Here is a 72,089-nt window from a genome sequence, read left to right as displayed (position 1 = left end):
CCATTCACATTTCACATTTCACGCACGCACGCACACACACACACGCAAACATGACTGATTGACGTTCAAGTTCTTTCTTTCTTTCTTTCTTTCTTCTTTATTTCACACCTGCAAACTTGTCTCGTCTCCCTTTTTTTGCACAGCCAAGGGACCGGGGTGATACAAAATACAAATGGGAGCTCATTTCGTTTTAGTGCATGTCGGCATGCGGTTCGCGGCTTGACGTACAGTAGGAGTTGTGCTGCGCATGCTGCTTTTGTGAATGAATTGTGAAATCTGATTGTTGATAGACATAGTGGGCTGTTTCGGGTTAATGTAGCTCTGCTCGTAGTGTAGGCTACTGGTTCAAGTCGCTCATTTGTTTTGATGGGGTGTTGGTGTAGTCAAGTTGTGTTATGTGGGTGATTAGTGGCACTAAATTATTTGGATCTCATGCCCAGCGATAATATAGTACATTGCCTTTTGAATTAATTTATGAGGCTGTTAGTGTTTGGGGGCCCATCCAAAGCTGCAGGTGGAGTGCCATTTTATGGTTGCTTTAACCAGACTAGTGTGTAAATAAATACCCATCACAAATAGACTAGGGGAAATATTTGCTAGTTTTTGGAAAGTTATGGAAGAACATGGTTGAGGTGATGTTTCGGCTGTGAGTTTGGACAGTTTGAGCTCAGCTCAGTTTGCCACATCAGCCTGGTTAATAGTGGTTTTATGCCATTCATGGCTAGTGTGGAGGCCATGTTTGTCTCAGTCTAGGAGCTGGGCTGTGACCACTGCCACGGTGCCACCATTTCGTTATTTCTCTCTCAGCGTGAGACAATGCCTTTTCTGCTCTGAACTTTCACTTCCTGAATTCTTTTTGGACACTGTGTGATGACCCTGCATATATAGTGCAAACCCTTCACATTGCAGTTGTTCTTACCACATCTCCCACAGCTTCTGACTTCTCTACATACTGCAGCAATGTGTTGTTCCTGGCAACAGAAACATCTGAGAGGACCAATGTTTGATTAAAGTTTAGTCAAAAAATTAGCTTTATTGTCATTTTGAAAAACATACATTGTATTAGAGTAGGCCCTATATATTTGAGAGCATTTATCTTAGAAGCAAACAATGGTCTGTACTCTGTACATGGCCACCTAATGTTTTTCCCCCTCTACAGCAAATCTCTTTGCCAAAAGTAGCTGCTCTACAAGCTTGCAGTTACATTTTATAATGGAAGTCAATTGACAGGCTGAAACGTTACCCAAATATGGAGCGATACGTATCACAGACTTGGCCACATGGAAGTCTGAGATCCCCCTGCCTCATTTCTTTCTCTCACACAGAATCTCTTTACCAAACATAACCACTCTAAGCTCACACTCACAGCTCGTCACACTGCAATGTGCTGTGAGCTTGTAGATCAGCTATCTTTGCTAAATGTTTGCCTATATGACGTGGCCAGAATAGGGATGCTAGGGTTCATGGGATTAATGATCCCTATATTGTTACATGTAAAGTTTGTTTGATCATTGCCAATTCATTTTTAATTGATGGGCATAAAACAAATCAACAAATCAATAAAAATGTGTGTGTGTGTGTGTGTGTGTGTGTGTGTGTGTGTGTGTGTGTGTGTGTGTGTGTGTGTGTGTGTGTGTGTGTGTATATATATATATATATATATATATATATATATATATATATATATTGTGATTTAGCCAAACAAATGTATGCATAGCCAACACCAGTGAAGAATTCCAGCTAGCTCACCAATGCATGTCACTGGGTGCTTTGCAACAAGAACAGTGTGTTCGCTGTCCCGCCATTAAAGCATCAGCACTATGGAGGCGGTGAGTTCTGTGTGACTGGCCCCCATCTCGCTGTATGGCAGACGCAGGTGCACAAACCATGTATGGTATGGGAAGACAGAGGCAGCAGTCATATGGACCCAGTGAATGGCCTCTCTCTCTCGCATGCACATAAGCACCCCTCCACACACACGCGCTCACACACACACACACGCTCACGCACGCACGCACGCACGCACGCACGCACGCACGCACGCACGCACGCACGCACGCACGCACGCACGCACGCACACACACACACACACACACACACACACACACACACACACACACACACACACACACACACACACACACACACACACACACACACACACACACACAGACAGACTGATGGTGATACGGTGGCGGGGAGGGAGAATCGGGACACAGTCAGTAGTGACTCTCGACCCCTGAGCTAACCCTATAACAATTTGACAATCGTCACTACAAAATATTTCTTAGTTGATTTTTTATTTTTTCAAATATATAATCCATTTCTGCTTGGGACATTTTTGCGGCGTGCATATTATTTCATTATTTTAAAACGATAATAGCAAAAATAACAAGGTAATAGGCCTACCAAAGTTTTTTTTTTTTTTTAAGTTTTGTGGTAAGTGAAGGAATATTTCATCCCATTCAGCTGTAATATTGCAGCTCAACATTTGGCCATGTTTGTGATGGTTACCAATAGCATACATTATGCACATGCAGTGATTTATGGTGATATTAACTGCCTCTGTATAGGGATGAGAACAGAAAAAAAAGTTTTATTTTTTATTTTTTTACGTTGCCATTACATATATGCATAGCTAATACTAATTGACCACCTCAAACATGCCCAAAGGTTACAGTCCAAATATCCTTAGACCTGAACGGGATAAAATAGTCATTCACTTCCCGCAACTTCATCAAAACATAAAGTTGTGTGACCTCTACTCGTTATTTCAAATATTCAAATTATTCCTTAAATATGCATGATGCAAAAATGTCCGAGCAGTTATTGATTCTACGAAAATAATTCGACTGAGAAACATTTGGTAGTGACAAATCGATTATACAATATAGGGTTATGCCTGTCTATACTGTATGTGTGCTCGTGACGAGCCACTTCTGACTGGTGACACTGTGTGGGCGTGTCCTGAGGCTAACAGCAGCAGTGACCTTTTATGGCACATAGCAACAGGCCCACCAGTACAGCTGGTGTCATGCAAACACAGAGGAAACGGGATGGACGTTGATCAGCCTCGATAAATAACAAATAACTCGTAAGCGTGGATCGATACACCTCCCCCCCATCGGCCTATTTGGTCTCCAGAGCCCCCAGCCGCAGCCCTCCACACAAACAAAATGACACAGAGAGAGGGAGACGGAGGGGTGGGGGAGGATGTGTACGAGTGTGTACAGACAGTGACAGCGAGTGTGTCACTGTTGTAATTAGTGAATTACAATAGGTCGGACTTGGGAGTGGCTTATTTTCGGTAACAGTCGGTAACACACGGGAGTCTGTCCCCATTATAATGCGCTAGACCCCTGGGAAATAGATTGCTGAGGTGGAGTTATACACCTACCATCAGCTCCCAGTACTTGCCGCACGACTTGCCACACCCAAGCTGTGTTACTCATACGCTGAGTTGGCGGTGCCCGGGATTGAACCCATGACCTTGGGGACTGATTACACATTAGATAGGGCTGGGGAGGACAAGAACATACAGTAGATAGAACCATGACAACTAGAACAAGAACACATCACATAGAAATGCAAGACCAAGACAAGACAGGCAAAGTCTGTGACTGTGACACAAACAGGTTAAAACCAGTAAGACTCCCTAATCTGGAGATAAGCGACAGTCAGGTCGCATACACACTTTAGAAGGCAATGGTAACCAGTCAGGAGGGAATATGGGAAATGGGACAGATCCATGTTGATGACATGACTTTTGAGATACTGTGTAGGCCTACCACTTTGCGTGATTTTAGAGCAGTGTCCAAAAATGTGTTTTGCAAGAATCGGCCTCATGGTGGCACTAGAAGAGGGCCATGTGAGAAATGAGGGCATGGATAGGGGCAACGGTGGCGGAGATATGAGTAGGGCAAAAGTGTGACGTGTCTTTGTCCCCTCTTTAAAGTTACACTCCAGGACTTATTTTAACCAATCATATTGGTAGAGTATGTTAAAACAATATAACTAGCACCCTGGTGTCGGGTAGGAGACCCGATGTCTATCAAGTTATTTGAATCGACACAAGATGCACCAGCATCTTTCGAACATTGCAGTTATCTCTCTGTCAGGAAAGAGAGAACTTACATATACGTTTCAGATTGTATCTTTAAATGTACTGTTATTTGACTTTTGCTCTTCTGTAGGGTTACTCAAGGAACACACACGTTGCAGTGCAAATATGTTTGCAGGAATACTTTGAAGTGGAAATAAATTGAGGGAAATGTGTGTTTTTGCTGCCTGTTGGATTGACTGCATCATTGAACTGTGAGAAATCTGTCGCCTGTCGGCGTGAAATGCATCTCAAATATCTAGTTTTACGGTTGTTTTCATTTTTCCATGAAGAACTTCTCGAGATTCTAACTAACAGCTTAGTTTCTCAAAAAATAAATACAATTAAATAAAAAAGATGATTTGCTGCTGTGAATGTGATACAAAAATCCAAGAATGAATATTACCCGTATACACATTCGCTCAATAAAGAAAATGTTGAACGTTTCAGTCAACAACCTTTTTCAGGCACCTCATCTTTTGATTACTTTGTTGTGATACACAAAATATCAATTATAACATCTAAAAAGAAGGAGCTCTTTCGTTCAACAGGTCTCCATAATCACCATCCCAGTCCTAAAGTATTTTTGTCCCCAATATCATTTGAAATAAACATTAAACTTAGCATGCCAAAAAAATATCGCAGATCGGGAAATGCTCCAACAGCAGTTCATTTGAGGCCATGGCTACACAGAGCTGGATATTTCATATATCCCGGTTTTTCAGATATCCACACTCTAAGTCCACACGACAAAGATATCTAGGTCTAACAAGCACGCACACAGTAAAGTCTTCAGAGATATCCGGGTTCCCTGTCTACACGGATCCAGTGAATCAGATATTTTTCAATCTCTCCACTTATTTATCCGGTTTAAAAAATAAACATAAAATAAAAAAAATGTGTTCTTTTCTTTTTAGGAAATGGAAGTGAGCAAGGCTTCTAACTAGAGCTCAGATTGATTCAGTGGGAAGAACTGCCTGTCTTACTGTCAGTGGAAAACGTGTTGACCAATCAAAGAGACTTCCCTATTTTGAGAATGTCATTTTAGGCAACAACGTCCAAGGAACTTTTACATTTTCAAATATAACTCACTACATGTCACTTTTAATCAACAAAATGAATACAGGATACAGTTCCAACAAGTGAAATTGGAAGTTATGACTCAAATAAATGAGCAGACATATTTTAAACTGGAACACTACATAGACATTTCCAACCTACTACTTGAGAATGTATTTTCTGTTTATTAATGTGCTGGAGGGACGTTTCTCATAATGTAACTTTCACATGCACTTTGCAAATTAATCTTTGCAAAGAAGCCTACAAAACATGGCCAACAATTTTTCAGTATTTGAAAAACAGACTTATGATCATTTTCTCTAAAATCAATGCTTAAGTAACAGACTCAATATAGCTACTGTAGCTCATAACTATAAGATTTTTCAAATAGTTAGAACAGTTGACACTTAACCCTAAAGCTACATAACAGATACCATAAATAGAATACCAGCAATACCAGAGGGAGCAGATCAGTACAGCGCTTCCAAATTATCTCCAGTAATCAGAGGGACATTTTTGTCACATGTGCTACATTATTCATTCATCGATTATTGTGCAATTCAAGCCATCTAACAGCATTCTGCTTGGTAGATTGTGGGTTATTGCTTTGAGGAAGCAGGTGGAACATGGAGTGTGGTTCTGGCATCATGTGAAGGCTGTGGCTGGCGAGGACAGCACAGCAGAGCAGGTGAGGAGGCCCTTTAGCTCCATTTCTGAGCCACAGCCAGCCGCTAAATGTGTTTCTAATCTATTTAATCAAACAGCCAGATGACAATTGCATTGCCTTATCCGGCCACAGTGTTACTGCCAGTGCCAGTGTGTGTGCATGTGAGCGCATACATGTGTGTGTGTGTGTGTGTGTGTGTGTGTGTGTGTGTGTGTGTGTGTGTGTGTGTGCGTGCGTGCGTGCGTGCGTGCGTGCGTGCGTGCGTGCGTGCGTGCGTGTGTGTGTGTGTGCACACGTGCGTGCTTGCTTGCGACGTGTGTGTGTGTGCATGTGTGGAGCCAAATGGATATTCTCCTACCCAGAAAAGCCTGCATGCGTAAGATCCTTTTGATGCAGATCCTTCTGACAGATCATGCGGGTAAATTGACTTCTGCGTCTTTTGAGGGGGACATTGGGAAAGACAAGCTGATGCCAACCTGTAAATATAATTTTGTTCAGAGAATCAAGAAGGATGTATTTGTCTCTCATTCAAACAGGTACAGTACAAGCAGCGAAATGTTGGGACAAGTTCCGCAAAGTAATTAATGCACTCTGTTGAGGTGCCAACTTGCGGTTGCAAGCAGTGCGCGCCTTGAGGTGTGCTCATCACTGGCATAAAAAAAAGAAAAACATATATCATGATATCCACCTGTTGTGATGCAACCGTTGTGAGCTTGTAGATTCAGCTGCGACGCCGGAGATGCCGCTCGCCTTCTGCGCAATGCACGATGGGATGTTGGAAAGTTGTGGTTAATGCCATTGCCAATTACATCACCACTGGCATCACCAGAAATACTGGTCCCTCATTGCCTGTTAATGATGACGTTGCCAGAGATGCTGGTCCCTGAATGGGCAACGGTCTTAAACAAGAGAGGACACCAACACTGCCTTGCCTTCCCACTGCATTTTTGGAGTACTGGATCACTGAAAGAAAACTACAAGTGCAAGCTGATATACAACATTTCTTGTTTTGTTTACCACCCTGCTCCTGCCGCCCATCTGTCTCTCTCTCTCTCTCTCTCTCTCTCTCTCTCTCTCTCTCTCTCTCTCTCCCTCTCTCTCCCCTTTTCTGTTCTTTCATTTCTTTCTCACTCCCTTTGATCAATTAAAATTGCTGTTAGGGCCCTAGGCTTAGGCGTGGGTCACCACCACAGCTTCAGACAAAATTAGACCTTTGCTTTCATCTCTCACTCCCCTCCCTTGCTCCTCTCAGTATTTCTCTTTCTTCATTGCAGAGGGACATTTATATAAAGGTTAATAGACTCTGAGTGAAGATGAGCAAACAATAAATACAAATTAGCCAGTAATGCGGTAATATGTTGTAGTTTTTTTGGTCAAGCCAGTCAACCAAGCCCATTAGCAAGGTTGCTCAGGTGCCAAGTAGGTAAAGGGACTCTCTTTCTTTCTCTCTCTCTCTCTCTCTCTCTCTCTCTCTCTCTCCATGGCAGAGATGTTTACTAAAAGCTTAAAGGTTCATGAGAGCCTGTGCAGTCTAACCACATGGACCTTATGGCATCCCTACTCTGGGCATGCCATAGTGGGCGAACATTCAACAAAAACAGGCAAACAATTGGCAAAAATAGCAGATCAACAAGCTCAAGCTGTGAGCTTGAAGACCGACCGACGGCTATTATATGTGCGTTTGTCCTTGCGAGCATCTTAGGGTGGGCATGGGAATGGAGGACTTGGAGGAGTAATGGCAACAGTTTGCTGTGCACATACAACACCTTTTATGATAAAATACCCTCTCGTATGCACATGACACACACCCCTCAACAAAACGCTCTGCCATGTCATGGAGTGTTGATATGGCCTGGCAGGTGTGATAATTAGCAAATAAGGGGAAAACAGGTAATTATGGCGGTGTAGGGATCATTCTAAGTAGAGGGTGTGTGACACTTAATAATAGTGAGTAAATCATGTGAATTCAGGCTGCCACCCACTTCACTTGAGACAGCTGAGTGGAGTAAGCGCCAGTTGATGCTAAAGTATCCTACTATAAAATGAACAACTCTGTTTTTCTCCCCAGTGAGTTGACCAATCAATCTGGACTTTCACAAAGGCATTGTCCATTGGTATGTGCAGGGATTGAGGAAGGCAATCTTTTACTTTTCCCAAATGTACACATCATTTACATTTCCAGGGATCTGTATTCACAATCGCAGTCCCATAGCCAGGTTGGATGGCCATTACAAATGTATTCACATTTTTAACCAAATGAGCCCTATTTTATACTTTTTTAGATGTTACGCCTATAATGACATGCCCAAAAAAGGGATGCCAGGTTGATAGTTAACAGTCAAATCTGCTGCACAGTGCTTAATTTCACTTTTTGGGGATCTCAGACAAGGGGTTAAAATGTGCTAGCTTACCTCATGAGTGATTGATACTCTGTGTTTCTGGGTGATACTCTGTGTTTCTGGGTTGAACTGTAAGCCTAGCCCTAGAGCTTTCCTGTATACTTGATAGCAACCATTTTGACCACGAGTTCATCTTTTATAATGAATTACCACATGGGTAGAAAGAAGGCACAATACCTCTGACAAAGACAGACGTTCAAGAGGGCTTGCAAGGTCAGTTTTGGTATGCGTTTGACATTGCACCTCCGTCAAATCCAGGCGCAAAAAAGAGCGCTCTCCAATTCCCCTAAGGGGTTCACCCCCTGCAGTCTCTCTGCATCGCTCCAGGCCATGCCAGAGGATGAATTATTTAAGGACAGTAGCGCTCGCACAAATGAATATTCAGAAATGTTTCCATTCTTGATCAGCTCTCCATTCTCTCTCTTCAAATTCATATATCTCTCATTCACTGTTCGTTTCTCTCTCGCCATCTCTGTAGATCTTTCTGTAGGTCTGTCAAAAGTTTCAATTTGTCCATCTCTCTGTCTCTCCCTGATTCACTCTCGCTGTGCTGTTATTTGAGCAATGATCTGTATTCTTGTAGCATCAGGTTTGGAGGGACCTGGCTCCTATTGGTAAAGCATGCCTTGCATACTGAATGGGGCTGGACTAGAAGGGGGAGAGGGGGTTGGGGGGTTGTGGGGTGGGCATGAGGGTTGGGGCTAGGGAGAGGGAAAGGAGGGTAGCCTACTCTATATTCCACTCTGAAGTTTTTCTTGCCCCTCTGGCAGGTGAGTCTACTCTATACACACGTGCCCGTATGCACGCACGCACGCACGCACGCACGCACGCACGCACGCACGCACGCACACACACACACACACACACACACACACACACACACACACACACACACACACACACACACACACACACACACACACACACACACACACACACACACACACACGTCACACACGTCACACACACACACACGCACATTCTTTCCATCTCCCTCTCTCTCTCTGTCTGTCTGTCCGACCGGTCTGTCTGTCTGGCTATCTCTCTTTCTTTCCCTCTTTCGCTGACACATGCACACAGATTCACATCATTCTGGTTGTATAAAAGTCAACTAGGAGATAACCAGAGAGAGGGGGAAACGATACACTACCGCAAATCCACAATGCTTTGGTTTCACACACAAAATAAATAAATAAAAACACTACCCTGCAATGGTATTTAAACGTCAATTCATCTACTCGCATTACTCCTACGCCTATGAGAACATTCTGAAGCCCTTGTGGGCTTTTTCTCTTCTTCTTTTTTTACATAAGCAGCATTGGTTTGAGTGTTTCATATTCATTTGCACTGCATGTTCTGAAACCATTAAACGTTTAAGGCAAGAGAGTCTGCTCACCAGGGAGTGAACAGTTCACCTAGTCTCTCCACTAAATTATGCATCAAACACAGATCCATGGGAATTTCAAATTGCTTGGTGGTAGGCTATGCTGCTGAGTGTCAGAGTGGGTGGTTTTGTCATTTGAATTTTAAAAAGAATGGCTCCCCCTAGTGACGAAGACACTTTTAATGGCTGTGAAAATGTGTGTTGTTATAGGCCTAATGTAGCTATAAATATGCACATTGTTATACTTTAAATTATAGAGCAAACTACGAGTATATTCAGGGATATTTAAACACTTTCGCCCAGGCGTCCCGATTTTGGGAATGTTTTAAAAAACAAAGCTTTAAACGTTTCAAAAATAGTGAAAGCACTCGATCTACAAGCTCACAGGTCAGGGTATCATAGGATAATTCCTTTTATACTCCTGACCCTCACAGCGAATCGTGAGTTGTATTTTCTATGAGATAGTATAAAATAGGTCTTGTGTGGTTAAAACTACAATGATTTTTTTCCCCCTTTTTCTCCCAAGGTTTTAAATTCTATTCTATTTGGGCATTGTACACCACATGCTATATAGGCCTATATATGGCATGGTGTATACAATTAATCTTGTTAAGAACACAAACAAACAGCTACACTAGTGTCAGTTTATAATATGTGCTTCCTGTTTCATGCATCCCTTTGAGTTATGTCTTTCACTGTGCACACAACCTCTCTTCTACACAATCAATTATTCAAGCTTCACGCTGTGCCACGTACTGTGCAGCAATGATGGCCGTGCTCTTTGCCCCATGGGGACTACATACAGCCTGCATACATCCTCCTCTTAAAGGAAAAGACATCACATGAGACAGGGGACAACCAACAGAACTCTGCTCGACAAAATTAAATATAGCTACTTTATATGGTCATTGTCCGGTGGAAACCTTGTATGTCCAAGAACCTTCCTTTTTTTGTTATTATTTAAAAAAAAATTCAAATAGTGAAAATAGCAGATCTACAAGCAAACAACGCCTTGCATTGCGAGGCGTTGTGTGCTTGTAAATCTGCTATTTTCACTACTTTTGTGCGTCATGACGAAGTAGGGCTTTAAATTACCAAAAAACATACACATTTGAAACTTGCATGGAGATACAAGGTTTCTGCCTGACAGTGACAATATGCCAAGTGATTTTCTTAGGCAACGACAATCCTGAGAGGGGCACCCCGCCATCAACAAGCTGTATGAGACCTCGAGTACAGGATCATAAATAAAAAGGCCATCCCAGGACAAGCCACGATTTCACCATATCTAGGAAAAACCACAAACTTGTCCAAGCGAGAAGAGTTTTTAGGCGGGTTTTAATTCACTTTCATGTCAAAACAGACCACTTTGGATGTAGTGGAGGTTGTGCAAGAGCTGCCCACAGAACAGAGAGACACTTTGGAGCCGGCTGGACGCGCCGCTACAGCACGACCTGGCCGAGGTGCCCCTGGATCACTGGAATGGACTTGGCCAGGGTGTAGTCAGAGAGAAGAAGAAGAAAAGAGGGAAAGAGAGGGTGTTGGATGATGGAGGTGGACCTGACACATGTCATGCCTGTTGTGGATGGCGTAACATTGGTGGCTATAGTACAGTATCTATAAATGTCATACAAGATGGTGACATATACTGTATATAATGCACTCCTGGGATGTAACAGGCGTCATGATGTCCTGGCTTCACTGCATGTGTCAGAGGAGTCTTTCTAACTCCACATCCAAAAGCAGTTTGAGATATGGTGAAGGCTGAATTGGAAGGACAAGCTTAGCCACAATGCATTCCTCATCTCCCTTCCTTCATGTCAAATAATTATGTTTAATGTTTTTACGCTGGCCTCGGCTGGACTATATCAAGTTGTATTCTATTCTATTTTCATACTCCACTACAATATTCTATCATGTATATATGCATGTGCAGAGATGCAATAACATGTCCAAATGCTCTGGTCGTCACAGGAGCGCTTCGCTGTTACTATGTGTCATCTTTTCGACACTCAACCCAAAAACCCTTACCCTAACCTCCGTGGGTTGAGTTGCTAACCCTCCCGACGCTCCTTTGTCGAAATGACAGTTGTTCGAAAGAGCGAGATTTCCCCGAGTCGTCCCATATGTTGGCCCTGACATAATTTGATCTACTGGATGTACTGGATTTATACTGGAAAGCTGTAGCATTATAAATTCAAACACTGTTCAACAGTCTCTCTAGCATTATAATTTGATTCCATTTATCATTTACTGCCCATGACATTACATCAAACCACCAATATTGAATGAAAATGAAGTCTAGGGTGCACACAAATATATGTTGGGAGGAATTAATTGGCACAACAACTAAATGTGGTGGGTAAAAAACAAAAAATAAAATAAAGTCTACACAAAAGTAGTCAAAAAGTCTGTCATTCAATGTTATATGAGATACTTTAATGGTTTCCAGTGGAAATAAGCTTAGTCTTTTCATGGATCTCCTTTTAGTAGACCTTGTACCAGTGAACTGTACCGTCATGAAACTGTACCTTTTCCTATGCAAACTTCTAATAAAGTCTTCAATCAATCAATCAATCAATCAAACCATGGTATTCACTTTTGGCTCTGAGAATCTGTCTAACTTTAGTAACTTAACACCCGTTTTCAACACGCCTGTGTGTGTTTGCACCACAATTCCATTCCCTCGAGCTTTAACAACGGTAGTTTAAGGAAGTTTCTACCACTCTTGGCCGTGTGGCAATAAAGGTTCAAATTCAAATTGCAAATCAGAGTTTGCCAATAAACCTGAAAATAAATCCAGAGATATTCAAATGGAGAGGCAGAAACCAGGGAACCAAAATGATCATTTCAAACTTCTGTTGAAAATAAGCTTGGTTGGTTAAACTTGTGTTCAACCAATCTCACCTCACTATCACCTTCACAACTCAACAACTCGAGCCTGGCTCCATCCAGTCCCTGAATCACTTGTCACGCAGCCCACCCACACCCATTCAAAAAATGTTCAGTGAATATGGAGTGAAAAGAAATAAAACAATTCTGGTTGATAGTCAGGCTACAACAACACTATTTTTCGCCAAACAAATTCCACAAAAAGCACTCTAAATCGCTCTATACTGATAGAAACATTGAAGGCATTTGGTAGTGCATCCGTGAACTGGATCAAATCCTATCTGGACAGGGTAGAGATTAGAGAACAGGTGGTGGATGTGAACACAACCCTGTCATCCCCCCTCCCAGTGAGCTGTGGTGTTCCTCAAGGAAGCTTAGGTTCAAGGGCCTTTACTGTTCCTAATTTATGTTAACGACGAGACATCAGCATTGACTGCAATTTGTTCTTGTTTGCGGATAACTCTGCACTCCTGGTCTCGGACCAGGACAAATGGCGGATTGAAAAAGCCCTTAGCTCTGAGCTTGGTAAAATCTGCACATGGCTAGCTGATAACAAACTGTAAAGCTGGACAAAACTGATGGGTCCAAAATGAACCCCAGTAAGACATTATGGTCTGGGTGGGTGACAATTTTATCAGAAGGAAAGAAAAAAATACCTGGGTTATATTTTAGGGAACAATCCTTCCAGTGAAAAAATGGCAACAAAGGTATTCAAGAAAGTCCAACCAAAGAACAATAATTTTGGGCAGGATCTCCTTGTTGGTCAGTAGGAATGCACTGAAACACTAGCTGGAGCACTCATCCAATGTCTATGCATCCAATTGACTATGCATGGTAATCTAGCACCTCAAAGGCATTAAAAGATAAACTTCTGACCTCTCAAAACTGATCAGGTTACTAAACCTCACACCTAGGACCCCCCTATAACCCCCGCTTAGGGTGGGATCGGGATGGCTCTGGGTAGAGGAACTTGCAATAGGCCTGGTCTTCAAGACACTAAAGGGACCAGTGCACCCACAGGGACAACACCAGAGAGAGCTCCACTGATCTCGTTCAACCCAGATTCGGCCCAAACATGGGATTACATTTTTTCTACTGTTATGCCACCAAAATGTGGAACACCCTACCAACAGCCATCAAAAAGTGTGACTCCTTATAGCCTACCCTTCTTCAAAATCGCTGCAATTTGCAACTGAGCGTGACACCAGAAATGAGTTTTTTTATTATTGCGACCGTTAGGTCGCAGTTACTATCAAAACCTCCACAAACTGTGAGTCCGTCAGTCAGTCAGTCCGTCCGTCCGTCCGTCCGTCCGTCAGTCAGTCTGTCTGTCACACGTCACATGTCACACTTTTGCCCTGCTCATATCTCCGCAACCGTTGCCCCGATCCATGCCAGATTTTGCACACACACTCCTTGCCTGCCAAATTACAACCTCCAAGGACCCCCGGAGCTCCAGGGACCCCCAGGTCCCTGGGGGACCCCCAGATGTAAAAAATGACCAAATGTGCAAAAATGACCAAATGACCACCCCAACGGGGCTGCTCACGGGGAATTCCCGGGGACCACCGACTCCTGGTGCTCCAGAACGGATGCAAAAGTGGTGGCGCCCCCAGTGGAGGACCCCCTGCCACTGCAGCGCACATAAAATGCCGTAACTCGGGCTAGGAGCGACCGGGAGAGCCGGAGCCGGTACCTATTCGTCCGCCTCGGCGGCGCGGAGACCCCACCCCTCATTTCTCACATGGCCCTCTTCTAGCGCCACCATGTGGCGGATTCTTGCAAAACACATTTTTGGACACTGCTCCTACAATTTTTGCCCTAAAATCACTCAAATCGGTACACAGTATGTCTACACTCATGTCATCAACATGGATCTGTCCCATATAGCGCCACCTTCAGGCCGTCTTTTTAAAACACATTTTTGGACACTGCTCCTACAGATTTTGCCCTAAAATCACACAAATCGGTACACACTATGTCTACACTCAGCGCCACCATCAGGCCCATTTTTTTCAACCACATTTTTGGACACTGCTCCTACACATTTTGCCCTAAAATCACGCTGCGACCTGACGGTCGCTTATCTCCCGATTAGGGAGTCTTACTGGTTATTTTATATTTTTACAAAACATCGGTTAAACATTGGCAATCGGTGGTTTAGCACTCTCCATCGGCAAACATCGGCATCGGTCAAAAAATATGGCATCGGTCGGGCTCTATTTCTTGTATGTTATTGCGACCGTCAGGTCGCACTTACTATCAAAACCTCCACAAACTGTCAGTCAGTCAGTCAGTCAGTCAGTCAGTCAGTCAGTCAGTCAGTCAGTCAGTCAGTCAGTCAGTCAGTCAGTCAGTCAGTCAGTCAGTCAGTCAGTCAGTCAGTCAGTCCGTCCGTCCGTCCGTCCGTCCGTCCGTCAGTCAGTCTGTCTGTCACACCTCACACGTCACACTATTGCCCTGCTCATATCTCCGCAACCGTTGCCCCGATCCATGCCAAATTTTGCACACACACTCCTTGCCTGCCAAACTACAACCTCCAAGGACCCCCGGAGCTCCAGGTCCCTGGGGGACCCCCAGATGTAAAAAATGACCAAATGTGCAAAAATGACCAAATGACCACCCCAACGGGGCTGCTCACGGGGAACATATAGCGCCACCATCAGGCCGATTTTTTCAAACACATTTTTGGACACTGCTCCTACAGATTTTGCCCTAAAATCACGCAAATCGGTACACAGTATGTCTACACTCATCTCATCAATATGGATGTCCCATATAGCGCCACCATCAGGCGGATTTTTTGAACCACATTTTTGGACACTGCTCCTACAAATTTTGCCCTAAAATCACGCTGCGACCTGACGGTCGCTTATCTCCCGATTAGGGAGTCTTACTGTTTGTATGTATTTAAATGTCTTGATGAATTTATTACATGATAGATAGGACCACAATGGAAACAAGCCCCCAAGGATTTTTGTGTTATCCTTTTAGCATCATTGTATAATCTTATAGTAGCCTCCTTCTTGCAGACTGTTTAATATACAGACGGCTGCTACTCGAAACTTGTAAATAGACCATTGTCTTTTCCACTGTAAATATCTGATTCTTCTGCTTATTTTATTTTCCTTTTATTTTCCTTTTTTCCTGCTTTTGTAATTGATGTTATCCTATGCAAAGTACTCTGCCCTATCCATCTGTCTTTCAATGTTAAATGAGATAGGCCTACATAAAGTGGTTCCTGTGTAAAGCTGTAAAGCTTACTAGGATCTCCTTTTAGTTGACCTTGTACCAGTGATTTGTACCGTCATGAAACTGTACCTTTTCCTATGCAACCTTCTAATACATTCTTCAATCAACCAACCAACCAACCAACCAATCAATCAATCAATCAATCAATCAATCAATCAATCAATCAATCAATCAATAGGCCTATGTAAGTATTCAATCAATAAAAAAATTATATAGCAGCAAGTTGCAACTGAAGTCAGAATGAAACACAGGAGATGAGTCAACTCAAGAACCAAACCAAGATAAATAAAATAATAAATAAAATAAAATAAAACAATAATGAGCTTGGATGCTGTGCTAACCCTATTACACTGGATCTCTCAACTAGAATAAAAAGGTCTCTCAATGAGTGAATGAACTGCAGGTGCAGGATAGACTCTGGACATTCCTGTATGTGTCGTCAGCGGTCGTCACGTGCCAAACGCACGCACGCACGCATGTTTACATCGCAACATGTAACCGGCGCGGTGATTGGTCAGCGTTGCCGGGAAAACCTCCCTCCCATGTGACCCGCCCCCCCGCCAGTATAAGTACCCGCCACAAGCATCCTCCCACGCAGCCCTGTTTGACGAGGGAAAATGTATCGTCTCGCACCACACTCTTTCTCCAGGATCGCTTCTTTCAACTCCTTTCTGTCCACTGTGCCGCGGGAACATTTCCATTTTTTGAGACAATACAATAAAGGCTGCTCGTGTATTGGCTGATTTTCGATCACATTTTTGCACATTTAAGAGATTCTGCAACGGAAGAAATGCCGAGATCTAAGAAGAAGAACAGGGGTAAGCAAGCAGGCGAGGCGACCGGGTTGTTTTGGCCTAGATACTGAAGTCGGCAGTGACATGGTGGGAGTTGTAGTCTTTTGAGGGTTGCCGGGGCCATTGGCTCGAACAGAAAGTGGTCGTTTAAAGAACTACAGATGGAAACTGTCAGGCCTGTGTGACAGACCAGAGAAAAAGCCCTCTATGCTGGCTGCTGCCCGGTGACATTAGACCGCGACTTCTTTGTCTAATGATTAGACAAATAATTCGCGGTCGCTTGACAATCATGGTCGCATATTTGTATTTTGAACGTTAATTTTGCTATGACAACAATTATTTAGTTTTAGATGCAATAGTTCGCTAGTATAGCGTTGACGGCCGCAAGCTAACGCTAAAACATGCTCTGGGGTTTGATGGTTGGTTGGTTGCGGTAGAGTTGTTGGAATAAACGTGGTAACGTGAACTGCTCAGTTTGAGCGATCACAACGTATACATTATTATACCGGCTGAAGACGTGGCGCGTAATGTCTGCATGGCGCCATGCAATAGCTCGTTTTCTTCCGGTCTGATAAGCTCTGGTCCATGGGCCAGAGCTAATCTCGTTGTATAACCTCCATAGGATGTCATAATTACGTACATAATGGGTGTTCGGTGAATCTGGGAGTCTGGTTGTATGTCAAAGGGTTCATCGTAGCCATAGCGGTTATTTGAGGACGCCATCATGCCTGTTCTGGCCAGATAGGGCGGTGCACGGCCGGTTCGGATCTGATCTGATCTGAGATCAGGCTGGATCAGCTGTTTTGTTTTGGACTCATGAAGTTCCACGTCAACATCATGCATGCTGCCCATTCCAACCGCATGATACAATACGTCGGTCTGTCACTGTCACTAAAGTGCAAGGGTGAAGATTACAAAAAAGGCCTTTACGTCTTATGGAAGGGAGTTGTTCGTCATTTAGTCCAGGGGTCTTCAAAGGTTTTCAGGCCAAGGACTACTTATTATAACCAAAGACCCCTTTTGCTGAGGAGGAAGGGACCCCGACTGTATAGTCTAAAAAAAAGATTCAGATTAAAATGTTTTTGTAGATTTCATAGATGGCATCATACACTTGTTTGACACACATTATCTTTGCCATTCATTTGTTGGATTTATGCTAATGTTTATTCTCAGTAAGTTAACCTTCCAAACCCTCAATATTTAGTCAACTTGACTCAACTGTTGGCTCTGAACTTAGTCTCCTCTTTTTCCCTAGTACACCAACTGCCTGAAAATAGACTTAGGTCTATCTACAAGCTGCACAATGCTTGTGAGCTTGTATTTTCATCTAATGTTCCCATCACACAAAGCTTTTGGGGACATATCTGTTATTATAATCACAATTCTTGGCTTGGTTACGAGCAGCACTAGCACAACTAAAACAAATGGACAAATAGTGTCACAGTGCTCTGCATCATTTTGGCAGAACAATCGTGTGTGTGTGTGTGTGTGTGTGTGTGTGTGTGTGTGTGTGTGTGTGTGTGTGTGTGTGTGTGTGTGTGTGTGTGTGTGTGTGTGTGTGTGTGTGTGTGTGTGTGTGTGTGTGTGTGTGTGTGTGTGTGTGTGTGTGTGTGTGTGTGTGTGTGTGTGTGTGTCAACGATGCTGTGCCTTGTGTGGCCTGGCTATGTGAGACCAATATTCCTGTCATTGTATTTTCTCATGTCGGACCGTTTAAGATCAAAATATCTTAATTTAAAATGTCTTAATTTAAAGTAATCTCCAAAATACGAAATGTAGGAATTCAATTACAGTGATGTTAATAGGTTTTTAATGTAATGAGTCCCGGGACCCCAGAAGAGTTTTTCGGATGAGTCCCAGGGATATTTTATGGGTCCCAAAAAAATTCAACGCCGCGGAGATGGGTATCGTTCACCTCTGAATCGATACGATACCTTTTTCGATACCTGGGAATCGATACGATACCTTTTTCGATACCGTTTTCGATACTTTTTTATGTATTATTATTATTATTACTACCCTTATTATTACCATTATTATTATTATTATTAACTTTTTTCTATAGGCTATTTTACACACCACAATAGGTTATTAAGGCCGTCTAAAGACTGAGCTTGTAGATCGGCTATTTTCAAAATGTTTGCCTATTTCTTATATTTATTTTACAATTTGGCTAATGTTTGAACTTAGAACTAGGATTTCTAAATACACTAGGCTACAGACACGCATTTAATTATATTTATATCACTGGGACCCCAATTTATATTACATTTTAAAAAACTAGAGTAGGCCTACAAATGGAACAGGTCCATTTGGTTCCATTTGTTCACCGAGTAACAGACCCATTAAGTTTCCAAAAGATTCCCTTTTACTTTGCTATTAGCAATATAAAACGTTTTTATATTCAGCAAAATGTCAGTAATGGTATTGTCTGCCTCTCATTATTGTCAAGGAAGAAAGTACCGCATGTCGCTGCCTTGCTTAAGTTTCATCAAGGCAAAAAAAAGCACCCTAAGACACACACCAAAGGTTGTGTGTGCGGGGGAAAGAGGAGGGGCAGCCACCGTTGCACAGAAATCACTTTCACTTTCAGCTTATGACAAACGGCAGCTTTTAATCAATGCACAAGGATTTAAGGACATTATATTTATAATGATTACAAGAACATTCACTACCTGTAGCTATGGAGTAGGCCTACTCCGTTGGAACCTACTCTGTTGGAACGGAAATAAACTTGTACGTGCTGTTAGACAGACAGTTGGCTCCTCTCCTCTCCGCAGGTTTAATAGGAAGCAAAGACAGACACCACGGTTTGATTTGATCATTGCGTAGTCAATTATGAAGGGATTTCAAAAATTTAAACGTCTCCATATTGCTTGGGAAGTCTACTTAGCAGAACATCGCGGCCTTTGCGATTCGCTAATCGCTAATGTTTTTCTTTTACCGCGATGCGGTAAATTATGGATTAATAATGGAGGCGCGTCCCCGGGACCCCAGAAACAAGACGTGAATGCGTCTCTGGGCGACATGAACGCGTATTTGACGCGGGACGCGCACGTAATGACATCACTGCAATTAACACATCGGGTGCCCACGTGGTGTCTACAAGCCAATCTCTTTGATGTCGCTGGAGGCCCACGACGCGTTTGACGCGTTGTACAGTAAACTATACTGTACTGTAGCTACTGCACTTGGCTGCCGCGGTGATGAAACAAACTCCATTTCCCAACATGCAGCGCGCAATTACGTCACCCGGACGCGCTGTGTGTCTCGTTGACTTCCTGTCTAACGGCTGCACAAAAACGTGGTTTTCTCCTAATCTAGCTTTTAAATCACTTTCATTTCAAAACGGCAGCCTCTTCTACCTGCCATAACACAAACAATGTGGCTTAGAAATGATAAAAAACGGTCCTGACTGAAAGAAAAGATTTTCGCGAAATAAACAGGACATACTCCGATTACATTTACTCGGATTACTTTTCTCGCCAGTACTCTCGCCGGTAGGTAGAATGACGCGTTGCCATGGGCACCAGCAACACACACACGTCATACATCCGGGCACTCGATGTGTTAAAAGGAGCTTTATTGTCAAAAAACATACAATATCTTTATATTGCCAAAGCAAGTGTCATTACGACCATAGGTCGCATTTACTACCAAAACCTCCACCGGCTGTCCGTCCGTCCCTGAGTCAGTCACACGTCACACGTCACACTTTTGCCCTGCTCATATCTCCACAACCGTTGCCCCCATCCATGCCAAATTTTGCACACACACTCCTTACCTGCCAAACTACAACCTCCAAGGACCCCCGGAGCTCCAGGGACCACCCCCAGGTGTAAAAAAATGTCCCTCCGTGAGTCAGACGTCACACGTCACACTTTTGCCCTGCTCATATCTCCACAACTGTTGCCCCCATCCATGCCACATTTTGCACACACACTCCTTACCTGGCAAACTACAACCTCCAAGGACCCCCGGAGCAGGTGTAAAAAATGACCAAATGTGCAAAAATGACCAAATGACCACCCCAACGGGGCTGCTCACAGGGAATTCCTGGGGACCACCCACTCCTGGTGCTCCAGAACGGATGCAAAAGTGGTGGCGCCCCCAGTGGAGGACCCCCTCCACTGCAGCTCACATAAAATGCCGTAACTCGGGCTAGGAGCGTCCAGGAGAGCCGGGGCCGGTACCTATTCGTCCGCCAAGGCAACGAGGAGACCCCACCCCTCATTTCTCACATGGCCCTCTTCTAGCGCCACCTTCAGGCCGATTTTTAAAACACATTTTTGGACACTGCTCCTACAGTTTTTGCCCTAAAATCACGCAAATCGCTACACAGTATGTCTACACTCATCCCATCAACATGAATCTGTCCCATATAGCGCCACCTTCAGGCCGATTTTTAAAAACACATTTTTGGACACTGCTCCTACAGATTTTGCCCTAAAATCACGAAAATCACTACACAGCATGTCTACACTCATCTCATCAACATGGATCAGGAAGATTTTGGAAAAACATATTTTTGCCTTATCTCCCGATTAGGGAGTCTTACTGGTAATATAATAAACACTTGAAAAATGGGAACATAAATACAGTTGGAGGGGGCACAGCAATGTGTAAACGGAGCCACATGTCACATTTTGTCTTATATACAGGGTATAAGGAAGCCTTTCGTAACAAATGACAGCAATCGTGCATGAACTACATGTCCTCAGTGTTGAATGTATCCATTTGTGCATAGGGCTGTCACAATTATTACATAATCGTCTAATCGTGATTATTTGACATTATCGCAATTATTTTGTCATAATCGTGAATGTTGAAAAACGCGTTGTGAGCTTGTTGATCGGCTATTTCCAATATCAATGTTGTTTTTTAAGTAGTAAGTTGTCAAATATGTCAGTAATTTCTTCGTGTATTTAGGTTTTGTGTCATATCTGCCATGTACAACTTCAAAGCCTAAAAGCCAAACAGAAATGTAATTATCAACGACACAATTAAATCGTTAATCGCCAATTATTTGAGTGACAATTAATCGTCATGTAAAATGTCATATCATGACAGCCCTACTCGGAGTTATCATGCTTTTGTTTTACACATGACAGCAGAAGACTTTAGGGTGCCCTTGACCCAGGGGAAGGGACAGAGTGTAATTATTTTCCCCCAGACGTGTGGAAAGTACAGACCAGGAAACACATGGAAAAAGAGCAAGGAAAAGATAAGCTATCTATCTGACCTTGCGTGATCTGTTGGGACATGTGGTTATATCATTTTCCAAATATTGGGTGTCCAGTGCACCTGTATAGCATGTGATGTGGGAGACTGATTTGACTAGAATTAAATAGTTTTTATCCTATTCAAAAATGGCTTCACGGCCATAACCGCCAATGAAGTTGGTGTTCTGTACCCGTACAGGAATTTCACTGTCTCTAACATTGCTACCTGGCTGTTCCTTGAGGTGGTTGCAAATGGACCCTTAAAAGTTATAGTGTACAAATCGACCACATTTATTTCCATTTGTACACTCAAGTAAAGTGTTAAAAGAACCACAGGAGGTTAGATATCATGCACATGAACTGCCCTGGTTACCAACCATGGCTAAAATGGCTTATCTACAAGCTTACACTGTAGATCTGCTATTATGGAAATGTTTTTGAAAAATATTTATTTTTGGTTATTTTTTTTTCTCCAGGGGCACATGGTGCTGTGCAACCTTTCAGTGACGAGGACGCCTCCATTGAGACCCTCAGCCATGCCAGCAGCTTCAGTGACGTCGCAAGTGTGGCAGATGAAGGTATGCAGAGGGGTGTGTGTGTGTGTGTGCGCATGTACACGTGTTGGTCTGTCACAATGATTACATAATCCTCAGGTTACTATTATTTTGAGATATTGGCATTTTTTTTGCATAATTGTCCAAATTGTTTCTTTCATCTGTATAAATTAATCTGTTGAAAAATGGTCACACTTCTAAAAAATGACAGCTCTACCAGCTCACAACGTGTTACGATGCGGCGTTGTGAGCTCGTACATGGCAATTTTCCAGGTGTTACCAATAATGCTAACTAATGAAGGCTCTGTTCCATTCTGGTCAGAGTCAGGGTGTTGATATTGTTAGGGGTGTCTTCTAAAAATCGACGAATCGACGCGTCGTTTTAAGCCCCGGGAATCGACGCCAATTGTTTGAGTCGAAGCGAAAATATATATTTTTTTATTTCACCAGTTATAGCCTACTACTGCCAGTACTGCGGTGCACTGCTGGACTGGTGTGGTGTCATGTACTTCCAATGAGAAGTAGCAATTGGCAAACAGTTATTTATTGTCTCGCACCAGCGTCGGGTTGAAAGTGAGACGGAACGGCCAGAACGGTTCCGCCGCTTCGTTAAAACATTCAGAGCCGGGACAGTGTTCCGTTAAGAGGAGGAAGCACGCTGTCAAAATCCCATATTAAATAACCTGCCACAGCACAAACGCGCGTCCACGAAGTAGTAAACAATCTTCTAAAGTCAAATTAACATACACAAGTGTAGGCTACAAGTTACATTTTCTAATTAAAGTGCTTCTGAATTGTTCCAGTGTTGTAATCCATGATGAATGATTGTGTTTCGCTGTGTTTGCGTCCATGACATGTCCACACTGCTGGCTCAAGCGGGAGCTGTGCCTCCACCTGTTTATGATCAGTTTCTGAAATGAATCCGTTCTCGACACTTACTCATTACTCTGTCAGTGCTCTGTGTCCCGCGACTGCGGACTGGATCCCATCGTTCATTTAAAATAGCCGTTCAAGAGAGCGGAATCGTTCGCGAATGTCTCATCTCTACTGCACGCTGCAGACAGTGCAGAGAGACGGGGCAGAGTTGAAACAGCGGAGATGTTTTATTTGTTTTAACGGTGTGTTATAACTCTATGGTTGTACACTGCTATGCAGATAACATTTGTGCTCGCGCACCGATATCACCGAAAACACTGTGTATTCAATTCATCTCTTAATGTATTATTCTATTATGTTGACGTGGTTTAAAGCAACACTTTTTTTTTTCTTTTTTTTTTACACAAAGTAGACTATAAAACGATTCGTCGACGCGTCGGATTAACCCCCGCGACTCGAATCGACTTCATAAATCCTGTGTCGAAGACAGCCCTAGATATTGTGCATGTTGGCTCACTGGAAACACTCTGCTACACCTGTGGGTCTCAAAGTGTGGTCCAGGGGCCCTCATGGTTCCTAGGGGGTTCCTAATGACCCCTTAAAAGGTTTGTAACTCTGAGAGTGTACAAATGGAACCAAATGGACCATTTGGTTCCATTTGTACACTCTCACAAATGGACCCTTACAGGTGCATTTGGTTCCATTTGTACACTCTCAGAGTTATGGGGGTCCTTGAAATAAAAGGTTTGAGAACCACTGTGCTATATGAAATGGAACAGCGACTTTATAGGTATCATTGGTTACACCTTTGAAGGAAGTGAGAAGTGACCCAACTTCTCCACTGTGCATATAGCCTATTTACATTATTTATTGCTACTGGTTGTCACTCATTTCCTTGTATGAAGTTATTTGTTATTCAAATTTGGTTTAGAAAGCTTAATGGGAAAAACGGAAAGGTTCATGTTCCAATGACAAAGACAATTAAATTGTTAATCGCAATTATTTCTATAACAATCAAATATGTTGTGATTGTGACAGCCCTGTGACTGTGCACGTGTGTTAAATGCTGTTTAATCTTATGTTTGAACCAGTGTGGGTGTGTACACGTGTTGGCATGTACTCTTTAGTCCTATGCTGGAACTGGTAAGCCCATGTACTTCTATGCAGGTATGCGTGCACATTTGTTAGGGCTGCACAATGGCATAATAATAACCATCTATGCTTGTGCAATAGTAACATTGCGAAGGAGAGCAATGGGGAAATTGGGACAGTCAGCTCAGGTTGTACCAAAACCATTTTTATGTCTTTGATAGAAATCTCACTGTTTTCATGACTTGGTGGAAGAAGTCTAAGGAATGAGTCTAAGGAATGAATTACTTCTTGGTAACTCAACTGGTCTTGCACGCACGTGTACGTTCACAGGTCACTTGTGAGCACAGGCGTGCATGCAAGGTCGGCAGGTAGGGCTGTCACAATTATTACATAATCGTCTAATCGCAATTATTTTACATAATCGCGATTATTTTTCATAATCGTCATAATCGTGAATGTTGAAAATGTTTCATATATATATTTTTTTAAAGTCAAACATAGTGGAAATAGCAGATCATTGTGAGCTTGTAGATCGGCTATTTCCACTATCAATGTTATTTTTTAAGTAGAAAGTTGTCAAATATGTCCATAATTTCTTTGTATATTTAGGTTATGTTTCATATCTGCCATATGCAACTTCAAAGCCTAAAAGCCAAACAGAAATGTAATTATCAATGACAAAAACACAATTAAATTGTTAATCTAAATTATTTGAGTGACAATTAATCGTCATGTAAAATGTCATATCGTGACAGCCCTATCGGCAGGTATATGCAGGTGTTCTGTTTAGTCACCCTGTGTACAGGACAACTAGCTTACATAACCCTCTAAAATCACACTAATCATTGCTAGACTGATGGAAATGGAGCTTGGCGTTTTTAGATCTGTGGAAAGCAGAAGCTGCATAGTCTGGTGAAATTGTATCACGATACATTATGCAAAAAAAAAAAAAAAAAGGTATGGACAACTGTTTCGAATATCATTCAGCACTGATGTTTGGGTTAGTGCCGTGTGACTATGGCTACTAAAACTCGACTTGATAGATTCCTGGATATAGTGCCTATTTTTATTTATTTTATTTAATCTTTTATTTTTTGTTTGCATTGTCAGATTGTGGAGACTCCCTACCCTGCTTTTGAGAGGAGGAAGTCATTTAATATCAGATTGAGACTGGTTTTTCATACAGTATGCGTTTGTGTTCAGGGGGGGAGTCGGCTGAGGATACCGCCCAGGAGGATTTCCAGTACAAGCTGAAGGGGTTCATAGACAGCACGGTGGATAAGAGGTAACCGTGGATACAAATAAAACACATCTTTGTTGGGTGGAAACCTTGTACTGTATGTCCAAAACCATTCGTTTTGTATTTATCATTTTAAAATATTGGATGGCATTTTTTAAATTGGCCGATCTACAAGCACACAACGCCTCGCACCGCGAGGTGTTGTGTGCTTGTAGATCTGCTATTTTCACTTATTATTATTTTTTTTTAAACTTGGAGATGCAAGGTGTCTGCCCGACGATATAATAGTTGCAGAAGACCATAATGTTGGCTGATATTGCCTCATAATATGACTTGAAGTCTGGTCCCTAAAAGACTTGTTTACACAGTAAAACCCTTTGTTTACTTGAGAGTGCACCATATAACCAAATGGACTCGTAGAGTTACAAATGGATAATTGAACTCGTTGACTGTGTACCCTCGAGTGTGTGCTAATATGACATCATGACATTTAATTTATTGTCTCCGCTGCTGTAAGGCCAGAATTTGACCTCGAGGGTTCTATAAAAATCAGCTGATATTGATTAGCTGTCGCAACGCGGGCTATATAGAGGTACACCCCAGAGTAAATCATTTGACAAATGCTAATGAAATCGAGGAAGAAAATGTCATTAAAAACGTAATCCGAAGTGAAGCACCAGAGTATGTCCATATACAGCAAGCCCCCCCCCCCCCCCCCCCCCCCCCCCATAAAAAGAAATAATCATATTTGAACTGGGGACCCCACTTGGAATTGTAGGAGTTGATTAGTTTGACTCGGTTCCACAGATAAAGATTGTGAAAATAGCCAATTGACAAGCTTGAGCTTGTAGAAATGCCGTTTTCTTAGATAATAATTGACTATGCTTGACATTTTTTTTGTTATTGATTTATTTTTTCATTAGAGAAAAATCTTATGTCCTTCAATTGTTACTTTAGAAATGTGCAGATACCCTACACTTAGGCTTGGTTTTGTTACAAAACCATGTTGCACATACATTTTAAGCTGGGGGACCCCCCCCCCCTCCCGACACCCAGTTTGGTAACCACTGATGTACCGTAAAAGCTGAAACGTACTCCGTGGCAAGAACGCAAATGCCTGGCCCTTCCGAGTCCCTGGTGAACATACATACTCGATGTGCGCTTAATGGAAAAAGATATAAAGATACTATTAATGTGTCAGTTATTCCAGCCATCTGTTCTATTCATGTCCTGTACTCATGCCCTGTACTTGCACGGGGAGCAGTCTACCCGGAGGGGCCAGCAGTCAGTCAATGCCCTGTGTTGGTGGATGGCTGAAGCGAGTGAAGCCATTTTCTTATAATGCATATTTATCTATTTTGATATCTTACACACGTAGCTGAGTGGGTTGGGTGCGTTTATCACTTTGATTTGGTTGCAATTGATTTTAGCGTTGAGGAAATTCCGCACTGGACAGCCTCCTATATTTTAGCCTGGTATCAGCCCGGGTTATCCAATACCCACGTGTGTCTCCTAGATGGGTTGCTGGAGCTCATATTTCATATCTTTCCCGCTACAGTGTTCTCAGTGTGACAGCAACACAATGGGGCGGCACAGTGGGACTTTTCCACTGGCTTGGTACGTGGTCATGTGTCCGTATCGGAACTCTGTGACGACGTGCTGCCAAAACAAATAACTAACAACCAGGGCCAGGCTGTTCTTATCACGAGATATCGGCCCCCGTGCTGGCAACCGAGTCAAAACACGGCCGTCACACGGTGGCTAATTGGTCTCCCATGTGGGTAGGGGGGGAGAAAAACAAACAATGGCTTCCAGTGACATTTCATGGTCCCATAAGCCATTTCAGTGTTTTGTTTCCAATTAGAACACTTGTTTCCCAACACTGGGCTCAGACCCATTATTGGGTCGTGGACTTATTTCAAAAGAAAAAAAATTATCCTAATTAAAATAAAAGAACAAAAGTATTTTTTATAAAAGAAGAAAGGGAATTAGTGAAAATACCTGATCTAATGGCTCACAAGCGTTGTGAGCTGATTGTAGATCAGCTATTTGGGTCCTTGGGAAAATTCTTTTGGGTCTTGAGCTAAAAGGTTGAGGAACCACTGAATTAGAGCTCATTGTTGTTTTCTTTGAAGAAAGCGACGGTATATTCTTCAGAGACTGCCAGAGAACTCGCTCTCCCTTGAGGGGCCCTTGAGGGGCTTATTTAAACGATTGATAGTTAGGACCTAAATGGACCCTTGCGCGTCTGTAACTTTGCCTGTGTACAAATGTAACAAATGGATCCTTAAGGTCAATTTAGCATGAAATGAGTATCTATGGCCTAATGCATATCAAACTGGGGATCCTTGAAATTAAAAAGGTTTAGAATCACTGTGGAAATGCTAAGGGACTGGACGGTGTACTGTCACGTATCAGCTCCATCTACAAGGTGGTATGTTTGTCTTATAGATGGGGATTTTAACAATTTCTTTTAAAATCACCACCAGGTTCTGTGACATTACAATGGCAATCAATATTGAGCATTTTTCTTCTTCTTTATCCCAGTGCTAAAACCAGACAGGGGGCTCTAGATGGACTGAAGACCGCCATGGCCACGCGTATCCTGAACGAGTTCATTACCGAGAGAAGGATGACCATCACGGACAGCATTGAGCGCTGCCTCAAGAAAGGTACGTACTGGCATTGACCTTCCAAGCTTTTTTTGGGCTGTCGAAGCTTCTGGATCAAAGATCGATTTTGAGTTGATGCAAAACAAATTGAACAAAGATCATTTGGAATGACATTATATGAGTACCGCAAAGGAGGTTGTCGTTTATGTTGGCGGCAGTCAACGGCGCGTGGATTTACAGCGCTTTAAATTCGAAACCTTGATGTTTACAGTATTTACTTAAAACTTACCGTATGTAGTTCATGTGAGATGCAGATTTTCTCCTTCTGTGTTTGAGACATTGTGACGCATTGTAAACAGTCCATTTAATCTCATATCCTTATGGAGAAACGGTGATTGCGTTTCTTATTGTGCCTATGCTTAGCTGTAAATTTCTCAAGATGAAATTAAATTTGTATTGATTTTAGCCTGGTGTGGTTTTATCTTTTAACTGTGGCTGCTGATGGCGTTGGCCAGTGTAAAAAAACAATCCCATGGCTTCGAAGGGGTGCAGATCTACAAGCATGTGCTGCAACATGTTGCAGGCTTGTTGATTGGCCATTTTGAGAAAAAGGAAAAATAAAGTGAATAAAAGATTTGACATGAATGTGCGATTCTTTTTCTCACGTTCGAGTCGTGTGCCATCAAACAAAGCTTCAGACTATTTGAGTCGGCTCTAGTACATAGACCTCTTACGTCACGTTAAACCTGCTGTCCTTATTTTAGGCATGTCATTCTTGCTGGCAAGGAGTGTTCTGATGTTGGACTTTCATATCCAGATACTACAGTGCAGTCACTGCAGTAGATCATTAACAGTACAGAGTACTACTGTTCAGGTGGACGAACAGCATAGGCGACCAATCTAGCAGGCAATTTTAGTCTGTTCAGTATTATTATTATTGTCAGTAGTATGTGATATTCCATATGAATCATCTCGGTGGCGTTCTTATTAGGGATGTCAGTGGTTAACCGGTTAGCCGACCGTTAAGAAATAACCGGTCATGCTTAACGGTTTCACGGTTAATTTTCATAATAATATGATCGCATTTTCCTGGACCTGCATAGTGTTTTTGGCTTTGGAGATGTGATTTTGTCAAACAGACTCTGGGAGGCGCAAGAGAGTAAGTAGTCTTATGTCATGTCCAATCGAACAGTGAATGAGAGACAGCTGTTTTAGTGTTACGCAGTGGGGTCTGTGCCACAGTGTGGTCCGGGGAGGATCAGACAACGAGCGTCGGAATACACAAAACAGAACACGTAGCCAACAGAGGTATTTCGGTCTGGGAGCATTTCAAAAGGAAAGGAGTGTAGACGACAGTATCTTTCTCAAATACAGCAGCGACATGAGGCAACAGCGATGCTCAATCACAAGCCGTGAGTCGCAGAACGCGACGCGCTCTGTGAGCTTGTAGATCTGCCATTTTCATCTCGGAAGAGTTTTCTCTGCAGCGCGAGTCAACAGACTCGTACACAACAGAACTCGTCGTCATGTTAATGGTTCTCAATAAAAATGCTCAGCCTAGGCTAGAGCTTGTTTGTTTGAAAGGCAGAATAGGCACCGCCGCCGACCACTTGTTGAAACGCGCAGGCGATGCTTGTTGTTTATTGATGATTAAGCCTAGAACAATTTATTTTTATTGTTAAATCTGTCTTTTTTTGTCTTTTTTTGTTTGTCTTTCAAAGGAGCATAACTAAATGTCTACTATTCGTCTACCAACATTAATTCTGTGTACTTATCTATCTATAAATGCGACAAATCTCTGTCTGTTTGGTTGTAATCCACGTATCTCGAGAACTGTTCATCCCACCGGCTTCAGATTCGGCACGCGCGTTCCCCGCCGCCGCGCGGAGTGCAGTGCAGGGCCTCGACCCGACCCGACTCGCGGTTTTCCGAAACCGGCGCAAAACGTTCGGAATCTCCTTATTCGGAGCTGATTGTTGACATCAGGCTGTTCCGGAGGAAATCGGCGCAAGCGCTGACTCATTGTGACATCACTTCATAAAAGGCTGTGACATCACGTACGCCACATGAGTCAACAAAAAATCTCTGTGAATGTGTATGTATGTATGTGAATCTCGAGAACCGTTCTTCCCACCGGCACACGCTTTCTCCAGATATAGGCATAAAATGAATCCCCGAATGCGTGGCTGATGTCTGACATCAGAGTTTTCCGCAACCGGTACTGTGTGTGCAGAGATCTCCATATATGGGCATAAGAGGACAAAGGCAAACAGATGGTCAAAACGGGTCATATGACAACAGGTATATTGGGGTTTGCATTAAAGGGTGGGGACAAAGGCTAACAGATGGTCAAAACGGGTCCTATGACAACAGGTATATTGGGGTTTGCATTAAAGGATGGGGCATTCATGGGGTCCGCTCCAAAAAAGAAAATAAAAGAGACAAAAACAAACATAAGACAAGCGACAAAGCGTGGGACTGGGAGGATGACTTGAATGATGCAGATTTAAGCAGGCTGTGTATTCTGCTTAAAGAAGAAACAAACAAAAAGCGACAGAGATCTCATATATGGGCATAAAATGGACGCAGATAAAAAGATATCTCCATATACGGGCATAAAGGGACACAGACGGACAGATACAGAGATCTCCATATATGGGCATAAAATGGACACAAATAGACAGATATCTCCATATATGGGCATATGGGCATAAAATGGACCCAGAACTATATCTGCAGTGATCTCCATATATGGACATAAAATGGACGCCGACAGACAGACAGATACAGATATCTCCATATATGGGCATAAATGGACACAGGCAAACAGATGGTCAAAACGGGTTCTATGACAACAGGTATAATGGGGTTTGCATTAAAGGGCGGGGGATTCTTTCCCTATTTACATCGTTCCCGAGTTGGCCAGGTCGCCGACTAGACGCTGGGCCGCCCGAGCTTCTAGTATATACAATTTTGGGTTAAAAAAATAATAATAAAAAAAAAATATTAAAAAAATTATAATTAAAAACCGTTAATTAACCGGTTAATGCTGACGGCTAACCGGTTACTGGATAAACCGTTAGTGACATCCCTAGTTCTTATTTGTAGCACTGCGTGTGAATTCACACAATAATGAATTGCTGAGACTTGGAGTCAGCTCTGGTCATCTAGTTTACTTACGACCGTCGGGTACTATCATAACCTTCAACGGCTGTCTGTCAGTCAGTCACGTCTAGGGTTGGGTATCGTTTGAAATTTTACGATTCCGGTTCCGGTTTCGGTTCTGCTTATCGGTTCCGGTTCCAAACGGTTCCTATTTCGGTTCCAAAATGGTTTGGTTTTACACAAAAACTTTTTTTAAAAATTTTATTTTAATGTTTAATTTACAGTTTTAATGAATCATTTAAAACATAATTTTTTAATTGAATTTGAATGTTTAATTACAGTTTTAATGAATTATGACAAATGAAATCATATTTCAATGTCTTCAGCGATACTCTTATTCTGAAGAGATTAAGAAGTCGACCACCGTCTGGAAGTATTATTGCATTACGAAAATGACCACCGCCTGGAAGTCTTATTGCGGCTAACGCAACATATCTTATTCTGAAAAGATCGGCTACCGGAAGTATTAGATTTTCCAGCTTAGATTTGACAAAATAACACAGCTCGGCGAGCGAGCGACAGAGCAGAGCCCGGCAGCCCGCAGTCGCACCATAACCCAGAGAGACACGCGGGGGTCCGCAAGCACTGTTGCTGTTGCCGTACAGTCTTTCAGATGAATGCCACGCTGTCATAAATGTTTCGACTCCATCTCACGTCTCTCTGTGGCTGTGCAGGGCTCAGCTGTACTGGTGGATGGGCTGCTAATTTTGCTAGCATCGTTGTTGTTGACTGAGTGGCAACTCAGTTGTCCCCCGATTGTGTGTGCACTTGTGTGTCTATGTGTGTTGGAGGAATACAAGAGCCGCTTCCCAATTCAGAGTGTGCGCCCTTCGTAGTGTAGCCCGTGTAGGGCTTGTCCTGTGAAGTGCACGTAATGTAATGTAGCCTTTTTTGAACGGACAGCACGTCTTTTTTTTACTGGTGCGTCTAGGAACCGATAAGCGGTACCGGAAGTAAATATTATTTTTGGGTACCCAGGAACCGTCATGTCCTTATCGGTTCTGTCCCGGTACCGAATTTCGGTACCCAACCCTAGTCACGTCACGTCACACTTTAGCTCTGCTCATATCTCCGCCACCATTGCCCCTATCCATGCCAAACTTTGCACACACACTCCTTGGCTGCCAAATCATGAGGCCGATTCTTGCAAAACAAATTTTTGGACACTGCTACAGATTTGCCCTAAAATCACGCAAAGCAGTACACAGTATGTCTAGACTCTAGAGTCATGTCATCAACATGGATCTGTCCCATTTAGTGCCACCATCAGGCTGATTTTTACAAATACATTTTTGGACACTGTTCCTACAGTTTCCCATATTCCCTCCTGTTTGCCTACCATTGCCTTCTAAAGTTTGTGTTTGCGACGTGGCGGTCGCTCCGATTAGGGAGTCTTACTGGTAATAGCCATTATGTATAGTCCAATATTTCCTTTCCACGAGATTCACATGCTCTGTACTCGACTATGCCGAGTTGACGGCAGGACTGAAAATACTGCATGTCAATTTCCTTCAATGACAATATGCGTGACCATATGCGTATATGACACACTACTTGAGGGGGGTGTTCCGGTTGGTGCGGGGTAATTAATCACATATGTCAATTAGTAGCTGCCAAATATTCTCTGCTAATTATAAAATGGGGACAATGAACCAAAATCTTACGTAAGAAAATTGTCGTCTATCCCAGGGGTCTTCAACGTTTTCAGGCCAAGGACCCCTTAGTTGAGAGACATGAAGCAGGGACCCCCACAACCTCTTCATATAGATTCCATATAGTTTCATTCTTTGGCAGCACGAGTCTGCACGATCATCAGTGTATTTTGGATTCATGTCAATTTGTTTTACAGATATTTTACTCTTTTTCCCCTCTACACCAAACAAAGCATTGTGAAAGCCGTGGTGAGCTTGTAGATCTGCTGTTTTGGCTAAAGTTCTCAGAATATGAACACTATGGTTCGTGGTTAATATAAAAAAGGAGAAAAGGGTTTCTGATTTCAGATTTGGAAGACCCTCTGTAGGGCCTAATCCGACCCCCTGTTGAAGACACTTGGTCTATCTTACCTACATGGCATTCCTGCTACTAGTTTTATCCTTTCACCAACAGGTAAAGGTGAGGAGCAGCGTGCAGCAGCTTCGCTGGCCTGTCTCCTGTGCATCCAGCTGGGTTCGGGTATCGAGAGCGAGGAGGTGTTCAAGAGCCTCAAACCACTCTTCAAAAGCATCCTGGCAGACGGCTCGGCTAACATCCAAGCCAGACAAACGGTGAGCAGAACATAGGATAACATTACTAGTAAGACGCCTCAGGGCGCCATGTCTTGGCCGTCTGGCCAGTAATGTATATTGAGGTTCAGTGCCATTGAAGAGTATGTCCGTCAATTGGTCTACGCATTGTTTTATATTAAATCGTGGTCTCCTGAAACCCGAGCTTATGCAGGACCGAGGGCTGTCACGATATGACATTTTACATGACGATTAATTGTCACTCAAATAATTGGCGATTAACGATTTAATTGTGTTTTTGTCATTGACAATTACATTTATGTTTGCCTTTTAGGCTTTGAAGTTGCACATGGCAGATATGACACAAAACCTAAATACATGAAGAAATTACTTATTTGACAACTTACTACTTAAAAAATAACATTGACGCGTTGTGAGCTTGTAGATCTGCTATTTCCACTATTTCTGACATTTTTCAACATTCACGATTATGACGATTATGACAAAATAATTGCGATAATGTCAAATAATCACGATTAGACGATTATTTAATAATTGTGACAGCCCTAGCAGGACCTCAAGTTTCCCATGACGCTTTGGGTGGATATAAACATCCGCATATCCGCTTCCGCATTCAGTCCCATTCAAGGAAATACAGCTTTACACAAGACCTTTTCACATGGAAAATAAATAAGTGCACAAGACATTTAGACATACTAAAGAACTAGGTGTCAAAGAACATTTCTATACAATTAAAAATATGAATATAATACAAAATGGTTAGCAACAGAAAATAAGAATATGCTAAAAAATAAAAGAATAAAGTTATGGAGCACTGTGCTGGTGGACACCTAGTCCCACACCTAGTCCCACAGGCCAATGATTGACCAATTTGTAGAAGAATGCCATACAAGAGAGAGTACACTGAAACAAATCTTTTTTGTTTGTACAAGGTTGCTACAAGTTTGGGCCTGTGCACGTTGGTTGCAGAAGACGACGTCTTGGTAAGTTCATTGTCCTTTCCTCTCGCTGTCCTATCTGTTGTTTATATTCCATGGACTCAAGGGAATGAAGCCGCAACTCTTCTCTCCTTCCATGATGTTTGCCAGCTTTACGCTTGCTGCCATTATTGGGCGTGACTTTGTACCTTGCCTGGTCTCTAATATTTACAGTGTAAATGGAACCCCTGGGAAACGTCAGTCTTCATGGAACTGGGAAAATGGCCAGCGCCTGTTAAAGACGGAAGGCCATATCGCTGAAATATGTTCATTGTGACCGTTCAGGCCAGAAGAAGTCTTTTCAGCTGATTTATTTGCATTTAGTTCACTGCCTATCTTCCCAGTGCTTTGAAACAAAAAATGGAAAAGGTGGTTTTAAGAACGTTTTCCCCAAGACACACAAGAAACCTTGAGCATAGTGTACTCTTTTAAAAACTTTATTTATTCTTTCATCTTGTCTATGCTTTAACAGACATTTTATAAAATAAATAAATAGAATATGCCTCTTAGGAACATGGAAAAGACAATGAAAATAATCTATTTCTTTACTGCGTTGCATATACAGTATCTTTATACTCGTATCTTTTCTTTTGATGGTGGTTCAGAGTCTGTGAACCCACTTTGTGAATACATAGTTTCATCATTGAGCAGGCATGCCTACCTATGTGCGTTACAAAACTCCGGTCACATCATCATCATCCATGTCTACTTTCCTGTGCAGGACGTGTGCGGGACCATGGAGTGCTTTGAGAGTCTGTTCAGCCGCTCCTATGTGAGGGCGGACGGTACTCGTCCCACGGTGAGCCCCGCCACCAGCCAGCTCCACACCAACGCTCTGCTCTCCTGGGCTCTGCTGCTTACCATCTGCACTGCCAGCCAGCTCAAAGACATCCTCCACAAGTAAGGCCTGTCATGTGCACGTATAGGGCTGCAACTATCCATTCTTTTCTCTGCGTGGAGAAAAGAATGGATTGGAGACCATTATTTATTATAGATCTTTTGGAATGGCGAAGATCAGTGTGATTGAAATGTCGAATTTGCAATAAACAAAAGATCATGGGGCAATGGGGCATATTGCCAGATGGGCATACTTTTACTCTAGACTAGGCCCCTCCTGTTTTCGCATACATTGTCAGATGTCTGTCAGATTTTCACGTGTCCTCAGACATGGCGTTCAGGCGAAGTGGCCCTTTACAGACTTAAAATAGTGCTAAGCACTTCCAAGTCAGTGAGCCTCCAAAGGCGTCCTCAAAATACAAAAAAAGAACACTGTGTGCACTGTACAGTACACACACGCACACTGTGTGCGTGTGTGTACTAAAGCCTGTAGCCCACCACCAAGGTTTCCCTAAAGACGCCTAAAAATACTCCCTAAAGCTTTCTAGCCACAAAATGTGTACACTCTGACTCTTCACTTAACCCCGATCTTGCATAAGCAAACACCGCCACGGTATACTTATGTATGTGTATCATAACTCGGCCCCCTCGAATGGTTTATAGAATGACTGACTGTTTACAGACTTGAGCTTCAAGCCAGAGATCGTATTCACACTTGGGGGGCCAAAGATGGCTTCAGCAGTGTGTTTGGGTCTGTGTGCTAGAAACTACCGTATACTACCGTAAATGAAAAGAGAAAAATGTGACTTGATTCTGATTGGAAAGCTTGATTACATTGTAGTTTTGGGTCCCTTGAGGGGGTTTCAGGGGGTCCCCAGTGAAAAAATTAATATTCTGCACTCCGATCAGCATGTGGGAGCCTTCAGATGCGCACAGGTGTCCTGGAATTGGAAAATAGAAGCGACCATCCGTTTGAAAGATACAGGCTCTTGCGTCCACCTCGCTTTCCACCACTCGTCCGAGGGCATAAAATGTGTTAAAAAAAATACATCGGTTCAATCTTGAACATTTTGTTCTAAGGGGGTCCCTGGCACCATATCTCTTCAGGTGGGGGTCCGCGGGCAAAAAAATGCTTTTCAATTTGGGGGTCCTTGACTTGAAAACGTTTGAGAGCCGCTGTCTTACAGGAGCGTTGTGTTTGTGTTCGTCTTGCAGACACCTGCCCAAACTGCCCGGCCTGCTGGAGAGCGACGACGTCAACATGAGGATCGCAGCTGGGGAGACCATCGCCCTGCTGTTTGAACTGGCCAGAGACCTGAACCCTGTGAGTTCACGCACTCACGCACACGCACGCACGTTTCACTATTTTGAATCTTTTTTTTTTTAATGATAAATACATAACAAACGGTTTTGGACAAACAAGATTTCCACCCCACAACGATGTATATCTGCAAAACTGTCTGGAAGAAACCTTGTATCATGTTTCAACGTACTTTTTTTTGTTTCTTTTTTGTAAATGAATGCATAAATTAATTGTACAAGCTTAATTGTGCATGCATTTTTTCAATTCTGCCATCTTACCTTTAACGTGGGCGCGTGCATGTCCATCACGCACAATGGTGCACGGATCGCACACGCTTTGTAATAAGGAAGTAAACAGCAGAAATTGGCCACATAGAAACGTGTTGTCCCACCCCCCAAAAAATGCATATCCGGTTCCGCTTCTGGGCCCAGAACGGATCTCTAGATTACTTGGTGACCCCGGACCGGCGATCCGATTTTGGATTGTTTTTAATTAAATTTAATTGATCAATAGCTCTGGAAACCCGGGCCTGGCACGCAAAGACATAACTCGGGGAAACACTGGCTCGGGCAGTAAATGATTTAATAGTTGATATCACTTTGTAAGATGAATTCAACAGTCATAAGTTATTTTCTGTAAATCTGTACACCTGCAACTCTTGCTTTCTATAAAGCCTTTGTTTGTCTTGGGAATCTCTTCAGTCCTGTCATCGGGATGTCTCTCTACTCTGCCCCGCCTCCTCTAGGAGTTTGAGTTTAATGACTGGGACACACTGTGTGACAAGCTGACCCAACTGGCCACAGACTGCAACAAACACCGAGCCAAGACTGACAAGAGGAAGCAACGCTCTGTGTTCAGGGACGTCCTTAAGGCCGTGGAGGTGAGCGTTAATCACTTAACCCATTTAGAACGGGCACACATTTTGTGTATCATTATTTTATGCTTTAACTATTGAAAAATAGCAGATATACAAGCTCAAACCTATGTTTCTATCTCAGCAATCTGGCCAGCCATCGTCAAAGAAAAGGTCCTTTTCACTTAAATGGAGCTCAGTTAGTCTGTTCTTGAGAGACTACTATGTCAGAGGACCCCCAAAATGATATGTATTTGGCCACGGACCCCCATCTCAAAATATTTAGTTCCAGGGACCACCCAGAAACACTATTTGAGTTACAAACGTTCGCTCCAAATGATGATGTTGACTTTTTCAAAAATAGCAGATCTACAAGCTCGCAGCGCGGCACTCGGTGCCGCGCTGTGAGCTTGTATATCTGCTATTTTTCACTGGTTAAAGCATTCAATAATTCTAGGCTGAATGGGTTAACCCCTATTACAGGGGTCTTCAACGTCAGGACCCCTTAGTTGAGAGAGGGTTGAAGCAGGGACCCCCACAACCTTCTCAGATTCCATTTAGTTTCATTGTTTGACACCACAATCATCAGTGTATTTTGGATTCATCTCAATTTGATTTCAGATATTTAACCACTTGAACTGTAAATACTCAATGAACTTGACCGTTCACTCTGTACTTAGTCTGCTCTTTCCCCCTCTACACCAAACTCTTTGCCGAAAATAGACTATCTACAAGCTCTACAAGCTCACAGTTGTGAGCTTGTAGATCTGCTATTTTTGGCTAAAGTTCTCAATATATGGACACTAGGGTTCAAGTGGTTAATATAAAAAAAGGAGGAAAAAGGTTTCTATCACACAAAGATTTGAAGGACCCCCTGTAGTAACTCTGAGGACCCCCAAGAGGTCCCGGACCCCCTGTTGAAGACCCATGCCCTATTATATTTAGCCGACTGGAGCACCCCAGGGCTCTATCCTTGGCTCCGTCATTTCAAAATAGCCATCTTACAAGATCCCAATGCATAACAATGTGTTGAGCGTCTAGCGATGTCTTTCGGAGTGTTTGCCCCAGAGTAGGGTTCATGTCTGTAATAATAACCACGTTACACTTTCCAAATGATGATGTTGCATAGCGAAAATGGCAGATCTCAAAGTTCATGGGTTGCGTTCTGTTGAAAATGTTTGCTTCTATAATGAAATGCCCAAGGGACACAAGGTTGAAAGTGGTTAACCCCTATTTGTCTAGCATTAGTGGGTACGCCAATTGATTTTTGTTTTTTCTATGGTCAGGATGGTTTGACTCTGGTTGCTGACCTGTGTATTTTCACGCAAAAATAACGCTCTTCCAGTTTCTCACACATAATATGCAGGGTAGCAGGGAATCTAGAAATATTAATCAACATAGACTTGTGAAATGCAATTTACAAGTGTTGGTTAAGCTTATGCTTCTGTCACACTTGATTAAAGTCACTAGGGAGAAGAGCGTCTGCCAAACGTGATTAAAATGTAAATTGCTTCAGGAACTGTACAGCATGTATCGAAGCTATGGCAGTGGAAAAGTGCTAATCAGCGCACTCGTCTTGAGTGAATGACATTTAGCATCGTGTTGAATCTCCACGATATTCATCAGAGCCGTCAGCCCGACCTATTATTCCTATTCCTTTATTTTTTTCTTGCGTCCGATACTGATTTTTGGACTGTCCTTGACCATATTACTGATGATTTGAACACAACTTTTTCAAAAGTGCAAAACCTTCAACGATTTTTAAAGTTACTAATTGAGAATATTGAACTTAAAAGCAAAACAATGAATACAAATGTTTTGATAGAGAGAGAAAAAAAATACTCCCTATATTAAAATGTATATATTTCAAATATAGCTGATCTATTAGCTGCTCACAATGCGCATTGTGAGCTTATAGAGTTGCTATTTTTGGTGGTTGCCATGTTCAATGTTGTTGAAATCGGCACACAGTGGCTACATAATTGCAGAGGTAATAAAGTCCAATAATGGCCGATGCGGATATGCAGATCCATTGCATCTTTGATTTATTATTTTCTTTTCCCTATGTATCCACAGGAAGGCCAGTTCCACTCAGAGACTATTCGTTTTGGGACAGAGCGCATGGCCATCGACAGCTGGGTCCGCAAGAGAACCTACGATGCCTTCAGAGAGTTTGTGGGCGCCGGGATGAACTATCACCTACAGGTAGGCCTGTCACTATTATGATGAACTATCACCTACAGGTAGGCCTGTCACTATTATGATGAACTATCATCTACAGGTAGGCCTGTCACTATTATGATGAACTATCACCTACAGGTAGGCCTGTCACTATTATGATGAACTATCATCTACAGGTAGGCCTGTCACTATTATGATGAACTATCATCTACAGGTAGGCCTGTCACTATTATGATGAACTATCACCTACAGGTAGACCTGTCACTATTATGATGAACTATCACCTACAGGTAGGCCTGTCACTATTATGATGAACTATCATCTACAGGTAGGCCTGTCACTATTATGATGAACTATCATCTACAGGTAGGCCTGTCACTATTATGATGAACTATCACCTACAGGTAGGCCTGTCACTATTATGATGAACTATCACCTACAGGTAGGCCTGTCACTATTATGATGAACTATCACCTACAGGTAGGCCTGTCACTATTATGATGAACTATCACCTACAGGTAGGCCTGTCACTATTATGATGAACTATCATCTACAGGTAGGCCTGTCACTATTATGATGAACTATCATCTACAGGTAGGCCTGTCACTATTATGATGAACTATCACCTACAGGTAGGCCTGTCACTATTATGATGAACTATCACCTACAGGTAGACCTGTCACTATTATGACATTTTACATGACTATTAATTGTCTCTCTTGTAGGCTTTGAAGTTGCACATGGCAGATATGACGCATATACAAATAAATGACTGACATATTTGTCAACTTTATACTTAAAACACATTTGATAGTGGAAATAGCCGATCTACAAGCTAGATCTGCTATATCGACTGTTTTGAAAATGTTTGGGAAAAAGAAATGTTTGAAAATATTCAACATTTATGACAAAATGATTGGGATTATGTGAAATAATTGTGATTAGACGATTGTGTACTAATTGTGACAGGCCTACCTACAGGTAAAGCAGGCTCTGTTCACCTGGCACAAATGTCATATCGTACACGATCGCCTGATGACCCTCATTTCAGATAATCGGGCGGACTTCGCGGAATCGTATTAACTCTCAATGCCACCTTTTCACCACTAGAGGGCGCCCAATGGCCATAGAATCCTACATAGACAAGCGCTGGTATATGCACAAGCCGTGCGCAGCCATGACTCGCCTGAACACTTTCCTTTGTGCATGTACAGGAACAGGATGAAGTTAGCTTTAAGTTAGCTATTGGCTACCAAGCATTTTAGAAGCCCTATTTTCGGCGATTTAGCCATGATTAAACCTTGCACACCTCATGGATATGCATGGAACAGAGAAAATGAGCTCTAAAGATCCTGGATTGCATTGGAGTGGATGGTAAATATCGGCGGCGCGACGCTCTCGCGGGCCGTGTAAACAGATGACGGCCGGCGGCCCGGCTCGGGAAAAAAAAAAAAAAAAAAAAAGAAATATATATATATACAGTATTTTCCGGACTATAAGGCACACCGGACTATAAGGCGCACTGTCAATGAATGGTCTATTTTCGAACTGTTTTCATATATAAGGCGCACCGGACTATAAGGCGCACATAATAGACACTACCGTTGCGTTATGCATCCAACAGATAGAGCTGTGCTAAAGGGAATGTCAATGTCAATGAATGATCCATATATAAGGCGCACTGGACTATAAGGCGCACTGTAGTTTTTTGAGAAAATTAAAGGCTTTTAAGTGTGCCTTATAGTCCGGAAAATACGGGTATATATAATTTTTTCTTTTTTTTAAAAGCCGAACTAGTTCGGGATCGGCACAGTAAGAGTTAATGAATCTGTTGATATAAATACATTTACAAATATTTTCAAAAATGAAATGACAGATCTAGAAGTTCATGTTGTGAGTTTGCAGACCGGCTATTTCCCCCCTTTTCATATATATTTGAACGTATAAAGTGATTAACTATGGCTGATTTTGGCCACCAGTGAATTGATTGTCAGTAATTTCTTTGTACATTATATTATTATTACAAGTTATTTGTCGTGTCTGCTCTTTGCAATTTTTGTTTACGAAGCGCTATAACCCAAACGATAAAAATCAATTTTTGTATTCAAAGATTAAGAGATTCCTGTATGACACGGATGGTATTCCGGTTTTAAAGGTATTGCGAATTTGCTACGTATAGGCTTTTCCCGTCTTTGTGTTAAATTGTTAACACAATTTTTTGTTTGACAACCCTAATTGTATTGGAATGCATCTCAATTAAGCTCTGTTTATGGGATTTTGTATTTATTCGTGTATTCATTCTTTTTCTCCACGTGGAAAACAATTATTCAGAATTTCTTTTTCTTTTTCCCCACCTTCCACCTCCCCCAGGCCAATGAGTTCATCAGAGATGTGTTTGAGCTGGGACCACCGATGCTGGTAGACTCGGCCACGCTGAAAGCCATGAAGATCTCTCGCTTTGAAAGGGTACGTCCTCACACGGATATAAAAAGCTAGATGCCTCATTCGCCTCTGCAGTTCATTGGAGCGACGTGCAATTATTGTAGTCCGGACTTCCTGGAAAAACCAAGGGATCGCTGCCAGTCAAGTGACTACTGGCCAATCACAACGCGTCTTTTCCGTGACTTATAAATCCATCCATTTCCTGATGTTGCGCGGCTCAGCTGTTCTTACAGGCTGCGTACGTAAAGACACCTGCCTCTGATTGGCCTAGCAACTTCAGTTTGTGTGACGCACAGATTCCCTTGGTCCCCCGATGCAGGCGTCTACCTTTCTATGTCTATGCGTCCTCACCTCCAGTTCCTCTGCACAGGAAATGTGTGTCAAGCAATGGCTAGCCATTTCAAGCCTGCGTGTTTTCATATTAACCACTAAACCCTCTATACGTCATAAATGAATACTTCGTTTACCCGTAACCTTTTTTTTTCACCGACAGCAAATCTCTTCACGAAAAATAGGATGGGGAAATCTCGCTATTTCTACGTCCCATCATTTAGACTAAAGGAGTCGGCAGGTTAGCTACTCACCCGCGTCACTGTTACTGAGGTTGGGGTTAGGTTTAGGCATAGAGGTTAACATTCACCCACGTCGGCAGGTTAGCTACTCACCAGGTTAACATTCACCCGTGTCAAAAGAATGAACCGTCGGAACAGTTGCTATGTCGCAATATCGACACGCTCCCCTTATAGATTGCTTATTTTCATTTAGTGTCCCCCTCAACATTTACACCATTGCAAATAAGGCAATGTTTTGGAGTGGATTTGTATGGTGTGAATGATAATTGGGTGACTGTGACAAGAATACTGACTGGTATTTTTATTTTCTCTGCCCTTGCAGCATCTTTACAACTCCGCTGCGTTCAAGGCGAGGACCAAGGCTAGGAACAAGTTCCGAGACAAGAGGAGCGACGTGGGCGAATTCTAATGGCTTAGTTAGTTTTCTGTTCCATTTATTTCATAGTACAGTAACGTTTCAATAACATTCCTACATTTTATCTAAGCCTACCAGAATGTCACTGTGTTACGGTGTTATGTTAATTTATACAGATTATTCAGACCTTGGTGTTGTAAATACATAATTACATTTATGTGAATATCCATGTGTCCTTTTGAACATTTTTGCTACCATGTTTGTTTTGTTTTTCCTGTACTATTCTTAGTTTGTAATGGTAACGGTTATTCTAAGTTAAGCTTTGTTTGATTTGTTCTTGTACCATATTATTGTAAGAAGTATTATATATTATTGAGTTGGTTTTTGACACATTAAGGTGTTGTGTTACACTATCTTAGCCCAGAGGACGTACGATTAGAGGCTTGCTAATACTAGTGTAGTGTTTAGTAATGGGAGGCGTGAAGAACTTTAAATAAACATTTACCGCCATAAAGCTTGACAATCGTATTTCTTCACATCATGCATCATGACACAGTTCCTGGAACATATGTAATGTTCTATTATGTAAGTTCTATACCAGGGGTGGGCAGTAATTTTTTCCATGGGGCCACATGAACAACAGAAAATATTGTGGAGGGCTAGGCTAAAAGGCAGTGCTCCCCGCAAGATGTGCTCCCCCAAACTAAACACACGGCTTTACCTCCGACTTAAGTAAATAAATACTTGAATAAATACTGCAGCTTTAGGCGCCGGCTACACAGCTGGATATTTCTGAGGCTAGAATTTTTTTTATGCGTTTGGGGCTTGCAGCCACACAAAGCTGGATATTTCGGCTGCGAAGCTGGATATTTTTGAAACCGGATAAATAAGTGGAGAGATTGAAAAATATCCGATTCACTGGATCCGTGTAGATAGGGAACCCGGATATCTTTGAAGACTTTACTGTGTGTGTGCTTGTTAGACCTAGATATCTTTGTCGTGTGGACCTAGATATTGTTCTATGTGGATATCTGAAAAACCGGGATATATGAAATATCCAGCTCCGTGTGGACCTAGATATTTTTCTATGTGGATATCTGAAAAACTGGGATATATGAAAAATCCAGCTCAGTGTAGCCATGGCCTTAGTCCATGCATGAGGTAAAATTAGAAAGTGTGTTTATTTTGTAATTTGCCCTTAACCTTACAAGGGCTGGTCAGAGTGAACCAAAGGGCCGCATACAGCCCCCGGGCCGCACAATGCCCAGGTCTGTTCTATACTACGTATATTCTGAACTAGTCTCCTATATGTAGCCAGATCTCTGCCCAGACAGAGATATCAAATTGGCTTGCCCTGCGAGACTTTGCAAGCAAAACTTGACTTTCAGTCAAGTTAAACTCAAACCACAAACTGCAAGCAAAGTGTAAGTTACCGTATATAAAATGTAAGAATTGGCCAAGACATTGTATACCTATCAAGTGACAAGATTCTAGCAGAAAACTCAAAACCAGTGGTCCACCGTAGTAGATTGTTTGACTAACTTCAGATTCTTTTACTTTACCGACAATTTTACCTTAAAATCAAGTTTTTATTACTAATTTGGGGATTTGGGATGGGAGTTTGGATGGCTTGTGACTTGGTAGATTATAAACATTTGTTGAAAAATTAGGTTTAATTCTAAAATGGGGATGTGAGGTTGAAAATGGTTAAAACATTTAATTATAATTTAATTTAGGGTGTAGAATGTGCCTCTGTATTGGGAAATGAGTGCACAAAGTACTGATCAAATATTAAAAATAATTCATAACCTTTTTTATAGTACTATACAATGTTGCCTTAATGTGTGGTTATCACAAAATCTAAAGGCACACCAGGACTTGTCTCACAGCGTCAGTTGGTAACCACTGGTGTGTAGAACACAATCAGCTTGACTGATCAAAGCACTAACACTCTACAATGAAGCCACCAAGTAAGTGGCCAAAAGGTTGAGGAGAAGCCATACATTTAAGGATTTGGTACAGCTTTTTGCCTTTTTATTTGTGGGCCCACTTAAATACCTTTGCGGCCCACAAGTTGTGAACCACTGATTCAGTAGATATGTTTACATGGAACTCTGTTTCTACTAGAACTAATCTAGGAGGTAAGCTGTGGTCCCTGAAGCCAAGTAATCACATTTGCATAAGGGCACATTTCGATGCCGATACGTTTGTACTTTTACAGTACAAGTATACTTCTGCATTGTGGAATTGATACTTTTACTTGTACTTCCACTGTTCTTCAGACTTCCACATAAAAGTTTTAATGGCTCAGTAAAATTGTAATTTTATATGCATAATGTGTGTGTTGCTTTCGAGGGCAACGCTAGCCTCTTAAAGGGCCAGTTCACCTCTGGGGCAACCAGATCTTATTTTATTGTTGTTTGGGACACAATCAACACAATCCTGAGTTATTTTTTGTGTTCAATCTGTGTTTTGAGATATTTTAGTATTTCAGCATGAATGATGATGCATTTTGCATCATTTGATGCATGACTCATATGATGCAAAATGCCTCATCATTCATGCTGAAATACTAAAATATCTCAAAACAGATTGAACACAAAAAATAACTCAGGATTAGGAGGGTAGTATGAGTCACCAGAAAAAGTATTGGGAGTTTTTAATGAATCTATCATGGTTAAAATGAAGTTTTAAGTTACAATGGGTGTGTGTGGGGAGAGGCCCTGGGCCTGGAGGGCCTGGTAACATTTACATCAAATATCTAAATATTGAATCAAGCAAATTTAAAGACTGTTCAGGGTGTTCATAAAAGCCTGATCAGACGATAAAATTAGTAATTACCAAACGTTTTTTTGAAAGTGAAATATCCCTTTAAGTCTGGAGACAACATTTGTCCCTGAACGGGGCAGTAGTTCAAAGACAATATTGTAAATTGTATGTCTTGCGCCCACAGCGTCGAACCCAGGACCTTCTAGCTGTGAGGCGACAGCACTACCGAGTGACTCCGTCACCGTGTCACATGTTTGTATTGGGCAAATCTTGGACAACCTCCAAAAAGGCCTCATATGCACCCCTGTATCTTTTACATAGCCAATTAATGTATAGGGTTAGTTAGTGGTTGGTTAATTAAAATGCTATATCAACTAATTTAGCTCAAGGACCCCTGAGGTTCCCCAGACCCCACCACTGAGCCACAGAAGAAGAACTCTAGAAGGCCAAGTGGTTACATTTCCCAAAAGGAAATGCATGGATTTAATCCATTTCATTAAGTCTGACCAGAAGCAGGGATAAAATAGATCTCCACCATGTACCCCCCCCCCCCCCCCCCCCAGCAAATCCAACCCTGGCCCTTTGTTCAGAAACAGACACAACACCGCTTGATGAAGCAGAATGAATGAAAATCGAACGTGAAAGAATTGTGATGAAGCACCTTCTGTTCTACCAGTAATTGGCTTAATTTGTTTGTTTTTCTGTGCTAATGTGATTTACGAGACAGAACAGGCCGCAGACGATCCATTTCCAGTTTTGGGCTCACTTAAATGAGCTGGCTGTGATCAGTCAGTTTTAGTTTCACCTGATGCAGAGATGTCAAGTGCCCTCCCTGCACCTTGTTAACCTTGCAGCTGCAAACAACGGCCAGAAAGCACGCTAGCAAGTTCACTGTGCATTTCTGGTATGAAATGGCACAAGGGACCCCCACAAAAAGACTACCACAAAAATCGGAAGTGCCCTTTTGTGAGGTTTCAGCACCTGCCCACTCAGTGCTCTCTGCACGGCCCTGGATTGCAGTATGGGGCAAAGCAATTTCATTCCATGGTCTGAAGCAGCTCTGTATATAGGCTTTATGCCCAAAATGTAAATGTACTGTATATGTAAATGTAATGTAAATATGTGATGTGGAACAGTGTGCTTTGAAGCAGAACATATTGTGGCAATGCAAAAAGGCCAATGACTCTGAATTACACAGGCAACAAATGGTACCGGTCCATGCTGAGTGCCTACTTGAAGGAGGGTTCCAGGGGGCCCCCAGCAAAATGAGAAAGCTGGGGGGGCCCCTGGCAAAATGAGAAACAATTTGAACACATATTTTACAGGCTATTTGAAGAGCAGATCTTCAAGCTCTCTACATTTTTGGACAAATGTTGACCATATCCCTCCCTAGTAATATCTAAACAGACAGACAGACAGACAGACAGACAGACAGACAGACAGACCTTTATTGATCCTGATGGGTAAATTCAGTCACCGGCAGCATTGACTCATTGATTCATTGATTGATGTACATATTTATTAGACGTTTGCATAGGAAAAGGTACATTTTCAGTACAGTTAACTGGTACAAGGTCAACTAAAAGGATAAGCTCAGGCAAGCCGTGGCTTGTTTACATTGAGATCCTTTTTTTAAACTCATTGAATGACAGACAGATAGAACACACTACAGTACTATCTATGCAGAAGATAACATCAGAAAAACAAGTGCTAAATAAAAGGTATTTACCAATGAAGGGTCAGGGGGAGCTTAAGATTAGGCTAGGTTTATTGTTACCAGTTTCGAGTGGCAGCCGCCTGTAAGTGGTTTTTCAGAGCGGTTTTAAAGAAAGTTAGGGATTTACACTCCTTTAAGGCCTTCAGTAGGGCGTTCCACATTTTAGTTGTATAGCAGGAGAACAAATTTGATCCTTTGTTTGAGCCAAATCTAGGTTGAACATGGTCTGTGGCGCTGCCTCTGGTGTTGTAATTGTGGACATCCTTGACGTTTTGGAAGTATTTTGTCAGGTACATGCACTACATGGACATTTAGATTTAGCACGGATTCATCATCTCCTCGATGGATAACCACACATCTTGTATCTCAAACACATCTAATGTAGGCTACTTAAGTACAGTATACTCAAGTAAATGTGGGCTAATTTGTTACCATCCGCTTGTTGTCCTTTCTCTCGCTGTTAAATCCAGTAAAATACAAATGCCCCAAATAATCCACAAGATAAATAATGCTCTTAAATTTACAGCCTCTTGGCCACGCGGAGCACTCCTTCATTGAGCAAGTGATGCTAATCTCTCTATCAATTTGTCATGGTGATAGCTATAATATGCTGTGCATGTGCCCCAGGGATGAGGGAGGAAGAGGATGAGGTGGGTGCTACGTCCTCCCAGGCACATGCACACATAGACATCAGAGGGGGCCTGAGCCCCTGCCCTTTTACCCATCTGTAAAAAGTGCCCTCTCCAGATCATGCACGCAGTCTTAACTATGAAAGTGTGAAAGAAACGCAAATGCCCCCTTTCCATGCCATACCTGAAGGCAGCATTCAAGAGAATTGCCTTGTCCAAACTCTCCTGAACTTGAATGCATGCAGCATCTTATGTTGAGAGAATTGCCCTCTCTGTGTTGAAATCCACCCTGTATACGCCACATCTCCAGTATTCACTTGATTATGCTTATAGTGTAGTGTGGTATCAACAGAAAATAGTCGACCTGCTATAGCCGGTCGGCTATTTTCAATATTTTCACCAAAAGGCCCTTTTAGAAATTTCAGCCCCTGCCTCTCTAACATTCTCTGCACGTTCCTGTGGGGTGGAAACTAGCTCTTAAGTATGCTTACTCCAGCACTGTAAAGGTAATGGTTATTGGATAGAACCAAAGATGTGGTGCTGATAGAATAGAATCCGTTATTGGCAGTTAAATGTACAGTATCACCAATTAAGCATCAAAATGTATCTCAAAAGAGCTGAAACTTGTTTCCATTGTGGTCCATTGAATAATAGGCTACAGTAGGCTATGTCCTAAAAGAACACTTGAGGATCAAGTCGTTCTATCACGTTAATCTGATGTTATGATATCCTAGAACAGGGGTCTTCAAGGTTTTCAGGCCAAGGACCCCTTAGTTGAGAGAGAGATTAAGCAGGGACCCCCACAACCTGTTCATAGATTCCATATAGTTTCATAATTTGACAGCAAAATCAGTGTATTTTGGATTCATGTCAATTTGTGTTTTCAGATATTTAACCTCTTGAACTGTCATATAAACTTGACCTTTCACTCTGTACTTAGTCTGCTCTTTTCCCCCTCTACACTAAACCTCTTTGCCTAAAATAGCCAATCTACAAGCTCACAACGCGTCGCAGCGCGAGGCGTTGTGAGCTTGTAGATCTGCTATTTTTGGCTAAAGTTCTCAGAATATGGACATTAGGGTTCAAGTGATCAATATAAAAAAAAAGAGAAAAAAGGTTTCTATCACACAAAAATTTGGAGGACCCCCTGTAGTAACTCTGAGGACCCCCTGTTGAAGACCCCTGTCCTAGAACGATAAGTATATTATTTTATCCTTTTTTTGTCTCTCGAGTCCAACGCAGTCCCGATCGTGAGCGGTGGAATTTTACGCTAAATCGCTTATTTGTATCGCTCGACAATTCCTTTTGTGTGTGTGTGTGTGTTTACATCTGTCCTTCATTATGGCAGAGATGTCTCCACAGAGGTTTGTCAATAATGGGTTGCCGTGAAAAGGCGAACAGCCGCTAGATCCCACCCTCGGGCTCAGAGCTGCGGTGCGCTAGAAATTGATTTCATTTTATTTTTTGCCTCTACGACTGGTTAATGGATGGAATAACATCAGATTACGGTAAGAAAAGCACTCGTCCGGAATTCTCCTTTAATATATATATATATATAAAGTGAACATTTGTAACTCAAACATTTGCTTCTGGGTGTCCCTGTTACATAATTATTTCGAGATGGGGTCAGCGCCCCAAATACATACGGTATAATTCTAGGGGTCCACCACTGACATAGAAACATGTGTTTTTCAAAAACCTTAGAAGGATTTCGAAGACCTTTACAGATCTAAGAGCTTGTATATCTGCTATTTTTAAATAGTTAACGCATGTATATAATGCATTCCCGGTCTTAATGGGTTAACCCATTTAGGCCTAGAATTATTGAATGCTTTAACCAGTGAAAAATAGCAGATATACAAGCTCACAGCGCGGCACCGAGTGCCGCGCTGCGAGCTTGTAGATCTGCTATTTTTGAAAAAGTCGTGAAAATGTGTGCAAATCTTTGAATATATGTATTTTCAAAGCGAACGTTTGTAACTCAAATTTTGCTTCTGGGGGGTCCCTGGAACTAGATATTTTGAAATGGGGGTTCGTGGCCAAATAAATATCATTTTGGGGGTCCTTCACATGAAAAAGTTTGAGAACCACTGACATAGTAGTCTCTCAAGAACAGACTAACTGAGCTCCAGTTAAGTGAAAAGGACCTTTTCTTTGACGATGGCCGGCCAGATTGCTGACATAGAAACATAGTTTTTTTCCAAAAATCTTAGAAGGATTCAAAAGACACCTATAGAATCGGGTCAAAATTCTAATTTTTCACGATTTTTCAAAAATAGCAGATTTACAAGCTCGCAGCGCGGCACTCGGTGCCACGCTGTGAGCTTGTATATCTGCTATTTTTTAAGTTAATAGTTTAATAGTGGTTCCAGGGCTTAACACTGACACTGACTTACACATCTGTCATTACGATACACAGCCATGTGACCGTGTTGTCCATGTCCAACTGATTTACAACTGAAAAACAAAAACAGGGCAACAAGAGAGGGAGGGACAGCCAAAAATGCAATCAGGTCACAGATCTAGGTTGTTGTGCAGATTTGCTGTCATGATCCACTTCTAAATTGCAAGAAGAAATTGCTGTAGGGCAGACACATTGCATCTCATATTTCATAACTGTAGGTTTATATTTTTCACATAAATATATATTTTTTTGTATTTTGTCATTTGTATTTGGCTGGAAAGAATTAGATGTAATTTGTATCAAAATACTTTCAGGTCTAGTATTTTCTGTATTTGAAATACAAAATACACACACACACACGCACGCACGCACGCGCACGCACGCACGCACGCGCTTCAAATGTAAAGTGCGTTATGTTTACAATTTCTAATAATTATAAGGCTGGCAGAGCCTTTTGCAGTCTGTGAAGTACTGGCGTAGAGGCAGCAGTGCATTCAGTCTCCTGCCATAGTTCCTAGCCTAGTTCCTAGTCTAGCTTTTGACCATAACGGTAACTCTGGTAACTCTCACACACTGACACACAGTGGTAAACATTTAAGCTGCCTGCTTTGACAAACACCATGAAAAACACTCTGCTATAGTATGGTCAATTTATTCTTAGAAATTCTGACAGGCAATAAAACATGTACCTGTTGTTGTTGTTGGTAGGAATAAAGACTGACAAGCATCCGGGAGGGAAGTGGACTAAGAAAGGGGAGGAGTTAACCTATCAAAAAATAACAAACAGATCCATTGGTACAACCTAATTATTGTTGGGAAGGTAGGCCTATAGGGAAGCCATTCTGTTTGCTTGTTACTATGACTCTGACTCATGTAACAATCTCACCACACTGATCACTTGAATCATCCTGCATGTATGATGACTATAGGACCATGACAATTATAGGACCATGACAATATGAAAAATGTGATGGCCGGCAGTTCTTCCTTGGCCTACCGTACTGGGAGTGTGCATGCAACGTCATGACTCCTATCGGTCCAATGGTGCTGATATTAGCCAGGGGGAAAGCAGAATCTCCACCTCCCAGCCTATCGGAGAGAATAAGATATGGCGTCACTTCTTCTTACCCTTGAGTAAATCTTTTTGCTTGTTGCTGACTTGGTAGCTACTGTTGGAGGAGTTTAGTGTTAGCCGGTGGAACCAGTACTTTCAGAGCATGGTGCCCTACTTCAGGACAGTGAACTATGTTGTTTTTGTTTCTAAAAGAGGTCAGTAATACAAATAGTTTCACTATCCTGCCAGTAAAAATTGCTCTTTAGGCACAGGGAAAACACAGTCAGGCCTCCTGTTCTTCAACAGAGCATTTAGTTTGTACCCAAAGTTTGGGCTTTTCAACACAATAGCTTTGTATACGTAACATATGTACGGTCCCTGTTAATGTTGTGTGTGTGTGTCTGCACGTGCACGTGTGCGTGTGTGTGCGTGTATGTGTACTTGTCCCTACAAGTATAATATAATTTGAGAAATAGACAATATTGTAAATAGTTGTTTTATGGGGGGGGGGGGAAAACCTGTTAGATTTATTTAGGCCTACATGTATTTGTACACTGCTGTCACACACAAAATATAGCCGATCTACTGTACAAGCTCACAACCTGTTGCAGCGCAATACGTTTTTTACATGAATCTTTTTTGTCCCAATTTTAACCCTTTTTAAAATTAAAGTGATAGTTAACCCAAAACATAAATTACTCACCCCACGGAGATTTGAATTCATGGATATTTTTACGTTTTTGTTGCATTCCTAAGCCAATAATTTGAGGAGACTCTTTGTGTCTCCATAGGGAACAAAGCAGGCTCTTTGTGTCTCCATAGGGAACAAAGCACTAAAAATGGCAACAAAACAAGATTCATGCCCTCAATATTGTGTGAGTGCGTGCATGTTGTGTACTTTAGGCTGTGGCTCTGTTGGAGCAGTGATATAATGCTGTGTGGGCTGTCCTCCATACAAATCCACTATTCTATTAGTGTTTACAAGCCCATGGCCATCCAGTACCACGGCTGCTGCTAAGCTGCTGTCTGGAAACACACTGTATTATACTTATTTTGTATGTATGTATTCATGTATGTGTGTATATGTACACATAGGCCTATACATACATACATCGTTGTTGTCGGGTGGAAACCTTGTATGTCCAAAACCGTTAATTTTATATTTATCATTTTATAAATGATTTAAAATAGTGAAAATAGCCGATCTACAAGCACACAACGCCTCACTATGCGACGCGTTGTGTGCTTGTAGATCGGCTATTTTCACTAGTTTTGTACGACAGTCTTGTATGACGGTCGGTGACGCAGGGCTTTACTTTACGAAAAAACATACAAATTTGAAACTTAGAGGTTTCTGCCCGACAGTGACGGTATGTGTGTACACTATATGTAAGTTATATATAGACTATATATATATATTATATATATATTATATATATATATATATATATATATATATATATATATATATATATATATATATATATAAACAACACACACACACACACACACACACACACACACACACACACACACACACACACACACACACACACACACACACACACACACACACACACACACACACACACACACACACACACACACACACACACACACACACACACACACACACACACACACGACATTGCATTAGTGAAATGTGTGATGGCACTTATTTAATGTCACCCCCTTAATAATGTTCAGTAACTTTTATAGCACATTATTACATTTTGTTTGTACTTACTAATCACCCCACCCCAACCAAAGCAGTGGTGATTGTTTTAGTTTTTCACACAACATTGAAATCAACTACCGGTACTAATAATTAATGATAGTGGTCATATCAGGGCAGTTTTAAAGCTCACCAGAAGGTGGCAGCTATTCACCACTGAGCTGACCAGAGTACAAATGCCTCTATAAAACAACCCTCATCTCATTCTTTGCATGAAGCAAAAATAAGAATGAGAAGGAGGAGGAAACCAAACATGAATGATAGCACCCAAATCAGCCAGTCTTTCCCAGTGATTGTGTATGTGAATTTACCTGTTCACGGGGCGCCCGCTGGCCTACTGGTCCAGGCGCATACCACATAGCCATTGATGCCTGACGGCATCGCTGGTTTGATTCCTGATCTGGAGCGTGTCACTCCCCATCTCTCCCCATTTCCTGTCAGTCTACTGTCCTATCCAATATAGGAATAAAAGCCCAAAAACAAATCTAATTTTTATTTTATTTTTTATTTTTTTTACCTGTTCACGTGGTATCAAATACAATTAATGCATACAGGTCAAGTGGGCACCTAAACTTTGTGGGCAATGTTAAATTGTCTTTTTTAAATGTAAAAGAGAAAAAACTAATGGAAATAATACATAATGTAGTCATTATCAGACCTTACCCTTCAACTTCTTGTTCATGCCCAAAATGACCTTATATGTCATTCAAAATATATTATATGTACCCCCGCCATTTAGAAGATGAATGTTAAAGAGATGGTGCCCACTGCAACAATTACCAGTAAAGTCATGTTCAATCCATGAGTCATTTAGAGTTGGAGTCTTGTATGCATTCTTCATGAATCAGGGTGAATGTGCCACATTGTGTCCCCCAGGAAATTGGGTCCCCAAGTGCATTGGTTCTAAAAATGCGGTTCATAAAGGGGTTCCAGGGGGTCCCACTATTTGTCAATAGTTAAAGTACCCAGGGCCCAGCGACACCACTGTTCAGTAGGCCTACAGGACCCGACACACCATACATGGACCATAAGGCTTGACTAATATGTTTCGGTGCGCTGGTCCTGTGCGAAAAGACTGATCCCCAAGCTCACAACATGTCTCCTTGTGGCAATGCATGAGCTTGTAGATCTGTTGTTTTGGGGCACAGGACAATGATGAGCAACACGGTATAAATGAGGCAATAGGATGACACCATATGGAATGCGCTTGTGGATCTGGAGAAAAAAAGTCAAGCGGTACCCATTTGTCACGCTGGGCACAGATGCATTGTGGGCCCCCGCACTGCATGACTCATACACAATGTGCACACACATTGTAAACAAACACACACACACGCACGCACACACACACACGCACACACGCACACACACACGCACACACACACACACACACACACCTTATACTGTATATATTATGCAACTGTGAACTTGAGTACGCACGCACGCACGCACAGTCGCACACACACACACACACACACACACACACACACACACACACGCACACACGCATGCACACAACACACAAAGAACGCAAGCACTTTCACACCTTATCCTCCCACATGACAGCTTCCCCACCCACCTCCCCTCCCCTCCTCAGTGATGGGGGTCCGGTGACATACACAGACCCCCGCTGAGGCTGACAACTGTTCACTGGTGGATGCCAGGGGGAGAGACGGCGAGACGCCACACACTTCAGAACAAGACGTGTCGGTGTCTGTGTCTGTGTGTCAACAGTGAACAGAGGCATCCTTCTGTTTAGAAATAGCAGACTCGTAGAATCAATCTTTATCATCACTGCAGTTTAAAAGATAGTCATCTAAAAAAAAGAAAGAGGAGAGTCATAGAGTGCATAATATGACTAATCTGCATAATACAATGTGTGTGTGTGTGTGTGTGTGTGTGTGTGTGTGTGTGTGTGTGTGTGTGTGTGTGTGTGTGTGTGTGTGTGTGTGTGTGTGTGTGTGTGGGGGGGGGGGGGGGGGTTGTCAGTGGCTCAGGAGGTAGATTGGCCGCTTGGAAACCGGAAGGTTCCCAGTATGTAGGAGTCAAGGGAAGAATAACATCACAAAAAGCACCATCAATAATGAACAACAGTGTACGGTATAGTGTACAATAGCCTTCCCTGCACTCTGCAGAACAAGAAACACAAAGTCACAGCGTCATCACAGTATCCCGCCCCCAAAAAAGCATAATCAAATATGTAAGCAAATGGTATACACACAATATACCGCAATACTAGAGCCTGCACTGCAGAACAAACCAAACCAAATACACGGCCACAGTGTGTGTGGTGGAAGATGGGAGTTGGGTGGATTCCATATAGTGTAGATATCACTCTGTGGGGCACTACGAGAGAAGCAGCTTTATCTCCTCTTCAGAAGTGCTGGCCCGCAGGCTAAATGAAAAGCTGCTCCGCGCTGACAGGAGAGGAAGAGATAGTGGGGCTGCCCTGTCCTTCTTGCTCCGGTATCACCGCTTAATTCACTTTCACTTTCAGATTGTTGATTTTTCTTCCGTCTGTAAAAGGGACCGCGTGTTTTGATGCTCAGCATCTTGGCAACAGAAGTGGCCAGGTGCGACAGTGGCTCAGGCAAGTGGCCACTTGGTTGGAGTCGGAACGTTCCGGGTGTGATCCCCACACTGGACCCCTAGCCTGTAGTCTTGCGTAGCCAGACAACTATTCCACAATCTCCGAATGCTATATAGAGTCTGGAACGGCAGCTCCCGAACGGCGAGTATCGGAAGTAGCCACTGCTACACAGAACTGTAGTCCCATTGGAAACATAACAGAAACACAATAGCTCAGACAAAGTCATTCGAGCGGCCTATTCTTGTTATGGATGTATAGTTTAAGAAAACGTTTGAAAACATCATGGAGGTAACACCAATAACACCAGAGAAAGACGAAATAACGCCCCCAGAAATATTGAAAGGAGACATAACGCTTCCAGTAGGACATGTTATTGCTACTGCACCAAGGGAGCGGTTGCGTCACATCCGCTTTATCTCGCACTCATCGTTTCTATTTCCGTGCCCCAGACTGTTGACGGGAGCATTTCCCAAATCGCGGAGTCAACAGTCTGGCCACGCGAGACTACCTAGCCTGGGATCAGTACCATTTTCGGGTTTCTGATCCGGTTGGGAGCAGAGACAACCCACGTCATCTTGTAGTAGTAGACGGACTACACTTTGGCCAGAATGCAGCCTAGTTTTGCTTAATTTTTGAAAAGATTGTTTGGTATGTCCATCTTTTTGTCCAACTCGTAGCGACTGGCAAGACTACACTTCTCGAGCATTTAAATAGCGATTTGGGATTGGCTGCTTCATCTGCCTGTTTCCGGTTTAGGCCACGCCTAGACCGGATCACACGGCCCCCTTTAAAACGAATACCAGGCTTTCCTCGGAGGTGGAAAGTCTGGTTACTGGACCCCTGACTGCTCCCGATGAGCACCATCTGTGCGTGAATGTGCATTAGCTAAGGGGTCCTTGGCCTGAAAAATGTCCCTGATCTAAAATACAGTATGTGGACAAGTTGTTCTCTTGTCCAAGTAAAAGATCCAAAGATGTGTTTACAGTACTGTACATCCGTTGATGACTGACACAAAAAGACTGTAAGGGAATATGTTGCCTACATTTTGCTTAAAGGTAGGGTAAGAGAGGGGCACGGTGGTGCACTTCGCCTCACAGTTAGAAGGTCCTGGGTTCGATTCCCGCCGGGGGAAGCTGTGGGCTCTGGGGGCGTGTTCCTCCACCCGCGTCATCAGCACCCACACCCTAGGTGGGGTTGGCGATAGGGCCTCTCTGTGGTGAGTTTGCATGTTCTCCCCGTGTCTCCTTGGGCATAGGCCCTCACACAAAAACATGCAGTAGTCCTGGTTTCTATACTACCTCCCCCTAGCCAGCCGGGTGCTCCCCAATGTCCCCTGGTGCGGCAGGGGGAGAGCGGAAACCAGGACTACAGGTTAGGTAGTCACCGGGTGAGAAAAATGGGTTACAAAAACCGTGGGATAAAAAAGAAAAAAAAAAAAAAGGGTAGGGTAAGTGATTCCAGTTTTCATGTAGGGGCAGTCGGGGGCCTTCCTCCAATCATGATCAAGTGGGGGCGGGCCTTTGTGCACGTAACGTCCCACTCGACCATGATTGGAGGAAGGCCCCTCTCTATCCTGATTGGAGGAAAACCTGTCACCCAACAGTTTTGGTGGAGCAACTGAAACTGCTTTTTTCTCCTCACAGGGGATAAGGCTGAAGTCCAAATATGGACCAAACGCTCTATCTATATTAACAGAATATCGTAGGTCTATCATAGCCCCATTCTTCACAAACAGTATGTGTTGCTGAATTCTTATAGTGTTACTATGGTATTGATCAAAACTGAGTCTGACTGTTCAGACTGGGGGCCCAGATTTGATTTTTGGCATCTAGATTGGAATGAGATTGGATAAATCAAGTCTGAACGGCAAAACACCACATGGAAACAAGTTTTTTACTAATCAGATTGTTTAACCACATTCCTAGGTGGTTTGAAATGCGGTAGGCCTATACATCTGATTTGTAAAAATATGTCTCAGTCTGGGCACTAAAGTGTGATTTGTATCCGGTCGTATGAAGGGGTCGCTCCCTGAAAACAACTGATATACAAGCTCAGAGCGCTTCCCATCGTGATGCATTTTGTGAGCTTATTGCTTACATCTTTTATTTTTGATGGGTTGGTGATGGGTCTGGTCACTTGTAAATAACAGTGGTTCTGTTAAAGCTGCCTGTGAGTGACGGCTCGTCCATTTTGTGCAATGGGGCGATGCCAAGTAAAATGTTGAATACAGGCCTTTTGTAATAGAGTATTTATTTTATATTGTCCTATCATTGATGCATGAAGAGGACATAATAAGCTAGCTCTGCTGATCATTGCCGTAGTTATTGCATTACAAGTAGGCTACATTATAAAGTCAAGGTTTAGGGTTAGGGTTAGGGTCAATGTATCCCAAACGACAAGAGCAATCTAAAGGGCTTTTCAGGACAAGGTTGACATGCATTTATATTGTTAAATTGTGATATTATCAGACATAAATATCAAACGCAGATGGTCGACATTTCTCAAAAGGAAAGGATAAAACATAGCAGGGGATTAAACATAAGCATCAACAATTTGGGGGAGAAAAGTATTACTCAATGAACACAACTTAAAAAAAAAGAAGAAAAAAACAAACTAAACATCAACAATCGAAAGTAAAAATACGAAGGGATTATATCCACAAAAACAGTGTTTTTGTCAGCATAAGTCTCTGGAATGCCTTCGATATATAAATTCTCTGGCCAGCTGGAAACTCATTAAAGCGATCAATTTGTCTAGCGGGGTGTTGTACAAATGGTGGATATTTAATTATAAGCACAAAGCTCTTTTTAAGGAAGGAGTTCATTTTACACCTTCATTTAATCTTCACCCCGCTGCAGAGTGGAACAGAGTTTTATTTGTAATTAGATAGTAGCAGAGGGAAGATAAGGAGAAAGGCTGCACGGTAAACAGCAGCATAGGACCACAGATTGCATGGCTCAACCTCGGAACATGGAGGGAAGATGGTTCTCAAAGTGGGGTCCGGCCGTCCGGGGACCCCCAGGGGTCCTTGAGGGGGTTCCAGGGAGTCCTCATCTAAACCACCAAGCAACCATTTTGGAGAAAAGTTGGGTCTCCTCTAACTTCCTTCACAGGTGTTACCAATAACGCTAATGAAGGCTCTGTTCCATTTTGGTCAAACAGGGTCCGTCAGGGTGCTAAAAGTAAAAGGCACTTTTGAATCCAAAATACACTGACGATCGTGCTGTCAAACGATGAAACTATATGGAATCTATGAAAAGGTTGTGGGGGTCCCTGCTTCATCTATCTCTCAACTAAGGGGTCCTTGGCCTGAAAACGTTGAAGACCCCTGAGATAGAGTGTATGTTCCCATACAGATGAGATTCCTATAGAAAAGGCTCTGGGCATTCTTTCTTATATTGTTTTTGGTCCCAAAGAGGACATACAGTACAGTATTACCACACACACATCAGCGGGAGGTTGAATACATTTCTCCCTGATTTCCCTGATGCATTGCAGTTTACAGTTTACAGTTTAGGCATTTAGCAGACGCTTTTAATCCAAAGCGACTTACAATAAGCAGATAACATCACAATAATAAACAAGATAATATGTCAGTACTTCATCAACAATATAACAAATGCAAATGGATATCTATCTAGAAAAAACACAATATAATCAAAGTTCTAAAAACCTAAAAAAGAATTGCCACTCAACCCTAATTATGCAAGCCCAGTCAGTCTGTCTATGGTATCTGGTGTGTGTATACACAACAGTAATGATGAATTCATGAGGTCATCCATTGGTCTGTCAGCCATCACAGGATGAAAGTGGTCACCCTCAGTCAGAACTCACTGTGGATCACTTCTGATGCAAGCAGGGCGTGCAGGCACACACGTATGCGTGTGCGACTGCGCATGCACACACACTTGTATTACAATACTTGTGAGGACATCAATGTTTTAGAATGGCAATTCTATGAATGCCATTACAATTCTTTGCCATCTTTGACCGAACCCTAAAAAGCAGAAAATAGCCGATGTACACGCTCACAACGCACCCACGCTGCAACGCGCGTTGTGAGCTTGCAGAATGGCTATTTACGGTTCTAGAAATCTTTTAACCATAATACAACCATTTCCTCTTGTGAGGGTCACTATCTCTCAGAACCGAGTAACCGACTATGCTTGTGGGGACAGTTGGCCCTCGCAAGTAGGAAATAAGTATACGCACACGCACTACACTTTCCCTTTGCCGAGGTGGCTGTTGCCATGGCTCAGGAGGAGCAAGCCGATTGGCTGCCTCTGCCTCATCACTGGAGAATCCCTCGCGCGGTATTGGCCGGCTTGGCAAAGGGAAGCTTGTGAACTCGGCGTTCTGCATCTCTCCCTGCACAGACAGTCAGATCACTCGTTAATCTCTCATCATCAGTGGTGGAAAAAGCACTCACATGTTACTTAAGTAAAAGTATCAATACTGCAATATAGAAACACTCTATTACAAGTAAAAGTCAGGAATTCAATATGTACTTCAGTAAAACAAAAGTATTGGTATCAAAATGTACTTAACAAAGTACCAAAGGTAAAAGTACTCATTATGCAGAATGTCCCATTTCAAGTTTTCAAAAGTATAAAAATCTTTGGAAAATAGCAGATCTACAAGCTCACAATGTGTCGTGATGCGACGCAGTGTAGATTGGCTATTTTCAAATGGCCAAAATGTATGTCAGAGATTAATGAAGTGGTATGTATGTTTTGTTTTGTAATAATAATCAAAATCTACAAAGTAACTAAAGTTTTCAAAAAAATGTAGTGGAGTAAAAGCACAATATTTGGATCTAAGATGTAGTGGAATAGGAGTAGAAGTATTGGAAATTGGAAATACTCAAGGAATGTACTGCGTTTTTGGTTTGTCTTTTGTTGCTTCCTCAGTTCTTCTCACAGCAGTGCTTCTCAAAGTGGTGTCCAGGTACCCCCACAAATACCAACTGTCTTGGCGGTATTCACCTGGTATTCCTAAACGTAACCTCAGTAAAATGAAGCAATAAGCCACAAGAGGCGAGTGATTACCTGGTATTTTACACCGGCTCTCAGCCTCTCAGCCTCTCAGCCGGTCTTATTGCTTTTCTAAAACGGTTACAATATGGCAACATGAAAAATCATAGACATGTACCAATTAAAACTGTTTTATGTCACTAATAATTCACTATAAGGTCTGCTCTGCAAGAAAGTAGTCCCCAGCTACAAGAAAGTAGTTCCCGGCCATGCTGCAGAAACAACACTTGCAATCAAGTTCTCTAGTCTAGCTTCACAACACTGTGGAAAAAAAATAACGCACCTGGGTTTGATATAAACTGATTAAAGGTGTGGGTTATAGTCTCACATACCACAGCAATTAAAGGGAAACCAGCCAATCAGAATCAAGGAATGGAACTAGCCGTTTTAGAACTGTGCCTAAACCTAACCTTTATTCCTAAACTTAACCTCAGTAAAACTATGATAACTCTTAAAGAGGTGGTGCCATAGTTTTGTGCATTTTCTGTTTTGTATGTGTCTATGGAGTTAACATTATTCCAATAGACCCATGCAGCTGTGGTTATAATGTGCAAATTTGTCTTTCCTGTGTATTCTTGGTTACTTCCTGAAAGCTGAAAGCCTCTGAGTCAAAAGGCCCGATCAAAAACACTGAGTTAATGACATCATAAACTCAGCCCCTCCCCCTTTACCATACATACACCCAACACTGTGGGTTTGGCTAACCTCAGCTGGGTCACCACCCACCTGACAACCAGGCATACCTAATGAACTGGTGGGTGTAGCCACATAAAAACGTAATTTTAACACTTTCTGTAGACTTTTTTGGAAAAAATCTTCCTCCTAGTATAATCATAATACCTGATGATCATGTTTTAGGGGGGAAAATAATGGCACTGCATCTTTAACTTATCTCTAACCTTATTCTCAGTAAAACAAGAATACAAGCACCGCTGGTACATGAAAAGAATGGGTGCGAGTGTGTTTTGGGGTGGGCCTTCCGGTTACCACCCCCACGGTCGTTTGAGAGGGTTCCAGCACCCAGAAAAGCAGTCGCTGTGCCATCTCTGTGCATGGGGGAACGGGGATACTCCTTTGGCAGTGGGCGTGATTGCGCGGGCGGCCTGGAGCAGGCAGCTCGATCTGTACCGGCTGACCTCATTTAATTCAGTGCACACACTTGACAGCATTCACGCCAGCGCACATTTAGCCGCGTGGTCTCATTCCCTGCAATCACGCAAGCGGACACACTTAACGTCACCGTCAGGTGGAAACCTCATATATGTCTAAAAACGTTACTATTCAGGAAAACAAGACAGAAAAAACTAGCCTGTATTCCAGAGGATCCAATATAAATGAGTTATGTAGTCAGCTTAGGTGGTTCGGGCATCTAGTACGGATGGCCCCCGAGTGCCTTCCTAGGAAGATCCTCGATGCACGTTCCACTGGGAGGAGACCCCGTGGCAGACCAAAGACCAGATGGAAGGATTATATCTCCAAACTGGCTTTGGAGCGCCTCGGTGTACTCCCTGAGGGAGTGGAGGAAGTTGCTCGGGATAAGGAAATCTGGAAGTCTCAGTTGGAACTGTTACCCCCGCGACCCGATTCCGGATAAGCGGTTGAAGATGGATGGATGGATGGATGGATAGTCACAAGCTCAATCATGTTCATTTCTACTTCATTCAGCTTGTGAGCTTGTAGATCAACGATTTTTGTTTGTCACTGTAGTATGACAAAGTAGACAAGCATTAGGCCTACATTTCAAAAACATAAAAAAGTCTACTCTTTGTCTAATTAGGGAACTGCTGTTGGTCATCAAAATTGTCTTAGGAACGTAACAAAAAAAAATCCATCAATTCAAGTCTCCATAGGGGTGAGTAATCGATAGAAAATAAGTCAATTTGGAGTGAAATATTCCTTTAATTAAACCCAAAAAGCTGTATAAGCAGCAAAATGAAACGACCCAAACCAAAACCTAGGCTTAAATGTACTGTACATAAAAAAGGGGATCCAGATGTGTAAACATTTGGGAACTGTTTTTGCCCAACTACTTCCTAACTTAATATTAGGGGCTGTAGTCTGTTCTCATCAAATGGGCTGAGTGGTCAGCAGGGACGTGCTGGGCCCCTGATTCAGCCCTGAAAAAGAGTTGGAGAGGCAGCGCTATAGAGAGAGATCTCTCTCTATAGCGCTGCTGCTACTCAAAGATTTGCCATTTCAGATCATGACAAGTGAAAAGCCAGTGGGCCAATTACATGAGTTATATTTCGTCGTTGTCGGGTGGAAACCTTGTATGTCCAAAACCGTTTGTTTTGTATTTATCATTTTAAAAATGATTTAAACTAGTGAAAACAGCCGATCTACAAGCACACAACGCCTCGCGGTGCTTGTAGATCTGCTGTTTTCACTACTTTTGTGTGACAGCATTGTATGATGAAGCAGGGCTTTGCTTTGCGAAAAAATGTACAAATTTGAAACTTGGAGATACGAGGTTTCTGCCCGACAATGACGATTTACTTTGTTGGCCACCCAGCCCTCAAAATGGAACGAAGGACGACATTTTATTTTTAATTTTTTCCTAATGGCCGGCCTGGACTGGCCGGGAATGAACCGGCCGTTCGGGAGTTGTCCCGCTTTTCCCAATGGCCAGCACATCCCTGGTGGTCAGCCTCGCTGGGGCGATAAAACTATGCCTAAACCTAACAAAGAACTGTGCTGGGAGAGTGATTAGATTAAACGACACAGACCAATCTGATTGCAGAGTTTTGGAAATTATTTATAGAGGCCCCAGCCAAAAATGTGTAGGCTACACAGGATGATACATCTGAATAAAAACAATCAGATGGCCACTATAATAGTTGCCAACAATTATTGTTGGCAACAATAACAGCAACAATAACAGCATTTGTCTGCAACAATAACAGAAGTGTGCTCAAATTATGGCAATGATCATGACATAATTTACAATACATAAAAGAGTAGTGTCATGACTCTTGATTGACATTGTGAGAAGCCATGAGGACAAGAAATTGGCATTCCCAGTGTTTCACTTCTGTAATCTGCATGATGATAGAGATATCTGAGGCTATCTCTAGACAGTGCCGCAAACTGTATGCACAGGCTAATACGTTGCTTCACAGGTTCAGTATGTGTTCAGGTGCTGACAAGTGTGCACTTTTTAAAGCATTCTGCAGTCCCATACAGCTTTCATGTGGTGCACATACAGGAAAGTTATACAGAGGCTAAAAATGGCCTACAATTATGCCCTGAGGATTCCACTTAAGGTCCCTATGGGGCTGTTAAGTATGACATCATTTTGCAGGCAGAGGAGCATTTCTGCCCCCAGTTTCCGTGAATCTTTTTACTATTTTTACTATTTACACATTTTTCTTCTCTTTGTTGTTGAAAGGAAAGTGTTAGAATTATACTTTAGTCGTTATTTTTGTCTCGGATCTGTTGAAAATAGCGAGGGACAGAAAATGCTCTGGGGGCAGATTCTCCTCTGCCTACAAAATGATGTCACGGCTTAAAAGCCCCATAGTTGGCATAGTGCCAGTCACTTGTTTGTAACATGGAATCCACACATGTGAGGCTCTCCTTAAGGAACTCTATTGGTTATTATGTGTGATGTTGATGATCCGTTTGTACTCTATGGACCCCATGTATGTCTGGAATAACTTGTGAATTTAATTGAATTCAACACTTATCCGGGCAACTGTAATTGCAATGGAACTGGACAAACCGCAGACAAAGATGTTTCGGAAAAAAACTTTCTGAACTTGGCTGAGCTTATAGCGACTTAAGCGATTACTTGTCAATATTGTGAATTAAATCACACAGGAAATCTCTGAAAACGGGCCCCTATGGGTCAATATTTGCACTGTAAGAGTTCAATTTAGATTCAGGAATTTTCAGCGCAGAGATGCCGCAAGTAAGGAAAGCCTATTAGTGTAGTTGCAAGGAATGACTCAGATGACAAACAAACGTGCCCCTTGTCTCTCCTGTCACTTATCACAGTCTTATCACTATGAGGCCACGAGCTTGTGTGTGTGTGTGTGTGTGTGTGTGTGTGTGTGTGTGTGTGTGTGTGTGTGTGTGTGTGTGTGTGTGTGTGTGTGTGTGGGTACCATAGGATTTTAGATCCAAAAATGAACGTATCAGCCCCGGTGATTTTACTCATTATGGATATGAAAAACAATCTCCAGATGCAGAAGTTATCAAATTTAACACACTATCGTGATTTAACGACACAGAGTCTCAGCAGATGCCCGACAGAATCGCTGATTTGTTTATTTTAGGAACACAGTTCACAATCTGCATCATCTTGCAATGGAACTAATGTATAATATGTTGATGCGGGTCTGAAACCCACCCACTGTATATGGATAGTCTTTATAAAAATCACACCCGTGTGAACTGAGCGGTGGTTTACCTACCAACCCTGTACTGTACTGTACATATTCTGTGTTCTATATCTATGAATTCTATGTGTTCTAGATCTATGAATTCTGTCTCCCCCCTCCCCCCTTCCCCCCTGTGTGTGTGTGTGTGTGTGTGTGTGTGTGTGTGTGTGTGTGTGTGTGTGTGTGTGTGTGTGTGTGTGTGTGTGTGTGTGTGTGTGTGTGTGTGTGTGTGCGTGCGTGCGTGCGTGCGTGTGTGTGCGTGTGTGTGTGTGTGTGTGTGTGTGTGCCTGGCCTGGCCAGGCCTGAAAACAGCGCCCCTCCCTTAACATGTGTGGTCATAAAAGGTACTGTAGGGCAAGCTACATACAGACAGACAGACAGACAGACAGACAGACAGACAGACAGACAGACACGGACGGAGACAGACATACCCACACACACGGCCACGTATAGGAGCGTTGTGACCACCGCTCAAAAACTATGATTGTGGGAATGTCAGAACTAGAGCACAAAAATGTGCTCCTCTGAGCGCAGATCTCTGCCAGGCCTGCTTGCTTATCCAGGGCTTTGTCAGTCGTGGGGTGCAGCTGTCAGGACAGAAGGAAGCTCCGGGGGAAATGCAGTTTAATGCTGCCCTTCACATTTTGTACAACCTACAGTTCAAGAGTTTGGGCCAAAAGACGTGATGCTTTTAAAAATGTGGGGTGGAGGTTTTTCCTTGGCCTACTGGGAGTGTGCAAGAAAAGTTTCACGTCTGGTCTACACTGCCCAAGGTGAGCTATTCACAGGCACACGCACACGCACACGCACACACACACACACACACACACACACACACACACACACACACACACACACACACACACACACACACACACACACACACACACACACACACGGACAGTGACAAAAACATAATCCCTGCCCCCGGCCCTTTATGGCCTGGCAGAGATGTAAAGAAGTACAGAGTTGAAATGAAGTTCACGCGATTGTGCATCCAATTGATTTCTATTCCCCGACCTAATACAGGGAACCAGGGAGCATATCTGCAGTGTCTTAAGCGTAAACTAACAAGGATAATCACATTAGAAAAACTGGGTTGATGATACTGCCTGTCTGCCTGCTTCCCGCTCAGGCAGGGGTGTCGCACCAAATTCTGGGCCCTGGGTACAATGATTCACTGCGGGCCCCCCATGAATGTTCTTCATAGCAGGAGGGGGTTTAACCCATTTAGACTGGGAATGCATTATTTTGTGCTTTAACTTTTTAAAAATAGCAGATATACAAGCTCACAGCGTGGCACTGAGTGCCGCGCTGCGAGCTTGTATATCTGCACCTCCCTCCACCTTGGGCCCAGTAACTCAGTCCCACCCCCCCCCACCCCCCCTTGTGACGCCCCTAGGTGGGAGAGTACATGCTTCAGTCAGACAAATTAGTTTCACTGTCAAAATGTAAAAAGAAGAAGAAGAAGAAGAAGAAGAAAAAAATAAAAAGCTGATATCTCAGGTGCCGTGAAAATGCTGTCAAGTTGCCTGGGAAAGACAGTCAGAAAATGAAATTACAAGTCTCCACTGTTACACTAATTGCCTTGCTCGTTACTGGAGACGTTTGAAATCATAGCTCAAGTGGGGTGTGGGGACCCCCAGGGGTGCTTGAGGGGGTTCCAGGGGGTCCCCAGCAAAATAATTTGCAATGATAGCATCACAATCTACGTAATCGCTTTCACCCATCTTTACACTTTGGATATTAGAAAATATCCAAAGCTATTTACAATCCCCCCACGCCACGTCCAGTAGAACATAACAAGAGCCTCTGGAACTGTATAACTGTATGAATGAATATAACTCTAAACTGTATAGATGATGTATGAATATAACTAAACTGTGAAAGTACAGATCCATCCAAAGAAATTAGAATATTGTGTTTTATTATTCATTATTATTATTGTGTTTTAACTTTCATATATTCTAGATTCATTGGAATATTAGAATATTACTTCAAAAGAAGGATTCATTATACAGAAATGTCAAACCTCTGAAAGGTTATGTTAATTCATGCACTCAGTACTTGGTCTGGAAATGTCTTCATCAATGGGGCGTGGCATGAAGGTGGTCAGCCTGTGAACTGCTGAGTGCTGAGGTGTTATGGAAGCCCAGGTTTGCTTTGATAGAGACCTTAAGCTCATCTGTGTGGTTTAGTCTGGTGTCTCTCATTTTCCTTTCGGGGTTCAGGTCAGGCCAGTTGGCTGGTCAGTTAAGCCCAGTAATAACATGGTCAGTACACCAGTTATATTAGTTTTGGCTCAGTGGGCAGGTGCCAAGTGCTTCTGGCTAAAGGAAATCATCATCTCCTTAAAGCTTGTCAAACTATGGAAGCACAAAGTGCTCTAAAATCCCCAGGCTGTGTTGACTCTGAACTGTGTTGACTCTGAACAAAACCAGCATTGCATTGTATTGCTGGTGTTGCTCCACTGTGTTTGACTGGCCTGAGTGACCTGAACCCCACAGAGAATCTGTATTGTGTTTTTAAGAGGAAGATGAGAGACACCAGACTCAACCACACATGAGCTTAAGGCCTCTATCAAAGCAAACCTGGGCTTCCATAACACCTCAGCAGTACCACAGGCTGACCACCTTCATGCCACGCCCATTGATGAAGACATTTGTTCAAAAGTATTCCAGACCAAGAACTGAGTGCATACATTAACATAACCTTTCAGAAGTTTGACATTTCTGTATAATAAATCCTTCTTTTAAAGTATTATTCTAATATTTTGAGATATGGATTTTTGATTTTCATGAGCTGTATGCCATAAAAATCTAAATTAAAACAAAAAAGGTTTTGAATATTTCACTTCATGCACAATTAATCTAGAATATGAAAGTAAAAAGTATATACTACAAAAGAAAATTTACTTTTACACACTATTCTATTTTTTATGGATCTGTATATGAATATAACTCTCAGCTGAACGCCTAAACCTAACGTGTAAATCCTAAACCAAATCTTTTCCTATAAATGTAAGCCTATAATCCTCACAATTATTATTATTAGCCTATATTACGTTTTTAACCATACAACAACCATTTCTCTTGTGACTGTGTGAGCACCAGGAAAATGGTCCTCCCATGTCTATTCCTCAAAATACCTGTGGGGACACTTGGCCGTCACAAGTGTAGTAATAGCCTATACAAGTAACCGCACGCACGCACGCACGCACGCACGCACGCACGCACGCACGCACGCACGCACGCACGCACGCACGCACGCACGCACGCACACGGCTTCAGTGCCCTTTGAAAATGGCCAAATCATTTCTTCTTCATGTTCTGATTTACTGTTACTGCGCGGCGAGACCGAGACGAGGTAATTTGGAGGTGGAAAATGAACCCACACAGGCCAGGAGGGGAGTTCAAATCTGTAACTCATTTCCACCCTTTCACTCCTCTACCCTCATCTCCCAGTGGTGAAAGTAACTAAGTACTAGGGGTGTAACGATACATTTTAATAGCGATTCGATGCATATCACGATACATGGTTGACAATACGATACATGGACGATATTGGTTAATTCATGGCGATACGATACTATTCGATTCAATGATTTAAAATCAACTATTACTATTTAGCAAAGAAATTAAATCTGTGTGATAGGTGTGGATAGTGCAGGTTTTTAAGGGAAACATGTATTATTATGGATATAAGTAAACACAGTGATTATCTGCCAAATACATGGACATTGTATATTGACAAACCTGCACCTTGACATGAACCCAGAGATTACACACATTTTAAATGTTCGATTTTAGCTGTTTTCATTTCAATATACTTTTAAGTTAAAAAACGATATTTTGATACCGTTACTATATCGTTACACCCCTACTAAGTACATTTACTCCAGTACTGTACCTAAGTACAATGTTGAGGTTATTTTACTTTACTTGAGTATAGTATTTTACTTCTACTCTACTTCTACTTCTACTCCACTACATCTCTGAGGCAAATATTGTGCTTTTTACTCCACCACAATTATGAGACAGCTTTAGTTACTTGCAGATTTAGATCTATTATTACAAAGCATGCATTAACCACTTAGGCTATTAGATGCGACACGTTGTGGTTGTGAGCTTGAAGATCTGCTATTTCAAAAACTTGTGTGAAATGGGACATTCTGCACAATGATACATTTTACTTTTGGTACTTTAAGTATGTTTCAATGCCAATAATGTTGTACTTTTACTCAAGTCAAAATGTTGAATGCTGGACTTTTACTTGAACAGAGTATTTTGTACATGATGGTATTGATACTTTTACTTAATTAAAAAGTCTGAGTACTAATGGACGGGTTTCTGGTCCACGTTACACTGATAAGAAGTAGATGCGTGCGCAGGTTCGGTACCAAAATTAGCCAATGAAACCAGCGCTCCCCAAAACAACAGGTTTGGGGATTGGTGGGAATTGATTACATGATACATTCAGCTGTGCATTTAGTCTCAATGTTTGTAAACAAGAAACCAGTCTATTCCACCACTGTTGTCTTCCTCCCTCATATGAAAGTCATAATTCAGCCATCGCGCCCCTCGAGGTCAGAGCATCGCCTTAGCCGCACGTTTTAATCTCAAGGTTGCGTTGAGTAATGTGTGGGTCAGATGGGGGGGTAAATGAGAGCCCCCGGCCTCGCTCAGAGACTGCTGCCGATGTGCTCTTGAGCACGATATAGGCCTACTTTGGTCTCTCAGGCCACGTTTAGTCGACAACGGTCTCCAGAGAAAACGGCAACGTTTTGTTGAGTTCTCACTCTTGTTCTTCTGCATTCGCATGGAAACACATCAGTAATTGCAAACGCTGTAATGTGCATGCCATGTCGCTAGGTGGCGGTGACGCACAGATAGACGAGTGATGCCGGTGTACTTCCTTGTTTACATTCACCATGGTAACATGGTTGCACGTAGTCTACTCGCCTAAACGGATGGCATATTTGACATTTTATATTGCTGTATAGAAAACAGCGTTGTCTGAACAGCACCTAAATTTACTCCTGCGCAGCCGCTTGGCGAACAACAGGTGAAGACGGAGGTTTACTCTGTACTGACCTGTTCACAGCATGAGTTGAATGAATGCTGATGCGGGGAATAGCGGGGAAAGATTTACGTGTACTCAATGAATCCTCACTTCATATGCATAGTCAAGTTGAGGGTTTACAGTAAGTGGTTAAATGTCTGAAAATGCACATTAACATGAATCCAACATAAAAAGCAGGAATAAAATAAAATAAAACCCACATTTCCACTTCTTCATTGGCACACACCAACAAACGAACGCTTACGTGTTTCGGCCATGAGCCCTCTTTGGAGCATCTTGAATGCTCTGACGAATGAATCCAACATATTAATAGAAAAGATAATAAACGAACAAACCAAAAATTACACAACACTGATGATAGTGCTGTCAAACAAGTCTATGCATGTTTTTAACCACTTGCACAGCAGCATCCATGTTCTGTCTGGGGGAAACATTAGCCAAAATAGCAGATCTACAACCTCACAGAGCTTGTTGATCGGCAATTTTTGGTAAAGAGATTTATGTTGACAGAAAAAAGCAGTCCAAGTACACAGCCATCCCGGATCCAAGTCTACAGAGGGTTAAGTAGATACCTAAGACTGTGGTGTGTAGCAGGTATTAAATACTGTTTAGGTTATTATGCAGCACTGTCCTTTCTCCACCCTTGCAGAAAGGACAGCACAAATGAGTTGAACACAGAACACATTTCATCACTGGCATGTGTGTGGATTGTGGTGGGTGTTCCTCATGTGAGTGTGACCGTGCGTGCATGTGTTGAGTGCACACTCCTGGGTTAATGTGTTGCCAGTGTCGGGTCAGTTACCATGGGTCCAGTCATCATAGGGTACTAAAACACTAACACACAATGCCCTCCTGCCTTCCGACACACATGCGCACACACGCTCGCACACACGCTCGCTCGCGCACGCACGCACTACACATCACTGTCACCTGCAGACAGTTTCCAAAACCACTGTACTTCACACCTTGTTAATTGTGCTGCACATTCAAAATTGGCAATATTATGTCACATTACAAATAAAAGTCCTGTATTCAAAATGCACGTCTGACAGTTGTATTTACTCTACTCGCATGCCTTTTCCTCGTTATTTCAGGCAGCGCCTTTCAAACTGTTACATTTTTAGACACACTGAACTCTTTTCAATGGCTCATCTTTTGGAGGAGATTGGTTAGTTAACCATTAAGCCCTCTATAAACTTGACTTACTTTAGTCCTTTGCTCCTCTAGGGTGCATAGGCCAATAAGGCCATTGACAAATGTCCTCCATTTCACTCAGCTTTTAGAGGTTCTTTCGAGATCTACCCACTTGAGCCCGCTCTCTGACATTTCTGCCTCGACACTTCTCCAGCTGTTCCTGGCGCAACCTCGTTTCCTTTTCCCTTGGGGGTTCCGTTTCAGGGCTAATTGTCGGGTGATGTTTGTAGCAGGTTTTCGGAGGGTGTGGCCAATCCAACTCCACTTTCGGATTTCTAAGTCAATGGGATCCTGTCTTAATTGTTCTTTTCCACAGGTCCACAGTTCTTACTTTGTCCATATACTGTACTTTGTAAACTAATACTTAGTTGACCGGGATCGGCTCTGTAATTGGTCAGTTCTTTCACCCCCCTCTACACCAAATCAGCTAAG

At 42.5% G+C, this 72,089-nt stretch overlaps 1 protein-coding gene across 1 annotated transcript; it reads left to right on the top strand.

Moving 5' to 3' along the window:
* Positions 1–16,360: 16,360 nt before the first annotated feature.
* ifrd1 (interferon-related developmental regulator 1) lies at positions 16,361–43,572 on the top strand. The gene is made up of 12 exons (XM_080754688.1): positions 16,361–16,570; positions 22,243–22,344; positions 25,492–25,573; positions 28,076–28,200; positions 33,412–33,569; positions 34,481–34,531; positions 35,247–35,425; positions 36,578–36,686; positions 37,411–37,545; positions 39,595–39,723; positions 42,070–42,165; positions 43,036–43,572. The coding sequence occupies exons 1-12, from the start codon at positions 16,543–16,545 to the stop codon at positions 43,120–43,122; spliced, it is 1,281 nt and encodes a 426-aa protein (XP_080610814.1). The 5' UTR covers positions 16,361–16,542; the 3' UTR covers positions 43,123–43,572.
* The last annotated feature ends 28,517 nt before the right edge of the window (positions 43,573–72,089 follow it).

This window comes from Nannobrachium achirus, assembly GCF_963921795.1.
Source record: "Nannobrachium achirus genome assembly, chromosome: 23".
Lineage (NCBI taxonomy): Eukaryota > Metazoa > Chordata > Actinopteri > Myctophiformes > Myctophidae > Nannobrachium > Nannobrachium achirus.
This window is presented reverse-complemented; position numbering and strand designations above follow the sequence as displayed.

Bases quoted from the DNA above. Each gene is read 5' to 3' on its own strand.
- ifrd1 (XM_080754688.1), top strand. From the start codon at position 16,543: ATGCCGAGATCTAAGAAGAAGAACAGGG. The intron at 16,571-22,242 runs GTAAGCAAGCAG...TTTTTTCTCCAG, and splicing joins ATCTAAGAAGAAGAACAGGG to GGGCACATGGTGCTGTGCAA. The intron at 37,546-39,594 runs GTGAGCGTTAAT...ATGTATCCACAG, and splicing joins ACGTCCTTAAGGCCGTGGAG to GAAGGCCAGTTCCACTCAGA.